Genomic DNA, 60,532 nt, shown 5'->3' on the forward strand with positions numbered 1-60,532 from the left:
CTCATATAGGCAAGATGAGGAAAAGGAGGATAATAGCACATGCGTAGCAGGATAGACTAAAAAGTAAATACATTTGAAAAATATATGGAATTTGACATGAGGAAATAAGGATTTAAAATATCAAAGGACTATTTTTGAAGGAAGTCTGCAATCTGATAAAAAAAAATAATAAAAATACACAGAAAACACAAATATTCTTTTACCTTTATTTGTTGGTCCATGTTGCTAATTCAGGTAGTGTAAAATTCAGCCATAAGGTAGGAAATTCTTCAATGATTTGAGTGTTTTTATTTTGCCACTACAGTTAACAAATTTGGTTTAGGTGACTGGATATAACTGGTATACTATTTTCCTAATGTAGAAAATAATATAATCCAATTATAATAGCCTGAAAATTGCACACATATGCAAATCCAGTATATGACAATTGTCAATATAAATAATTATTTGTCTCTTCACCAGTAGCCACTGTCATCCTATTAAGTACAGTCATGAGTGGTGTTATTGGTGGTAAGTAGAATGCATAATTAACTTATTTTTAAGTAAATCATTTAAGTGGATTTTATCTGTTTGGTCTGTAGCAACATAAAGATATTTCTCTCTATCTGCATATACACACATTTTTCTATTTATCCTATTTTCATTGTCACTAGCCAAAAAGTTTAAGGCATTAACACCTTCCGTTATTTGAGAATACTTCAATATCACCATTTATGCAAGCATGATAATAGCAATAAGCCTATAGTATGAATGTTTATATCTAATTATGTTCCTCAGATGTCTGCACAAATTATACCACTCTGTCTGACCCATGGCGTAACATTGGCTTCAGTTTCTCCTCAAACCTTGGCTGGCCAACGAGTGACATTAAATTGGTGAATGGGTGGTATCGTTTCACTGGTATTGCTGGAGACAAGAATGATGGCCTCAAGACTGAGAGTAACACTGGAACCATCAAAGATTGCATAACCTTTGACATCTCTCAATGTGACAATAATATAGTTATATATAGTAATGTCAAAAATGTCAGTAATACAGTTATAGATTGTTCCACCACTGATAAAATTTTATCCAGACTCGATTGTGGAGGAGGAGTTATCCTCTACTATCTGGAACCAAGCAATGGAACTTACATTACACGTGAGTTATTTTACAATCCTTACATGATTGCTAAAATATTGACATGTCATGAAACCACAACCATTTAAAGGCATTCATTCTTAATTCCAATAATATCTTAAATAATTTTCATCCTATCCTTAAATCATTTTTTCCAGTGCTACCAAGCAATGCTGATAAACTAGATATGGGGTCTTGTGTTTGCTAATTTTACAATATATATATTTTTTACACTTTTTTTTTTAATGTTTGTGTCTCTGCAGGCCATTCATCCTGCAGTGCATCTTCCTGTGGTGAGTATGCTCAGTGTAATCCTGTGGATGGTAGCTGTGGATGCAATTCTGGACTCTCCATACCTGATGGATTCCTGCCAACAAGGGACTCTTATGGATGTACAGGTGCTGTTTCTTCTTTAATCTGCTTGAAATATCGAGGAGGTTGCAATGCAAGGTATAAATCATTTTGTGCAAGTCCAACATAAAAAATAAATAAATAAATGTTGTGACATAATTGTTGATCCATGTTAAGATGCTCAAAGTTTTATATGAACACATTTGAAACTGTATTAATCTCTTAATTGAATCATAGCAGTAATGAAATGTGGTGGCCAACAGTATTTTTAAAGATTTGCCTCTTGATCAGTGCATTTGGCTACATTTATCAAGATCCCTGTCTCAAAAATCTTGCCTGTATACTCTGCATAGCTATCTACAGAATTGTTTTAATTAGCATTTTGAGCATGTATAAACCAACATAACTTTGATTTTCAGATTTCCAAATTCCACAACCTCAAACATGCCAGGTAGAGGACAAAGTGCCCAATAACAAACAATTTGAATAATCATGCTTTTTAAAAATGACAGTTATACTCCACAGTATAAAACAGTGAAATACTTTTTGCTCTAGGCTTATTTTTTGTTCTAGGTTTGTTCTTTGTTCTTTGTTCTAGAATTCCACACTAGACTGTTTACTGATTCTCCTGAACCAATCTCAGTATAGCACCGCTAATGTGATACCACAAAATGTGAGGAACATTTGGCTCAGTCATTTACTTAATACATCTGTGTTTGAGCAGTTTTGTTTGGATCTCATACAAATCTTCCTTGTGTTTGGTTAGGTCATGATCTACATTCTGACTACAATACAAAATTCTACAAACCTTTTGGACAGTGCATTTACTACACCAAGTAAGCGGGCATGCTATGGGAACTCTATCCTTAAAGCCACTGAGAATTTGGTGTCAATAATGGTGAGAAACATCAAAACAGACACCAACTACTCCACCAGCATCATTCTCCCAACTTTAGGTAAAGCAAAACATAACTAATAAAACTAGGCTAAACTGAACACCACAGCAGCACTTCTTTCATGCAAACAGCTTGAAGAGTAACTCACCCCCAACATTTCAAATATACCGTAACAAATGCTCTCCATATGCAAAGAATCGCATATCCCTATAAACTACACTTAACACTAAACATATCCATGTAATATACAATCAGTTAATCTGACTCCATTGACCTGGCAAATACTGTGACTTTACCTGGCAAAGATTCAATAAAATGCTGAATGCATTGCGCAGAAATGTTGAATGAGATGGAATGGTTTACATTTCAAAGTTGCTATAAATAGGACAGTGCTTTCCACCTCATCCTAATGTGCAGAATGTTATCTAAAAATGTATTACATTCCATTTGTATATAAATTGCCCCCTCCAATCCACAAGCTGTTTGTTCCCACAGTGATAGAAAGTCAAAGATGTGTCAGGAGACTGTATTGATCCTCATCTTCTCAATGCTTTTTGTGGACTTTGATTATCTTTTGATCTGCATTTTCAGCAGAAGTCTAGCACTCCAACTATTCAGTATAGACAAGAACTTGGTGGAGGAATTTGGCCGTATAGGTCCTTGCCAAATGCATCATAGATTGGTATCAACTAACCTTGGAGGGTTCTGCAACAGAAAAACATTAGACCAAGGCATGGAATAATGATTAAAAAAAAAAAAAAACTCAAACAGGCCTAAGTGTAAAAACCTGTAAGAACATATGCACTGTACATGTTAAAATTAGCATGAAAGTCAGAAATCAGCATACATAAAGGAAAATAGGTAATATAGGACACATGGATTCCTGCAACAAGTTCACCAGCTAACGGTGGTAGTTTTGTGTGTTTAACTCCATTCTAAGTAAACCCTTGTATTGGCTGTGGGTGAAAGATCTAGGACAGCCTCTATTTAGGAGATGCAGGAACTGGCATGACTATTGTCAACTATAATGCCATGTCCAAAGTCATTAAGATCATTACTAAGGTTTTTCAGTTGTTCATTTATTCCAGAAAACCCAGTCTGCCTGATTTACACCACGCAAAGCAGTCATGTTGCAAATGTCTTGGAATGTACAATTTTTGTAAGAGTGAGGTGTGTACTTAAATTGGCAACTCAGTGCAAGATCTGTGCATCAAATCCCAACTAACAAGGCACACAACCTTGGGTGCTACTGGCTAACCAAAATGCTTACTTGACTCGGTCATGCAGTTTTCTCCTCAACATCAGGAAAATCTGTTTATTTCTCTCTATAAAAGCCACTCAGGTGCTTGTTCAGTCATCGCAGGATTGGACTGCTACAAATTGCACCTGGCAGGCCATCCCCTCTGTGCCATCACACCCCTGCAACTCATCCAGAATACAACTGCACCACTTGTTTATCAAGCTACTGTAGTTCTCCCATGTCACTTCTTTGCTGTGTTGGTTCCCTGTAGCAGTCTGCATCAGGTTTAAAACTCTGATGCTCACCTACAAAGCCATAAGTGGACCAGCTCCCATAAAGCTAAAAGCATTAATCAAACTCTGTTGTGCATCACGCTGCCTTCAAGCCTCTAGTACAATTTGATAATTTCCCTCAAGACACAAAGAAGACATGCATCAGGACTATTCTCTATCGGTGGAATAAACTTCCATTCCAGCCAAAATCTGTCAAACGAAGACTGAAGACTCACCTCTTCACTGTCATGTTTTATATAACTACCCCTTTACTTTTACTGCTTTTTCATTCTAGCCATAGCTTTAGCCTAATAGTATTCTGAACACTGACCACTATTGTCACAGGAGGATATGTATCTGACATAGACAAAATAATGCTGCAAGTCACTCCAGACAAAGACTCTGCCAAATGCTGTACTTGTCAAATACAAACTTAAGCATCTGAAAGGGATAACGTAAAAATATTACTTTATATGAAAAATACTTTGATTATAAATCATATTTATATATGGTAAATATATCATATATGAAATATTTTTAATAATCATAGTATTATAGGATTCATGATCAGTTGATCTTTGGCTTAGGGGGTTTCCCCTTATGTCACCATAAAATTCTGAAACAATAGACATTTGATATTTCATGAGATCAACTTGCTTGATCAATTTGTGGTTTCAATCTAGACATTGGAGTATTTGTGGTTGGACCAGATACTACACTGACAAAAATCCCCCAACTCAACACAAGCACTGCTTTCTTGGATATTGACCTCATTGCAATTTCAAAGCATAACAATGGTAAAGTAACAACTTTTTGTTTTCACCATTGGTCAGTGTCTGTTTTTATGGAATCCACATCTTACTATAAATCTTAGTTTCTTACCTTATTAAGGCTCACTGCATGGAAAGGGATAGTACAGTCCTGTTTAATCTGTAAATACTCAGGAGATGCAGATTAAATATTGTTTTTTTGTTGTTGTTGTTTTTTTTAAATATTTGCTTTATTTTAGGATCAGCTGATGTGGTTTTCATGAGCTACACCAACATGTCAAGTATGCTGAAACCTGACAAAAATACCAGCTTAGTGAAAACCATGATGTCCATTGTGGTAACAATCATGTTGCCACAAACCAATAAAAATCGAAGTACCATACAAAAGTACAATTTTACAGTGAAAAATCCTGATGTGAGTTTTAATTATGTGAAAATAATTCTAATTTATATAAATTATTTCTATAAATGTTTAAATAGGTGAACAAAACAACTAGAACAAAAATACCTTAAAAGGAAGTTAAGAGCAAACATGAAATCAAAAACATCAAAAACATGAAATCAAAAACATAGTTCAAGAGGTAGCACCCACTATAAGTTTAATCAGTGACAAACAGGAAATGACAAACAGGAAAACTGCAAAACATGCACACACACGCACACGCACGCATGCACACGCACACACTTTGGAGATGCGTAGTAAAATAAGAGAACTCTTATTTGACTGTAGCATTTGACTTCTTTGTACTATTTGTAGTATACCCAGCTTTGAGTTACCAATTTCCAGGACTACAGTCTCTGGCAATCTATACCGCACAGTAGCCATCTAAAAGTTTTGTGAATGGCCACACTGTTTAATATATACATTGACGAAATGAACGCTCAGTTACATCTTTAAAGCTATTTAGAAGTATGTGATGGTGACATTGACTGCACTTCTGCTGACACCCTCTGTTTAAGCCATCATTGTCTTGTTTTGGCAAGATTTTTTTTAACAATTACATATGATCTCTTTTTTATGTAAATGGCTTAGGAGTATCAGAATGGTTGTAACACATCCTGTGTAGCCTGGAAAGACACTAAATGGGTTGAGGGTTCTTGTAACATCATCCAGAAGAATGACAGTTACACAGTGTGCTCTTCTGTCCAACCAGGGACCTTCGCTCTCCTCATGCAAATAGATGACTCAAAGGTAAGAGACTAAAAGTTTAGTGTAGGAAATCATGTGTAATTTTAACACTTAAGACATGGCATACACATGACCTTAGGCAAGCATATATGCACAAAACTTTCAGAATTTATAAAACTGTATGCTTCACACCTAAGTTCCTTCACACCATTTATTTATACATTTCAATTAATGTGAAATAAAGCTAACATACCCCTATTTCCTTCTGTCATCAACACTCAGTGCTGTGTTGAAATATACAAATGACAAATTAACCTCACTTACAGTCATGTTAAATCAATGGAAAAAGCAGAGAGGAAGACTGCATGGATGTCACAGAAACAAACTCAGTTTAGCTAAGAGGACATCCAGTGGATAATAGAAAGGAGTCTTTTTTTTTTAAAGTGTGACTGACCCATCTATTAGATGGAAAACTACCTAAATGTAACTGCAGCTGACTTTTCATTGAAAATGCAATCACATTACACCTAACTGCCCTGTTTCTGTTCTACCTGGATGGGAGAACATGGCCTTTTACTCAGGCTTGAGGTTACCCAGTAGTGTAGACAGTAAAAAAATACAAGAGCTAGTATCAAAAATAAAAGGACAAAGTTTAATAATTATGATAATAATAATAATTATTATAATGGTGGTTATTAAGAAATTAAGTACATTTCCTTTTTGAGATAAAAAGCTCAAACAATATGAAAGGAATTTGGAAAATATATAATGAGCATCTGTAACAGTGAGCGGTTAGGAGGTGGATGTGTGGAGAAGAGATTTATTGGGGGCAAACAGGGGATGCAGGCTATAACAAAGGGGCTAGGATAAATGAATGCATGCATTAACATAAACACAATAGAGGCTACGATTAACAAACTTGACTTGCATACAGTGGCTAAAATGAACAAACAGTGGCTCGACTTCCAATGAACAGCAACAAGATTTAACACAGGGCTTAAATACATGAAGTAATAAGAGTTAAACAAGGCACAGGTGCACATGAGGGGTGGAGAAAATGAAACCACAAGAAGTAAGTAAAGCAAAACAAAAATGTGAGACAAGAAAACCATAGAAACATGGCCAGTCGTGACAGCATCACAGTCAAATAATAAATAGAGTATAACTTTGCTGGATGTTGGTTCAATTTGTGACAGAAATGATTGCTTATCCAATATAAGTTGAAAATATATTGTTTTTAACTTGAATTTGATTCTGAATTTGTGAACACTGAAAAATAAAAGTGAAAATGAATTACTGAAAGTTTGAAGAGTTGAATTCACGAAAAAAAAAATCAAAGCAAAACATGTCAGTGCTAGAAATTAAGTTACTTTTAAATTTCAAAATCTGGTGAGAAATTTTCTTCCATATACAATGAACCACATTTTTCAATTATCTCATGACAATACACAGCTTGGTCTCAGTAGAGTCTGCACATAATTATTACTGCTCACCAAGCAATCGAAAGAAACTGATCATGCCATTTAACTCGTATGGTGATAACTTGCACCCATAAAGCTAATAGCACTTTGGTGCTTTGCCTAATCACCAAACTCATGTGAGAGATTTCCATTCCCGGCATGTTACTCATAAAGGTGCAGGTTATCAAAGTCCTGCCAGTTATATCTTAATGAACACACACACACACACACACACACACACACACACACACACACACACACACACACACACACACACACACACAAATAAATAAATAAATAAATAAATAAAATAAGGCTTTATAATATTGTATTCCCTATGAAAAGTTCTGTTACCAAGAACCCTGTTGTCACCATTGCAGACAGACAGGTAAAGACAGATTTCTTTGTCATCCCCCTTTCCAACTCTGGGCTCAGTTTATCAGAGTTCCAATAGGAGGGCTCTTGGAAATGTCATAAATGCCCATAAAAATCACTCATCCCCATGAAAAAATAAACCAAGGGTGGATAAATAAAATTAATCTCTGAGTCTTGCCATCCTACACCTCACACTGTGGGAGCATTTGCTGGAGGGCAGCAGGCTAAACAGATTATAAACAGGATGTGTTGCGTCTCAGATTATCTTTGTAGTTCTGCTGCAGCAGCATTGTCTGTGGAGTTTTTGAACTGATGGGAGTGGGGTTTTAATGATTCTCTCTGCATCCATCATTATCCTTTGGAGAGATTTTTGGTCAGTTACAGTGCAGCTGCCATACCCAGGCAGGAACGCTGCTGGTCAGGATACTCTCTATGGCACCTCTGTAAAGTGTTGTTAAGATTGGAAGGGGCACATTGGCTCTTCTCATCCTCAAGAGGAAGTTGAGGTGCTCCTCTGATTTTCACAGTGGAGATGGCATGCGTGTTCCAGATGAGATCATCTGTGATAATTACTCCAAGGAACTTAGTGCTGTTCACTTGTTCTACTGGAATCCCTTGCATCATGAGAGGGATGTTCTCTGTATGTTTCTTCTTGAAGTCAACTATAATTTTTTTTGTTTTGTTGACAACTTGTTGACAAGTTGTTATCCTTGCACCATGCCACGAGTTGGTTCACTTCCTCCCTGTAGCTTGATTCATCATCCTTGCTGATAAGTCTCTCCACTGTTGCATCATCAGCAAATTTAATTATGTGGTTCGTGTTGGACTTTGCCTCATAGTCACGAGTCAGAGTGAACAGTAGGGGGCTCAAGACACAGCCCTGGGAGAAACCTGGCATTGTATTGATGGGTCTCGATGTGTTTGTCCCGACTTGTACAGACTGTGGTCTGTCCTGTGTGTGGAAGTTCAATATACAATTGCATAGTGAAGTTTCAATGCCTAGTAAATCCAGTTTCCTCACTAGGGGCTGAGGAATTATTGTATTGATGGCAGAACTGAAAATGCAACCAAACATAACTTTGTTTTCTAGGTAAGCCAGCCTCAAGTGAAGTGTTGCTGCTATAGCATCATCTGTGAAGAGATTTGGTTGGTATGCATTCTGGAGCTTGTCAAATGTTGCAGGACATTTTAAATTTCCTTTCCTGTTGATAGTGATTTCTTTGGCAGAGGTGTGATTGTGATGGTCTTAAAGCACTTTGGAACTATAGTCTGGTGCAGAGAAGTGTTGTACATATCTATGAGAACTTGTGTCAGCTGATCCTCACATTCCCTGAATGCTCTTCCTGGTATGTTGTCTGGACCTGTTGCGCTCCATGGGCTAACTCTTTGAAGGGTCTTCCTGACATCATCTTGATCTAGGCATAGTGTTTAACCTTCTGTTTCAAAGCTTGTAGGGATTTCTTGCTGTTTTGGTGGTGCTCATCTCCTTGAATCTACTGAAATATAAGCTGAGTTCGTTTAGAAATTCAGGGTTGTTATCACATCATGATGTGTGGTGTTTGTACTCCAGGATGGTCTGAATGCCTTGTCATAATGTCTTGGGTCATTTTGTTGCTGAACTGGTTGTTGAATTGGTTCTGTATTTTCTGTCCATATGCCCTCACACTATGATTCAGGTTAACTCTTGACAACATGAGTGCATGTTTTTCTCCTGACTTGAAAGTGTTGTTCCTTTATTTCAGGTTCATATGCAACCCTCTAGTGAGCCATAGTGTTTGGTTCACACATCTGGTGATGTTTGATATTAATCTTTGACTTTGATATTAACCCGGTCACAATCTATGCATACTCTGCTATGTTACTGTGTAGACTGGATGTGGCTGCCTCTGAGAACATATTCAAATCTGTACACTCAAAGCAGTCTTGGAGTGCTGATACTGCTCTTACCAGCCAGGATCGTATCTGCTTTACTGCTGGTTTACTCCTAGTAAGCAATGGCTTGTAGGCTGGGGTCAGCATTATGGAGAGATGGTCCGCATTTCCAGGGTGGGAGTGGGGGACTGTAACACGGGATGGGTGGAGAGCGAACACACTTGTGAATTGCCGATGTGCAGGATGTTATGTAACACTGAATTAACCAGGGAAGCCATAATATAAGGGATATAATAATGAAATGTGTTTATTAACAGACACAGACTAACAATGCTGACTAGAACAAAAACTAACCAGACAAACATAAGAGGAGCTAGACAAATAAAGCAACATAAACAGCGAGGATAACTAAACAGAGAGCGTGGGGAGAAAACATATATATGAACGTGGGGCGAGGAATGGGAAGCGGGATTACATGGGAGACAACTAAACACATGCACGAAGACAAACGAGATGTAACTAAACACAGAGAAGCTAGGCGCTAGGACAAACGGAATCTTACCAGAAACACAATGAGCGAGGACAAATGAGATCTAACTAAATGCTCAGGTCTGTAGACGTGACAGGGACTGCTTTAAATTCATATAAATCTGGTCCTATGTCTTTTGTACTCTGGTTGCAAAGTGTACATTTTGTTAGGAGTGGGGCAATACTGATTTTAGGTTGGCTTGGTTGAAGTCCCCAGCAATAATATGTGCGCTGTCTGGGCTAATATGTTTTATTACTAGGATTCATCATCCTAGTAGAGTTTGTGTTCATGCACCAGCCATTGTTAACATAAATGCACATTCCACCAGCTTAAGTTTTCCTTCTGAGTGCCTGGTTTCTGTCCATGAGAAAGACTGTTGGCCCCTCCTTTGTAATGGCATTATAATTTATTGTGTTTTTATTGTGTTTTTTAGTCAAGGGTCAATACGGTAAATATTAATCTTTGCTTTAACTGAATTTATTTTTCAATAAAAAGTTAAAAAAAAAACAAAAAAAACTTGCTTATACTTGTACTTCACTGTACCAAACATCTGACAAAAGGATCCAAAAATATATATATAAAAACTGAGACAGTAAACTTTGTGAAAACCAAAAGTTGTGTCAGTCTCAAATTTTGGCCACGACTACATATATAGAAATATATAAAAATGAGATTGCACCATAAGATGTTGTTGGTATGTAAAGAAACCCCAGGCTGAAGTAGCATTTGTTTCAAAATACCATATGATTCTAAAAATAAAACTGATAAAACACAATTTATTGCATTCTAATTTAGGTTTTTGGGGAGGCTGTTTTGGATGATCATAACTGGCGTTATTTGTATTCTTATTTCTTTGGTAAAGAGGTTTTAGATGTGTTTGAGTGTGACTAGCTGTTAAAAGTATTTCTTACAATGTCTCCACTTGCACTGATTTCACTGGTGTCAGAAACATCTGAGGAAAGTCCAGTGCCAATGTAAGGCACCTATAAAGAAGACACTAGTTTACTGAACGCACCACATAATGCTCACTGTACCATTAATAATGCATTTAATGCACTGTTGTTTTCTAGATTGATGGTCCCTCTATGGTGTTACTATATACTATTGCTGAGCCAGTAGGACTGGTGTTCCTGAGCTTGGCTTTTTTGAGCCTTGTCCTTTGTCAAAGGCATGAAAGAATGACCAAAATCTCTCTGATCAACCTGTGTATAAGCCTATTTCTAGCTCATCTCCTTTTCCTCATCACACAACAATTCCTGCAGGACATACATCCTAACAAGGTGAATGCTTATATCTAAATACATACCTATATATATCCCTACCAATGTGAAATATGACCTTACATCTCTCTCTCTCTCTCTCTCTCTCTCTCTCTCTCTCTCTCTCCAGCTGTTGTGTGCTGCATTAGCAGGTGTTCTGCAATTCCTCTTTCTCTCTTCATTTGTGTGGATGTTTATACAGGCTGTGCTGCTCTTTATAGCTGTAAAGAACCTATCAAAGATCAGATCAAAGCAGGAGGAGGTGCTTAGCTGGAAATATCTAATTATACTTGGATATGCTATTCCACTGACTATAGTGGGTGTGTCGGCTGGACTGTTTCCTGATGGATATGGCAATGAAAAGTGAGTGTAGAATGTTAATTTAAGTTAAAGTTAATTTAAAATAACAATTTATTGATCGGGAAAAAGAACATGTTATCATATGCACTCTTGCCATCTATATGTAGTTGCTGGCTTAAGAAAGATGACATCTGGGGTTTTCTGGGTCCTGTTTGTTTTATTCTCACAGTAAGTACTTTGGATGTTTTATATTGTTGCTGCTATCAGAAGAAAAACTTGCATCTCTAAAACAGTAACTTCAAAGAAGGAAAAACAATCTAAATGTTTAAAAAAATCATAGAACTTTCAGAAAGATGGAAGGTTTACTTTTCAAGAGATTGTAGTTTATGTTTACGGCATTTAGCAGATGCTCTTATCCAGAGCGACTTACAAAAGTGTTTTGTCATTTATTCATAGAATATATCCAAGTACAGTATAGTAGGTTAGAATTAAACATACCAATGAACTAGAATACTGTAGAATACAGGGATGAATGCTGATACCTAGAAGTGCAAAATACATAAGGTCTATCTTAAACAATGATAAGTGCTATAAACAATAAGTGCTAGAGTTTGTTAAAAAAACATAAACAGTGCCCTACAATAAGTATTAAATTAGTTAGTCAATAAGGGAGCAGTGTCAGATGTCCTTTAAATATTTTGCAAATAGATGGGTCTTCAGTCTGTGTTTGAAGACTGCAAGGGAATCTGCTGTCCAGACAGCAAGTGGGAGTTCATTCCACTATCTTGGGGCCAGGACAGTCTCGATGCTTATCGTCCATGAGACCTGAAGCAAGGTATTTCAAGCTGAGCCGTACTTGAGGTTCGAAGTACTCGAGGTACAGATCGGGCGTTGACCATTGACCTCATGTATGAAGGGGCTGGTCCATTTTTGGCTTTGTAGGCAAGCATCAAGGTTTTAAATCTGATGCGTGCAGCTACAGGGAGCCAATGAAGGGAGCGCAGCAGTGGAGTAACATGTGAACTTCGGAAGATTGAAGACCAGTCGTGCTGCTGCATTCTGGACAAGTTGTAGAGGTTTGATGGCTCTTAGAGTAGGACCAGCAAGTAGCGAGTTGCAGTAGTCTAGCTTTGAGATCACAATAGACTGCACAAGCACCTGGGTAGCTTCCTATGAAAGAAAGAGTTGAATCCTTCATATGTTAGAAGCAGGAATCTGCAAGACCATGTTAGATTAGAAACATGAGTTGAGAATGACAACTGGATGTCCAAATTTACACCCAGGCTATGGGCAGCTTCAGATGGTGATACCAGGGAGTTCTCAAAGGAAACAGTGGGGTCATGGTAAGGGTTCGGAGGAACTGGGATGAACAGAAGTTCAGTTTTACTGGGGTTGCACTTCAAGTGGTGGTCTGTCATCCATGACGCAATGTCAGTCAAGAATGCCGAGATACGTCTGGAGACCTGCATGTCAGAGGGTGGAAAAGAAAGAAATAATTGAGTGTCATCGGCATAGCAGTGGTAGGAGAAACCATGAGAAGATATTACATTACCAAGAGATCCAGTATACAAAGAGAAGAGAAGGGGTCCCAATACTGAGCCTTGTGGAACACCAGTAGAGAGTCTACACGGTTTGGATGTGGATCCTTTCCATGTCACCTGTATCCATCCAGATAGGACTGAAACCATTTCCAAGCAGAGCCAATCACACCAAGCCTGGAAAGAACAGAGAGAAGAATGTTGTGGTCCACTGTATGAAAGGCTGCTGAAAGGTCTAGAAGAATCAAAACAGATGACTGTTTGGCAGCTTTAGTGGCATGAAGTTTCTCAGTCACTGCTATGAGGTCCGTTTCTGTAGAATGTGCCGGTTTGTAGGCAGACTGATTGGGATCATGCAGCTGGTTAAGGGTGAGAAAAAGAAACAATTGATTATAAACTGCTCATTCAAGGCCTTTTGAGAGGAAAGAGAGAAGTGATACCAGTCTGTAGTTGGTAACGCTGGAGCTGTCAAGTGTGGCCTTCTTGAGGATTGGTACCACCCTGGCAGTTTTGAATGCAGTAGGCACGTATCCAGAAGATAAGAAGTTGTTGATGATGACAGAGATGAAAGGAAGCAGATCTCTTGCGATTGTCTGGAACAGAGCAGAAGGAATTGGATCCAGCAGACATGTCGTCGGATTGCTGGAAGTTAGGAGTTGAAGAATTTCATCTGTGGAGAAAGGAGAAAAAGTTAGAGAGTTGGATGTTGGGGAATGCACGTTGGTCGGAACAGAGGGAACAGAGGAAAAGGACTGGAGGATTGCTGCAACCTCCTCAAAGAAGGCAGTGAAATCATCTGGAGTAAGAGATGAGGAAGGAGGGGGAGGGGGAGGATTAAGGAGAGAAGAAAAAATAGTGAAGAGCTTGCGTGGATCAGATGATGATGATTCGAATGTAGTCACAATAACCCTGTTTTAATTATTTACAGAGACACATGCATATTAAATGGACTTACAAGATTTTTACCATTTTTTTTCATACCATTTTTTGGAGTTTGATTTGAAAACCTTTGGGTTAATTATCACCACTGTTTCATCATTTTCACAAACCTCAACCAGATTCATTTTAAACAGATATCTCGAGCCAGTTTCAAAGACTCAGAGTTTTTATATAATTGTCAATAGTGATTGTTTATGAAAAAAGATGTTTTGAATTTTTTTTTTTATTTGAATGTTCATTAGTCATGTTATGTATAAAATACATTACATGTCACCTCTCTTGAAATAAATATATTTTTAATATATTTGCTAGAAACTGAATGAAGTATATTGGAAAAGCAAAAGATACAGCATATAAACTCTAATAAACCTTCAGCAAGGCAAAACATTAGGAACATGCTAAAGTGAAATAGTGAAAGATTGAAAACTCATGATACTGACATTTGAATTCCACTATGCCTGATTTCTCAGCAAACCTGATAACCTAAACTCAGTTGGACTGGCCAAATGGAATAACTCTCTTGCTATTTCCTTAACTATCGCATTAAGCTATTTTACAGCAGTATTGCACAGATTTTATTTTATTTTTTTTTATTTTGAAGTTTCTGAAACTTTAGCAAAAGATATTTTGTGTTGTAGGGTAGTTTGGTTTCAATGAGAAGAGGGTGCTTTAAAATTGTAACAAGGATTCAAGGATTCTGCACTGCTAATAAAACCAGTGACAAGCAGTCTGATCTGCAGAATGTGAATATGAAGATTATATATATATATATATATATATATATATATATATATATATATATATATATATATATATATATATATATATAATTTATAATTTATAAATTGTACTCCATGGTACCATTGACATTGTATTTCTCACACCTAAGCTACGGTACAGTGACATCTCCACTACTTGTTCCTGGATGAAGGAATCTGCAAAGATTCAGCTTGCTGAAATCAGAGAAGAAGACATGATCCAAATCTTTCACTTCTAGTGGTGCTGGCTTTGTCTGGGATTTCTTCACATGAATGATATATTCTGCTGGGACATAAATGCCTGGATGTTTTAGTCATCTTTCTATGACATTGTGGACTGTGTCAGACTCCTTTTGATTGTGTGTTCAAGGTATTTCTGTATTAGGACCTTCTTCTTGGTCAGTGCAAAATGAAGGGGGCATTTGCCAGAAGAGTTTTACAGTCCTGATACCCATAGCCATCACTCCACAACATGTATGCTGGTGCTGATAAAGGTAATCAGTGATGCAAGAGGCAAATTTGTTAGCAGGCTGTTCTCCATCTCCTTTATGCCATACATAACAGGTGCTGCTATGGTTGGCCATGTTCTAGAGAGTGACTTTGTGCACATACAACATGGTTTTGTAATAGCAGGATGCTACCTGCAGCTTTGGCTAAAGAAGAAGATTCTCCAGACCCATACAAGACAGGAAGTTGTGCTGCTACATTTCCTCTTCCACATTATCTGCTCTGTGTGAATCACAGGTGTCACACTAGTCTTTCTTTGGGTGGTAGATTGATTAATTCATAAGAATCTGTATGAACAATGGAGCTGTGTAGAGTTCACCTCACAGTGATGCTGGTAAATGCTGTGTAACTCAGACAAACACTGAAAGTTGGGCACCAAGTAGAGGGGATCACACTACCAGAAGGAAATATAACAGATGTAAAGATCAGCTAAAAGTACCTTGGGATCTCACAGGCAAATGGGAATCATGAACAAGTCACAAGTAAGGCAGCTACAGCCAAGTATTTAAGTGAGGCAAGTCCTGAGAAGTCAGCTGAATGGGAGGAACAAGGTCTGGCTATCAACACCTATGCTCTGCCAGTCATCAGATACCCCGCTGGCAAAATATGATGGCCTAAGGAGGAGATAGAAGCCATCAAGTCAAGGAAACTCCTCACAATGCATGAAGGGTTTCATCCCAAATCCAGCACTTCATCTCTTGGAGCCATCATGCTGGTGTACTCCTGGACCTTGGTTGTTTCATCCTGAATAGTGGCTCTGATGCTCATTAGACTTTGGCCCCACTCCTTCCACTTAGTTTACAGTCTCAATAAGTAACTCGGACATCAGAAATCCAAGGAGTATTGAAATTAAGAAGAGCAGGGACCATCATGAGAGGATAAACTCCTGCATGATATGTACCACTGGCAAAGAGTGGAAGTGGCTGATATGAAGAAATCCTACCAATGGCTGGAAAAGGCTGGGTTGAAAGACAACAAAGAGGCATGAATCCTGGCAATACAGGAACAAGTTCTGAATACATGATCAATAGAGGCATTGATCTACCACACCAGGCAGGAACCCAAAGCAGGCTGTGCAAAGATGCCCCTGAGACAATCCAGCAAATATCAAGTCAAGATGCTAGCAAGGAGAGTGTATGTGGAATGCCACAAAAAGATATTAATGGCTAACCAGCTGGATATAGTAGTGGTGGATAAACAGCAGAAGAGGGCCATAGTGATAGATGGGACAATCCCAAATGCTGGCAACATCAGGAACAAGGAATATGAAAAGCTTGAAAAATACCAATGGCTGAAAGAAGCGCTAGAAAAGATTTGGAAGGTGAAGGCAACAGTGATTCCCATGGTAATTGGAACACTGGGGGCTGTGTCCCTCAAACTGGGAGAATGGCTCTGGCAGATCCCAGGAACAACATCCCAGATTTCTGTCAAAAAGAGTTCAGTTCTGGGAACAGGTAAGATATTACACAGGACCCTCAAGCTCCCAGGTCTCTGGTAGAGCATCGTGGCTTGAAGGAAAATGACCATTCAGAGGAGAGCAATTGGGGAATAGATAGATAGATAGATAGATAGATAGATAGATAGATAGATAGATAGATAGATAGATAGATAGATAGATAGATAGATAGATAGATAGATAGATAGATAGATAGATAGATAGATAGATAGATAACTTGATACATAACTTCCTGTTGAGGGTTGTGCTGGGTTGTTGCAGTTTCATTAATTAGATAAATGTTCTCTCATTTGTGTGCAGTCAAATGTGATACTCTTCATCGTTATTGTTGTCATCATCACCTGCACTCTGAAGCACCAGGACAGGGAGATTTTGCAGAACCATAACATTACAAAAAAGCTCATCAAGCAAATCATATTCAAAACTCTAGCCCAGTTTGTCATCCTGGGTTGTACCTGGATCCTGGGGTTCTTTACAAGCAGCAGTGAGGTGGTGGAGATCCTATTCCTGGTTCTCAACTCCCAGCAGGGCACCTTCATCTTTCTGATCCACTGTGTCTTCAACCAAGAGGTCAGTCATCACCTATCCTCACTCACTTGCATGCCATCCTTGCAACAAGTATTTATCACACACTCTGTATAAAGGTGTTACAATTTAAGAGAGTAAATAAAAATAATGAAGGTAAAAAAGACCACTTTATCAAAATGTTTAACTGTTTCCAATCTACAACATTTGTAAGCGCATTCAAATTTGTTCTGCATTCAATTATTCTGAGAACAGAATGTATTAACCTTAATATATTTAACTGGGGGAGTGGCAATATAAGGGAATATGGGAGCAAACAGACTGCACATGGAGACATATTAAAGTACAGTAAATCATACACAAAGCCAGTCGGTGAAGGGGTAGAGGAAGGGACCTTGACTCACAAGAAACACCCCATAGAAACACCTTGTTCAAACTCCATGTGGAAACACTCTTTGAGCATTCTGCCCTGTCCCTGCTCTTCTCTTTTCAGATCAGGCAGCAGTACAAGAGGTTCCTGCTTGGTTTGTGCCTCTTCAAAAAGCCTGCTGCCAAACCAACTGACCAGAGGACACAGCAGGTTGCTTCACCTTCATGTAGCAAATAAAATCAGGGTTTGCATATTAATCATCTTCAATTATCATAGACAAGGATGAAAACATACTACATCTATGTGGTTTTAAAGAATAAGGTAGTCTACACTTTACACTTCAAAAAGATTTATGAGCTTTTTTTTAATTTTCATTTCTGTTTTTAATTAATTTATTGTGGATAGCTAAATCTGTAGGGAGAATGAACATCAAATTTAAGAAAGAAAAATTAGACAATCTTGTCTCACACAGAATTCATAACATGTGAACTTATTTGTTTTTTATAATTATTAAAAAAGAAAGAAAAACATTTATGAAAAGCTAACCCTACTAAACTCTGATCTTACTATAAACCTTTAATTTGAACCTTAACTGTTCATAACTTCTTACGTCAGCTCATGCAGATCTATAATGAAAGTAATGAATTTCAGTGTATGCCCATAGAAGCCATGTAAAAACAGCATGTAATGTGCAATTTTTAGGGGTTTTATGCTGTTTATGTATTTGAATTTCTGTTCAATTTCTGAATTATCTGTTAATTTTCTCTTGAGTTATCAAATAAACATGTTTTATTTGTATTTTAGTTGTCAGTTTTTAACATTTGATAGAAGCTCTACACTTATTTCTCAAAATATGTAACTGTAGATTTGTAATGCGGTAATAAGAATATTATGTAACAATTCTTGGATTATTCCTTTGTTAATAAACACAGAGTAAAAGAGTTTAAAATATGTTTATTGACACACTAATGATCAAAAGCTTAATTACTAACTTGGTTAAGGCTCAGCAAGAAGTGTCCAAACATCCAAATATGAAAGGTCAAACCTATTAGCTAAGTGGGGTGCAACTATTCTCTTTCTTCTATGTGATGTTTGCGTCTTAGTTCTATGTAGAAGAACCATGGTCTTTCATGAACATGATACAGTTTGAAATACATTGTTCATTAACTTTCCTCATGGATAAATCTATCTGTAGTTCTTGTGTGGTCTTCTTTGCTGTCTTTATTAAGTTCTCCAGCATGAGGTGAAGATTGTTGGATATCATCCAACACAAAGACAATGTCAGCACAGTCACTGTACTTGACTAAAACTTGTTCACAGAAGCCTGTTTCCACAACAAACATTGAAATTTTGACCAGTCAGTGACAGTATAGATATGAAATGAAAAGAATCAATTCATCATTCAACCTTAATTTTTCAGGCACAGAAAGAAAGCTGAACTCTGTAGCTGGTTCTCAGACTCATATCAGTATGAACAAATCTGGGCAAGAAGCTTTTGCTGCTTGAGGTTGATTCCCAACAGGACAAACATGTACTGCTGTCCTCTCATTGGTCAATGTGCTAATGATGTCATGAGAAGTGTCATACTGCACTGAGCTGAGTGCTTCTCTACAGTTTTGTCACTGCTGTATTGGAGATAAAGCACTTTCTGCCACGTGTGTATAAGCTGTCTTCTTTATCATCATTTTATTTCATTAGAAAATATAGTTTATTATTATACGAATCTGTAGAATACTTGATTCTGATTGGTCATTTGTTGTGTTCATTCAATAAAATCTGCTGCTTCAAGTCAAATTTTGCATATACATTCCAGAGTAAAACATTTTATTTGAATGATAATACAACTGCGAATGGATTTTGGGCAAATACAGTTTGCCTACTATTGTAACACGAGGGAGGTGGAGAGCGAACACATGATACTGAACTGAATTACATAGGGAAGCCATAATGTTTAATAACAGACACAGACTAACAATATAGAATAGAAGAAAGAACAAACAGGCTAACATGGGAGTAACAGGCTAACAGGGTGAGAACTATGGAACAAGGGAATTAAATATAAACGAAACATTAATGGAGAACAACGAAGAGGTATTAAAATTAGAATAAGCAGGGATTACACAGAACCGTGCTACGTAAGATAAACAAACAAACAATATCCAAGATGAAAACACAGAACTTGAAAGGAAAACCAGACACTGCTTGCATATATCAACAGGGAAAGAGTAACCTAAACCGAAATGAAGCGATGGGGAGAAAACCAAATGAGAAAAGAAAGCGGAATAAGACAGATGAATACTCACAGGAAAGTTACGCAGATAAAAACACAGAGAGAAAGTACAACAGACGAGAGAACAGAATGAAACTTAGTGAACATGATCAGGGAAAACAAAAATAGACAGAGTAACAATATAGAGTGCGGGGAGAAAGTACATGTGAACGAGAAGCAAGAGATACAAAAACAATGACTAATAAACAAGAGACGCAGGAACAAGGTTTACATAGAACCACAATTAGGGACAAACTAGGAACAGCTGGGGATAAAGGGGAGCAGACAGGGAACCATGGAGATAGACGAAAACCCGGAAGTGACTAGGTTGCCAGGGAAATGGGAAACACTCAGGTCTGCGGGTGTGACAGCTATATATAGTCCTTATACTGCTTGACCCAATGATTCATCACCTATGCTTTGCCAAATTGTGCAGTATGTCTTTTTTGCTCTTTTGACACTGCTTGGTTTGGAGAAGAAATATATGGAATGATCCACCTGCACTGCATGTCAAAGATATTTTTAACTTATCCATCATCATTTTCATTAAAGATATGATATGGCTGATAGGCAGAGACTTTGCATTGGGTGCCTGAAGACAGAAAAGCTCCAGTATCTAACACTGATTATTAGTTGCAAATTCACCAGGATGATAATAGAAACCTACCACACACAGGAAATCATCCCCAGTGAACCATTAGCAAGGATAGCCTAGGATTATTGAGGGCACTGTGGATTGGCTCACGTAAACCACTGTGATAGTTAGGATAGATAACTGTGATAGTTAGGCTATGGTTGATTACATGAGCTATAATTGTAACCTCTATCTCTTTGGAGGGAAATCCTGCCAGTACTGGTGCTATGAAATGTAAAATATGAGATAATATACTTTTAAAATATTTTTTGAATTAGTTATGGGTGTATTTGCAGATTTAAATTCTTTTAATTTTTTATTATTTTTTTTTATTATTTTTTTTTTTTTTTTTTGATGACGTGTGTGACCTAATATTGTTAAAGAAAAGATCATACAATTCACATCGACTTCTTACTGGGACATTAACAGGTTCAAGCTGTTTTTTTTTAGCAGAGTAGTTTTCTATTATGTATCACTAAAATCATATACAAATGTGGACAAAATGGAGTATCACCACATAGTATACAAATGGTAAATTCCTAGAACAAAGAAACTAAGTAACCAGCATATAAACCTCCCTCTCTTTCTGGTATTTTTGTCTTGAAAATCCTGGTCCATATGTTGATTCTCTTTTTGTTCCTGAGCTCCCAGCATGACACCTTCATCTTCCTGGTCCCCTGCTTGTGTAGCCACACAGTTAACCACCTTGCTCACTTCACATACCACTCTTACCTGATTCAAAAGTGACACCTGCCATTTCGTAAACTCAGATTCATATTTTCTCACTTGTCCTACTTTACCTCACCTGAAATTACATTTGAAGTCATGAATGGGCACATCAAATCTGAAAATCTGTTCTATCTGTAAATTTCCCACAGTAGAAGACTTCACAAAATTATTAAAACAAAGATCTAAAGATACTCCAACAATATTCTTTTGATGACAAACACATGGAAGATCCTATAGTGCATGAAGGACCACTGCCTGAAATATTCTGTTTCTCTGGAAACCTTGTGTACTTCATTGCAAATGTACCTACCACTATAGATGTCTGAATAAGATTCCAGGTAAGAAACTGCAGTGTATTATAATAAACATGCAAAGTTATTCACAACTATCATGAAGTGCAAGGTTTCCAGAGAAATGTGAGTGAGTGCAAGTCTCCTCTTTTTGCAATGGAAATGGAATTATTTTGAATACCACATTATTTGTTAATACGTAAGCTGTTTCAGTTGAAGGTCCCAAAAAAGAATAAATATTTGTTAATCATACCACAGATAAAAGGCATATTTCTGCTGTCTGTGTTCGAGTATCATAACAAGGATTATATGTCTATTCACACAGGAAATTGTAACGCGTGTGGCCCGAGTGCCGATTTTAACATTACCATTAACAGCAACACACCACATTGACACGTTATGTCAACAATGACCACCGCCACTGCACACACTGACGTGGGTTTAAATACACAGACAAGACAAGGTACAGGTGTGTGCAAGCGTTTCAGAAGGGGAATAATAAACTATCTGGAGACCTTTGACAAATCCAATAAGACTCTAGTGGCAGACAATGAACTGCAAGCTAAGGACATGGTATTGGTGCTGGTCAGGTTTGGCCCATGTGAAAGTTTTCCTCTTTTGAAAGCAGTTCCAATTTTCATCGCAATTTGTCAAAAAAATGAATAAATAGATATTTGTTTTTAATTATATATATATATATATATATATATATATATATATATATATATAGTGACCCATAGTGACTGTTAGCTGTAAATATAAATTTAGGAAGACTAACTAGTTAACCTAACAAGCATATTCAAATCTGATTTTCAAAATCATTTGGTGTTAGATATCCAGTTGATAAAATTGTAATTGAACAGTTATGAGGAATAGCTCACTCTGGGTTCAGTACTTGACTTGTAATCAGAAAGTTGCTGATGCAAACCCCACCACTGCCAAGTTGCCACTGTTGGACCCCTTAGCAAAGCCCTTAACCCTGAGCTCAAGTTGATCTCTGTTATAATTGTAAGTCGCTTTGGAAAAAAAGTGTCAGATAAATATAATTTTCTTCTTTTATGTTACAACTAATTTACCAGGCTATTTCAAAAAATATCCTGCTTTAAAACACTTATTCAGTTTTGGCAACATGCAAGGGTCATGCTAGGGCTAACATTACAATACACTATAATAAATGGATGTGTGACTCTACGTGCCCATGCACATTTCAAGTTTTAATATTGGGACTTTTAGGTAAAAACCCTTAAAATGTAGCTTCACCACGTTCTCTGTCAGCGGTCACAGCTGGTGCTGCTGCCTTACCAGGTGGTGATGTTTCCCACCAGGATGATCTCATTGTTGTAGAAACACATGAGGAGGCACATGAGGAAACCACATACCCTCTCATCCTGGGTCCTGTGAATGAAGAGGGCTTTGCAGTTTAGATTCTGCTTCCTCTCAAAAACCACCAGATGTTAAGTTTTGCTAGCGTTCAGTAACAGGACATGTGATACCACATCATGTGTTGATCTGTTGAAATTCTATGGGAATTGCAGAGGGCAGGGAGGAGTAGATGAGCTCTTTGTCCAGCCTCTTGAAAGTGAAAGCTATTGGTCCATAGTAATTTAGGCAAGCAAGTACAGCTTTCTTTGTTATGAAGATGATAGTGTGCTTCTTTTTGCATGTAGGCACAAAAGGTTGGCAGGGACTGGTTGTGGATCATGGTTGAATGTTGGATCATGTTGGAATGTTGGAACAACACAGTTCCTGAACACATGACCATGTATTGTTTCCAGCCCTATGACTTTCCTTGTATTCACCTTCCTGCATGTTTAACATGTAATATTCCATGTATAGAATTTGAATGCATAGGGATAAAAAATAAAATAAAATGACATAATTTAGAAGTAAACTTCAGGCACAGAATAACTTCTCTCAATAAAAATGTTAAAATATGTACCATGCAATGTTTTTCAAACATTGTTTAAACATTTTTAAGCAATACTGTTGATCTTACAGGAATATCCCATTAATATCAGTTTATCCCACTATTCCCCTTTTTATTTCTTCATTTTTTGTCTATAATATTACAGTTTTTGCAAAAGATGACTGCAAAAATTGTGGAAATCTGACTTATAGTGTATTGGGAGCACTTGCAGTTAAAACATATTGATTATAGTGCATTGGGAGCAGTGCTAGTTGCTACATACTGCTTTGAAAACATCATATGGACTTTTATTAACAGCAGAAGGTGGTAACTAAGGTGGTAAATAAGCTAATTTTACTCATCTGTCACTAACTGTTTCAGATACCTAGTGTTAAAGTGAACAAGTACAAATCGTTCAAAAATGTGTTTAAAACTGCTGGTGCGTTACGGGGTTAATGTTTTAGATTAGTTTTGGGCTAATAATAATTAGTAGTAGCAGCAGGAAGAGTAGTAGTAGTAGTAGAAGAAGTAGAAGTAGTAGAAGTGCATTCATACAATTAGCATAAATGCTTAGTATATTCATTTTAATTTCACAAGTACCTCTAATATTTAACCTGCAAATATAGTTTATCTGGTTTATTTAGGAATGCCTACTACATATATAATTACAGAGATGACAAGAGCCAGTTCATTATAAAAGATGTTCATATAAGACAGGTGCTAAAAACAATACTTCTGATTACTCTTTGTGATCTTGCAATACCTGATTTAATTCTGACCTAAATCTACCTCAGTTTAACCCTGTCAGTTATCATTCTCTGCTCTACTATTGGTCTCCTGGTGCATGCTGTCCTCCAAGGGTGGCCATGGGTTATGGTCCTAAAACACTGCAATACACTCCCCAAAAGTCTTCCTAACATTTCTTTCATTTCAGTACTTAAATTACAGCTAAAAACATATCTGTTTGCCAGTGCTACCTTCCTTAGACGCTTGTTTGTAATCACACTGAACGTGCAGTGTTTTACACTAGCTGTCTTATATATTTATTTCTGTCCAGTTAATGCATGTTTTGCACTGTGTATGTTAGACTGTTACTGTGAAGTGACCATGGTTCAGAGAAGGGAATTAAATTAACTAGCTATTTTGATACACGGAAGCCAGTAGTAGAGCAGAGTATATGGTCACAGACAGAAAAAAATCACATGTAACTATTTTACACCTTGTATAATCAAATTAAAACAACTAAGGAGCTCAGAGAATAGAGTGAGCATAACATACAGTGGCCATTCTTGTTTTCGGGTATAGAATTTGTCTCTGTAGCATGTGAAGTCTTGGAGGGAAAAAGTATTAGAAGGCACAATGGCCACTTCAGTGAAGGCTGTAGAAAATAAAGGGTTCTCTATTGTAAGTCAGCTTCAGCATTTAAGTGCCAGTCTGAAGGAGGCCATTCTGTTCCTAGTGATTGTTTTTATTTAAGTGTTGATGTGTCATGTTTCAGGATCAGCTGCTGTGGCCTTCATGAGCTACACCAACATGTCAAGCATGCTGAATCCTAACTTCTTCAACAGAACTAACAACACAGTGAAGACCATGATGTCCACTGTGGTATCAGTTACTTTCCCCAAAACTACCAACACTCAGCTCACCAAACGGGTCAATTTCACCCTGAAATACAATCGGGTGAGTTTTCTGGTGTGTGTATGTGTATATGTATATATATATATATATATATATATATATATATATATATATATATATATATATATATATATATATATAGTGAAAAGAGATTTGAAATTTTAAAATACACAATGTATACTATACATTTTGTTAAAAATATATATTTATTGAATTTATTAAATGGGAAATTTATTATTTTCTTAACCTTAACCTTCTTACTTAATTGTAAGATATTAAATAACATATACATTCAAATTTAGTATTGTTCATATAGTAATAATTCCAACATATTGAAATCTTAGTCATAGTCAAACTTTATTTCCATAATAAAAATTTATCAAAATAGTCTGCAGTTGTATTTAGAATGCTATTTTGTACATTTTCATTTTCTCTCTTACATTTAATCAGGTTGCAATTAGATTTTAGTTTTTATCTTTGAATTCTTCAATTTAATTCTCATGTATTTTAATACAGTTTCTTTAAAGGTATTCTCCTGATTTGGAGCCAGTGATGTAAATGAGCATTTTCTATGTGCCTGTGTTGGGGGCTAATCATGTGCCACATTTTTGTACTAGCTGTAATGATTTAACATGCCTCTTGACACATGTGCGTATCTGTTGTTCAACCAAGAAAAACACACAGAACCTGCAGTGCTCAATGTGTTTCGGAAATGTTAGGTTTGATCGGTTGCCACAAATGGACAAATTAAAACACTGCTTTTTTTTTTCTTTTTTTTTTTTTTTTTTTTTTTTTTTTTTTTTTAACAGTGCACAATATGAACCCCACCAGTCTCAGGAGAGTTTTAGAAAAAAATCACTTTCCTTCTTATTTCCCTAGGACCTTGACCCTAAAGGTGTTCTCGTCTGCATGGAATGGCAAGAAACTAAATGGGTTGATCATTGATCACAGCGTGTGCTCCAGTTATTGCCAATCAACACTTGCTCTCATCATGCTGACCAATCCTTTTATGGAAGATGATGTAAGATCAATTAAAGATGAGAAACATTTATGAAATTTGTGACATCATTGAGAAACATTTAGGAACTCTGTGAGGTCATTGCTATTTCAATTTTTACTGTATTACTGGTCCATTCTTGTCTGACATGCCTGTCACTCTGAAAACACAAGGGTGTTAGCCAAGTATGTTTCAGCGGAAGCATGCAGTTTTACAATCTTCTGAACGTGGAAACGTATATATCACAATAAATAATACAAATGGCTCAAAACTGATGTAAAGCAAATTATATCTTCTCAGGAGAACATCTAACGTAATTGTCCCCCTACATGGTGCAAAATGATTTACATATAGTTTCATATCATATTTGCATATGAAGTTACAAAGACACATTTACATTATAAACCTTAGCCTAGGTATAACCTTTGGCCTCAGTGCACATGCTCAAGGAAGGAAAGAAATAAAACATTTGGTAACAGCAATTCATAACAGAAATATTCCCAACAATCTGTTTCCAGTATGTATTTATGCACCTCCCAATATGCCCCTGTGCACCTAATCTATTTGACGCATCAAATGATACGTCATGAAGCATTTTTTATGTACAAATAAAATAGTTACTTTTAGTGTAAATCAATCCAAGAAATTAGGTATTAATCTAATTAACTAGTTCATGTATTTATTAATCTAGTTATAGTAGCCCTCAGTTGGAGTTATTAAACATAGTGTCCATGGCAGTGGGACTGGTGTTCCTGAGTTTGAATCTGATAACCTTTGCCCTTTGCTTGCAAAAGCTGAGAATGATGAATGTACTTCTGATCAACCTGTGTACAAGCCTACTGCTTGCTCATCTCCTCTTCCTGCTCACACAACAATTCCTGCAGTACTTACAACCTATCCAGGTCAGTCTAATTAGCTACATATAACTTAATTAAGTGAGTGCAACAGAATCAATGACTATGTTTGGCCACAGCAGGTGAGGATTACCAGCTATCTCATTATGTTACATATGTATATGCATATGAATGTATATGTATATTATATATGGATAAAATAGTAAAACAATGAAATAATGCTGATGTGTTGTACAGTGTGGGCAGTAACAGCAGGTGTCCTGCACTTCCTCTTTCTCTCCGCTTTTGTGTGAATGTTCATTGATGCTGGTCTGATTTTAATCTTTGTGAAGAACCTAACAAAGAGCAGATCAAATAATGTGGAGGTGCTGAACTGGAAATGTCCGAGTATGACTGGATACCTTATTCCCCTGAATGTTGTAAGCATGTCTGCTAGACTTTTTCCTGGTGGATATGGTAATGATCAGTGAGTGTGAAGAGTCAACAGTATCTCTTCAAATGTGCAGTTCACTGCAGTTTGTACTGAAACCTATTTTTGTTTTTCCTCAATAGCAAAAAAAATAAAATTATTTAATAGTATTACGTTATTAGTAACTTTGGTGAGAGGTTACTGGGGTAAATGGCATGTCATTTCTTCATAGAAAATGAATCACTTGTGTACATTTTTGTGTGCATGTTTCTGTAGATGCTGGCTTAAGATGGACAGTGTTTTGTTTTTTTTTTATGGAGCTTCCTGGGTCCTGTTTGTTTAATTCTTGCCGTAAGTATAACACTTAAAAGAACAGACTCCAGGGACACAGATGTTTAGGTCTGTCCTGTTTGGCAGAACATACATACACTCATTGGTCCTTAACCTGAATTCGTCTCCAGAATAAAGCACTTTATAAAACAGTCCCAGATTCAAGGTTCCTGGAGACAGATGCTATAGACAAAGCAATCCTGTTTCTCCACTGAATGTAGATGTAAAATTGTTTCACATGTAGATCAAGATTAGGTCTTTTGCATTTTCATAGCAACAGCTCCAACAAAAATTAATCAATCTTTATCAGTTTTCTATGTTTTCATTTAATATACCATGCACTCTACATGGTACTCTACAAGTAATATGTATTTTTGCATTATCATTAAGTGTAATTAATCCCAATTATCTTTAATTGTATTTGCAGTCAAACCTGACAATGTTCTTCATCATCCTAATCATCTTAACATCAGCTCTGAAACAAAAGAAAAGTGATGTCTTAAAAGCCAAACAGACTATGAGTAATCAGCATTTCTTAAGAAACGTCATCCTTAAAACTTTGGCTCAGTTTTATATTATCGGTTGTGCCTGGATCCTGGGGTTGGTCACAAGCAGCAGGAAGATGCTGAAGATTCTCCTTTTGCTTTTCAACTCCCAGCAGGGCACCTTCATCTTCTTCCTGCACTGTGTCCTCAACGACGAGGACAGCCATCACCTAGCCAAAAGAATCACACTTAAGTCATAATTCTTACTTGAGACTACCTTATATAAAAGTCCTGTCATAGCTAAATCACTTCACTGAAGTAAGGTTGAAAATAGCTTAAATAATTGTCAGAACCTGGCAATTTCAGAATATAGTAGTATTCTATGAGGCCATACAGGACACCCACAAAATTGTATATCATAAATGTTCCTCATCTACAATACTGCACTTCAAGGGAAAAAAAAAACCACTGTGGATGAGTGCAAACACAGGAAAATTCTGTGTTGAATGAATTAACTAAACCAAGTGGTTTATTTATTCAGCAATGCAATTAAAATATAATTAATCTTCACTGTTAGGCAATAATTCGGTCAAAAGCTACTGTATTGTTATTCATAAAGAATATTCAAATATCTAAAATATAGTCCTAATAAGCAAAGAAATGAAGCTCATCCTCCCCATCCCAAAGCAGACCTCGTAACATTTCAGGGAGACACAAAGCATGTGCAGGGAAAGTGTTGATTCAGTATTCACTACTCCAAAAGGCATGAGGCCAAGAGGAAGGTCAGCCAGATCACACTGAAACATGGACAAACATCTTCAACAGGAAAAAACAGGAACAAGGGTAGGTGTAAACAGGAAACCCGCTTGGAAACTTGATATAAATACAGGTAACTTTACACTGAAGAGATTGTGAATGTGAGTTTTATTGAGTTCAGATAAATGCTGAACAGGTGTGTGTGTGTGTGTGTGTGTGTGTGTGTGTGACTGCTATTAGACGAGGTAGATCGATGGAGTGATCCGGTGGGTGTAGCAGGGGTGTAGGAGGCAACATGTCAGCCCTCACTTGCCTTTAGCTTTGTGGCCTTCTCAGCAGCAACAGCACAGGTGCACTATTATGTCCACCCACAAAATGGCTTTTTTAATTTGAAGTGAGAACATGAAGACCACTTCCTGCAAACTGCCAGTTAGCAGAAATCATTTTCAATTCTCAATGGAGCCATTTTCCCCTTCCTTTCTCCTCATTTCCATAAATAAACTAAATTCAACCACAGTGACCAGATCACGTTGCTTTTGAAATGTGCACAGAGTAAGCATCAAACTGAATGTGTGGATAACAACCCTGAACCCAGCCAGACTGAGAAACCAAAGATACACTGTTCTATTTGTTTTTTTACCTCAGGATCCACATTGGTTCAGTACAACCTGTTTTACTCAATCATACCTTATAATGTATGATCTAGGTTTTAATCTAAGATTTTGTATAAACTAACTTCTACGCTTCAGATTAATTTTATAGCTGCAGTACAAAACTAATAATAGAAATGACTGGCTACATTTGGGATGACTACAAGTGGAAATTGTGTAAATTTGATTTTGATTGTATTATTATTATTATTATTATTATTATTATTATTATTATTAATGCTAAATTTTTAGCTTTATATTTCATTGGTTTACAGTGTTCATCCTCTCTGACTGCAGCCTCTTTTTAATCTTTTTTTTTCAAGGTGAGACAGGAGTACAGGAAGATGTGGTGATCATTGTGCAGCAAGAAAGTTGATAGTATGTATACTAAAACACACAGTAAAATATATTCAACACACAGTAGAAATAGTAAATACAAAGTAAAATATAGTTAAATATATAGTAAATACCCAGTAAAAGCATAGTAAACACACTATGTAAAATATAGTAAATAGTATGTATATAGTGTTATTGAGATACAGCATAATATGGTATGTTTTGGTCAAGATACAAAGAGATGCTAAACTATTCAAGCATACCATTTGTTTTGAGGATAATCTCAGCTGAGAGGTGTAGGTGAAGGTTACCTCAGGTGGGAGGTGTAGATGAGAGCCATCTGACCATTGTGGCCTGTGGCCTTTGTGGCCTTTGTGGCCTGACAGCCACAAGATGTCATAGGTTTTCTTATCTATTCTGTTGAATAGATGCACCATGTCAACAGAAAACAAAAATATAATTTCAAAGCCATGTTGTTTATTTTAAGGGAAGCTGATTTGCTGTGTATCCAACTGAAAAACACTGAGGGTGTATGAGAACGGAGGAAATTATGCAAATTAGAAATGCATGCAAATTAATGATGGAGGGTTGAACATAAAAAAAAAAAAAAAAAAACATCTTGGTTAAAGGCATATGTTATCTACTGACTTGGGGCCTGAATATCTTACATTTACATTTTAGCAGACACTCTTATCCAGAGCGACTTACAAAAGTGCTTTGTCATTTATGCATAGAATACATCCAAGTACAGTACAGTAGGTACTGTACAGTAGGTACATCTTAGTGTCTTACCAGAATATCTTAATATCTTATGGGGATTATATCTCTATTTTTTCTTTTTCTTTTTTAACTGTTCATTGTTCACAGGTTCACAGAGGATTCACATTATTAGTCAGGCTATTTAAGGGACGTGGTATGGTCTAATGTTTTTTGTAGTTACTTGTAATAACCTTATCAGTTGCTGTATAAATGCACTGAAATATGTAGCTAGGATCATGTTTCATATACAATCACTCTATATTCTGTTTATGTCTATATGTGAATTTCACTTGGTTTCTGACTTGATGGTCAGAATAACAATAAGAAAACAAATAAGAAAACTATAACCCGTATTCAAGCACTCTCCTCCATGTGCGTTTCCACCGATGGGTGATGATGAAATGAACCAAATGGAAATGCAGAGAAAAAAAGAAGGCAAGAAAGTGCACAAACAGTTCACATGACCTCTAAATAGCATCACATTAAAACCATTCATATGCACGATCTAGCACATCATGCTTCCATGCAGATATGCACCAACTGCTTATCGTCATTCAGCATGTTTTCATATGTCCACCAGAGGTTAGTGTGGAAGTATAATCACAAACCGTGTCTCTAAAGATTCTATTAAGTAAAGTTAAAATGCGTCTATTTTCTTCTAAAGAGGTTTAGAGTTAAATCTTTGCAAATCAATGTTAAAATCATAATAGGAATGCTAAATTTGGCTATGTTTATGTGTTGATGCATAGCTTTGGCGATGCTGATGTATTATGTCAGTCTACACATAACATGGTTTGCCATCTCAAACCTCTTAGTTTAGGTAAACCTAAACCAGTTTCCCTTACTGAAATATCTCAGTGCCGCACACTAGACCACTCATTTAAGGACTCTAGTTGACCTTACTATAAACAGTGATTGTCAGTGTTTTATTATAAATTGAAATTACTCATATTTCTGAAACCACAAAAAAATAAAACCAAACTGTATTTTAAAATATTTAATTTATAATGTAAATTATACTTGAAACACAGTTAACAATTTGCTCTTCATCTAAGAGTGAGTAAGCAAGGAATTAAATGTCCCAATAGATACTGAGGCTTGTCTGACTAATGTGAAGCATGATGATCTGAGCTAGGGTACCAAAGTTACTATTCACGCATGATCAGTAACATGCGACACTTCAAATGTCCCAAACACACCAGATAGGGTAAAACTAGTTAAAAGGATTTATTTTTATCCTACTCTATGTACAGAGGATCTGGTTTTACCTTTTAAGTTATATTAATGTAAAAGTATACAGATTGTTTAATAGTTTAAAAAAAAAAATCAACATCAAGCAGGTAAACTCTTTTACTGTTACCATACCATATCACAGCTGGGCTACAGGTGAATTCATTCACTGTTATCATAGCTTTTACAATTAATCGTTTTTTCGCCGATTACAGACAGACTACGATTTCGCAGACTACAGCCTTCCTGACAGAGGGACCTGGCTGGAGACTTGCATTGGTTGCTGAGCCTGATAGATTTGGAGAAGAGCCAAAGAATGATAGTTTCTGTTCTGATGAGGTTTGATTGGTTAACTGCAATAAACATTGTTTTAGTAGCCTGTTTTCAGTAGCCTGTGCTCTTTGAGGTTTTAGCACCTGGTTGAATTTTTAGTTAGCCACACCTTTTGCCAGGAAAAGAATAAGTAAGATAATAATAAAATAGTTAACAATCACTGACTAATGGCAAAGAATACATACGATAATAATAAGATATTTAACAATCACTGATTAATGGAAAAGAATACATACGATAATAATAAGATATTTAACAATCACTGATTAATGGAACATAATAAATAAATAATAAGCTATCAAGTGACCTTCATATTTTCTGAAAAGCAATCCATTATTATTGCCCTATACAATTTTCATATGTTCATATGCAAATTTTCATATGTCCCACTCACACGTCATAGAGTTTATAAAATATATATTTTTTTATCATTTGAAGTACTATAAATGTTATGAAACTAAATAATTTTAATATGACATGTAAAACTTAGTTTTACAGCAAACATTTATATGTTAAGTATTTTATATGGTATTTCTGATTCTTATAAGGTTTTTACAGAACATTTGCATATGGGTATTCCTGAATTCTTGCATCACGGATTTAAGTCAGACTTGAAAATAAAGGAAAAATTAACCTCACAGTGAAAGGCAACTAACTAGTTAACTACATTTAGAAATCCGATCTAAAATATTTGCTGCTATGTCAAATGTTTTCATATGCAACTTTAGAAACAAAAGGTCTGCATCTCAAACTGCAAGAAAAGCAAGACTCTTTCAAATGCCATTTGCTCACCCATTTCAGCTTGACCCTGACATATCCAAGCATGACAGGTACACGAAGTGTGAGAGATACACAAACGTGAGAGGTACACAAACGTGAGAGGTACACAAATGTGAGAGGTACACAAACGTGAGAGGGGAATGTTGGGAAAAAGGCTGGAGGAAATGGTAACTACAGTAGAGAGTCGACTGTGCAGGTTACTGAGGTAAGGTGTAGATGTTTGAATCTCTCCTCCTCTCCAGCAGTGCATCATTGTCATAGAGCGGGTTCTTCATAGTCTCTTCAGAGAATTCTGTAGTGGAGGAGGTTGCTCCTGTCTGGTTGTTATGCTACCAATGAATAAAGAAAGACATAATTAGTTACATATCACTGGATGACTCATTAAAGTTCACTGAAAGAAACTATAGAAAATGTGGATATACCAAACTGTTTCACAGTTACAAACATAAGTTACTTAAAGTATGTATATCGGGGTAAATCTGTTCGGGTAAGACTAAGGAAAGATACAGGGGTGAGTAATCTGCCCTTTTGTCTATTTAAGACCACATAGTGTAATGTCTGTTTCAGCTGATGTTCCAAATATTAATCACCGTTGATAGACAATCACCGCCACCCATAATTTAAACACTCTATATATGTAAATATTGTTAAATATTGCATACAAAATCAATACATTATATAATTAAAATCTATTCATAAAAATACAAGTAAAAAATATAAAGTACATCACTCACATTAGTCCTTGGGATCTGTATTACTGAATAGATGACATCTGAAGATGCAGTGGCTGAAACCCAAAGAATTAAACCCAGTCACATTAGTAGACATATAACTACTCACCAGTCACTTTATTAGAAATATAACCACTTCCCAGTCACTTAATTAGAACCTCCCAGACCCATGGAACCATGGGTGGGTTGGCTGAGTGAGCAATTTACCCACCACATTTCTAAGTAGTGGAGTGATGCACCATGACATTTAGATTAATCTTAAGCTTGTTTTGATAGATAGTACAAAAGGGCGAAGGGCAAAAGTTAGAGGCAAAATGTTAAAAAATGCTGTTAGTATTGGCCAGGTAAAGACCAATGAGCAGGTTCAACTTCAGTGAAAGAATTCAAAACAGAAGGCTTGTAAGAACAACTTAGAATCTAGATATCTTGCATCTGTTTATGGGGAGATTGTGAGGAACTCTTCTTTTAAAATGGTTCATTATTCATTTCTATAATTCACAAGGAACTAACTGCTTGAACTGTCAAGCAGGTGGCAGTTGACTTCTAATACAAAGATTTTCAACTATTGTTATCTGGAGATATCTGGATCAGCATTTTCCAATACATGAATGTAAGAATTTGATTATCCAGACAAATTTTATCCAAATTTAAAGTTTTGAAAAACTGTCCCAAGATAACGGACTCTGAATAGCTAAGATAGATGTTCTTGTATCCATAACTGCAGTTAATACTTTGGTGAGTAATTTTGAGTCAGAGGTGGTGCAGGTGTATTACTGACACAGTCCCTATATTGTAGATGTACCTGTAATACAGGTGCATTTAATAGATGAACAGTTACAGACTGTGGCCCATCTATGGCCAGGTACACCTTTTCGTCCATTCTCTACCCTGTGCATTACTGCCCCTGACAGAATATTATTTGGGTGGCTTTACGTGGTAGTGTTGTGCTGGTTCAAGTGTACAGGGTTCAGCAGTGTGATATTTTTACATATGATGTCATTTCTGGGATTAGAGTGGTTACCCGCCTAAAAATATCCATTTAACTGTGGCTCTGTATGTGTTATACACTAATCACAGATGAAGATCTAGCATAGGACATACAAAATGTGCATGGCAGGACCATATTCTTCAACTGCTCACCTTAAAGACAAAAGGTGTGTGTGTGTGTGTGTGTGTGTGTGTGTGTGGAGACCTACTTTGAGATCCACGTATTGTCTTCCTGTATTTATAAAGAGTGATCATGCTCACGCCAAATAAGTTCACCATGACAACCAGTCCTATAACTGTGTACAGTAGGGTCCCTGTGAGACCAGAGAAATAAAAGAAAAACACTGTGTGTACCACATCAGGGTGGGTCTCTGGGATTGCCTAAGAAAATATAACACTGCAGTATAGCCTTTTAGGAAGCAATGTTTAGAGACCTCTAACACTATTTATAAATGTGGATGTAGCATTGCATTCTAACTTTGATTTTCTGATATTAATGATTGCCCCTTCACGTGGTACAGCTCGCCATGTGCAGTGTGAGTTGACAGTTGTGTAGCTCAGTGTTGATGATAATAGCTTTTAATATACAATTATTGATAATCATACTTCACTATAATTATACTATAAATACTAAAAAATAATTATTACTGGAAAAACGAAGTCTCGAATTTATAATGTAGACTAAAAAAAAAGTCACCTATAAAAAGTCACCTATACCTGAATATTACATTATAATGTGTGTGAGTGGGAAGGGGCTGCAGTGTGTCTGCCATGCCTGCCGTGCTGTTTTTATCTGATTCAGGTTTAAATAAAGTTCTAAGAATAAAGTGTAAGATACCTGTGAATGTCAGAGAGATGCTGACCAGTTGATGATTTGAAACGTTGTTTTCAGTTGTGAATGGAGAGATGATGGTAGTTGTGGAGGTGGAGGGTTCAGATGAGGTTACTGTTTGTGGAACAGCAGTTACTGGAGTAGTTTTGTGTGTAGAGGAGGAGGGGGCTTGCATGTGTGTTCATAAGAGAGGAAGAAAGATTGTAATACATATGGTAAATGTTCACAAAAAAAAAAAAAAAAAAAACTGATAAAACCATGCCTGTACTGTAAGGGTTGGCACCAGGCCGAGGCCCCTCCGGCCACCAGAGGGAGGCCTCGAGTCAACCACACCACTAATCAGGCTTAACACCCAACAGCTGGGCTAGACCTTATATAAGCCCAGTGACCCAGTGCTGGGTCTTTGCCAAAGTTCTGAGCCAAGCTGCTAGCTAGTAACTTAAGGTATTGAGGTCTGTGTGATCTCGTGCTACACCTTACTTCTGGGCTGCGAGATCTCGTGCTACACCTTACTTCTGGGCTGCGAGGGTGTCTGTGTTTTTACATGTCTCCTCATCTCTCCAGTTTTCTCTCTTAAGTCTGCCTCTCCAGAGGCTTCCCTTAGCCATTGAAGTTCCTCCCCATTTTCTGGTTTTGTTTGCGAAGTTTGTTTTTTTTCCTCAGTGCATCAGGGTTGCCATGTCTTCCCCTGGCATCCTTTGTTCTCCCTTTTTTCCATGCTCAGCGTGGTGTTTTGTTTTTCCTTTTGTTTTACCTGACTCAAGCTGACCTGCGTTTGAGACCACCTCACATGTACTGTGTAAAGGCCCATGACTCTTACCTTCTGTAACTGTGAGAAGCACTTCAATGTATGTGTCCTTAAACCATCGCTTCACTCCACACCAATATGTCCCACTGTCTGTCTTCTGGAGTTCAGTGATGTTCACAGTAAAACGTCCATCACCTAAATCCTTCAGCTTGTATTTTGTAGTAGATGATTGATCAGATTTAATCAAAATGTCCTTATCTGTTTTACATGGTTTCCTGCAGAAATACTTTTTGTTGTCATCAGCCATCCTATGAGAACATGAGATCATCACAAATCCTCCAACCTGACCAGTCACTCTAACAGTTGATGCCACAGATCTCACTTCTGTCACAAATGTACACATACAGGGAAAATTAAATATGCAATTAGAATTCATCAAACCACACATAAATATGACTACACGTGGTCATAAAACAAAGTCTATTATGTTTTCAGTTAGAAACTACCAGGTCTTGTTGAGAACTGTCTGGCATACACATGAGCAGTGGAAATGCTGAACATTTACAAATCCAATTTATAGAACTTTGTAGTGAAAACGCTGAATGTTTACAAATGCAGTTTGTAGAACTACAGAGCAAGTGTGGTTAAGGATGGCATAGAGTAAAATGACATGCAGTACTAAAAGGAAATGACAACATTGTTAAGCGAGGCCTCTGTAGAAACTGGTTTTGTTTGATGGCTACTGTGGCTAATGATGCCTAAACTGACAAACATGACTATAGTTTCCTTTTTCAGATCTATTTCATTTACTTGATGTAAAATCTTTCTACAGGAAATTCATTTACTGTTAATTTGCTTGAATTACATACAATTAGAGTTCATTCAGATATACTAAACTCTGATAGTTATAATATGAACGTTATGTAGACTTTTGTCTGTCTCCACTTCACAGTACCAAAGGCAGCTGCACTTCTGAATTCTACATTTATCTGCACCAGAATTCAGAATTCACCCAACTGCTAACTTAACATTACAGTCTTGACATTATACAGGCATCTTTTTACTGTCAAATTCCATCCTTTTTTATTCTTAACGTCAGGACTTACCAGAAAGAAGAATCAATACCATACAAAAGTACATTATTCTGATGTGCAGAACTGTGTTTAAAGTCAAGTTAATCCCAGGAGTTTTTGTTGTAGTTCTATCAGATTCTGTCTAGTTTAATGTTATCCATGCTTCAGTGTAACTGCCTCTAAAGAAGCAATCAGAGTGAATTCTAAGGAGGAACTAACAGCTCAGCACTAGTGGTTTGGACCGGAAATGAAACTTATTTTTATTTTTATTACAAAATAAAATTTAAATGAACTAACTCTTTAGAGACAATGTAAAGACCAACGTAATGTTGAATTTCACTCCCACAGAGTTGATTTACAACTGCTGTCAGCATATTGGTCTGGGAGCATATATTTGTATACACACAACTAGCATAAGGCAACTGCAATGTACACAAGCATAAGAGAGTGCCTGAGAAACACAGCATGTCATCAGAGGTCAGTGTGCTGCTGCAAGTTGGCCGCTAACATGATGGATGAATCAACAGCTTTCTAATCTGTACAGCACACGTGTGATCAATGTTTGCTCCTCCAGTCCAGGATACAGCAGGCCGTCTATACAGCAGGTGATAGCAGCATAAGAGGAGGGGTTGGTGGCTTTGGGTGTGGTGGTGTGAGTCTCTTGGTTGAAGCTGTGTGGGTGGGAAATGGCTGTAAAATAGATGTGTGAGTACAGACTTTCTTCATCCAGGCCACTAGTGGAAGAGATGGTGGAATATTCATATCCTGGTGGCTGTTGAGAAAAGTAAGCAGCGAGATTGTAGATGAACTCCGGTACCATCCAACACAGCTCTAAAAAGTTAATGCTGCTATGTCTTCTTCAGTGAGAAACCCACTTCACACTGTGCAAAATTTACTTTTAAATGTACATATCCATCAGTATGCTCTCCCTGCCATTAGCCTCCTGTGACCGGTGGCAGCTGAGCAGTTGACATTGGTTTACATTTTGGACCTCACTCATTATTACCAAATAACATCTATTACCAAAGTGTCAGTCTTTAATAATTGCAAGTGACCTAATTATATAGAGCTATTTAAGTGAAGTTCACTAATGCTGAAGTGCTTTGAGATCTTTGTAAATCTTCTTCTGCTAATATACAAGTGGTAAAGTCATAAGTCATGGTGGTCAGGTGGTTTTCAGGTGAGTAACTGTAGTATACTTTTTTATTACTGGTTGTCGGTTACTATTTTTTGATGACATATATATGTCTGCAATTTCAAATCAAGCCTTTTGTACATGTTTCCCCTCATTCCCCTGTCCCTCTCCTTCAGCATGTAGACATACTGCAGAATAACAAACCCAAACATTACACTGACACAAACAATAACTGGAGGTCTGCACCTACATTTTGCTTCCTCGTGTCTCCTCTTGTATTGTGCAGAAATGCCATGATGCCAAATATGATCACTATGCCAACCAGACCAGCAGCAATACACAGAAGGATACCTTTTGAGCAAAAAAAAAAAAAAAAAAAAAAAAGTTAGATTTTGGATTACATCAAAGATTGAAGTGACCCCCTATTCCCCATTCCCCAACTCTACCCAGCCACGGGGTATGGTGCTGGCGCATTGAGATGAGGAGACTGCAAGTTTGTTGGGGGAAGTGGGAAATCATACTGGTGTGTTGGGGCAATGGGGTGTCATAGTGGTGTGTTGTGGAGACTGGTGTATTATAGCAGTGCGTTGGGGATATTGGGATGTCATACTGATGTGTTGGGGGGGGGTTTGGGTGTAATACTGGTGCATTGTGGGGCCTAGGGTTTCATACTGGTGTGTCGGTGGGTATTAGGATATCATACTACTGCGTTAGGAGATTATGGTGTCATACTTGTATGTTGGGGTATAGAGGTGTCATACTGATGCATTGGGGGTTTTTGGGGTGTCATCCTTGTCTGTTGGGGGGGATTTGGGTGTCATACTGGTGCATTGGGAGGGATTAAAGTGTCATACCGAGGCGTTGGTAGGGAGTGAGACTCGAGTGCTGCTTTGGAGTGTCTTTATTCTCCATAGCAAAACCAAACATAAGCCCACAGCAGTGAACTGGAGAAAACAAACAAAAGAACTAGGACTGCACTGAAAGAAGAGTAGTTGTGACACAGCAGAGTGAGTAGCTCAGGGTTAGCACACAGTAAACTCTGGGCACAGCAGTGAGGAATAATGCGCAACACTGGACTAGTGTTCCTGTAGTTTTTAAATAGGAGAAACAGACAGACAAACAATTAAGTCTACAATTAAATGTGTAGACAATTAATACTCACTGTGATGAGGCAAAACTTGAGAAGAGAGAAGAATATGAAAACAGAAATGGTGTCATCCAAACAGAAATGTTTTTAAACTGATTCCTGTTTAAATATAGTCCTAAGAATTACATTTAAGATACCTGTGGATGTCAGAGAGATGCTGGCCAAACGACAAGTAGAAAACCCAATTTCAATTGTGAAGGGAGAGATGGTGGTAGTTGTGGAGGTGGAGATTTCAGATGAGGTTTCTGTTTGTAGAACAGTTCTTGTAGTTTTGTGTGTAGAGGGGGAGGGGGCTTGAAAGAGAGGAAGAAAGATTAATACTTATGGTGAATGTTCACCAAAAAAAAACAAAGCTGATAGAATCATTCCAGTACTGTGTAAAGGCCCATGACTCTTACCTTCTGTAACTGTGAGAAGCACTTCAATGTATGTGTCCTTAAACCATCGCTCCACTCCACACCAATATGTCCCACTGTCTGTCTTCTGGAGTTCAGTGATGTTCACAGTAAAACGTCCATCACCTAAATCCTTTAGCTTGTATTTTGTAGTAGATGACTGATCAGATTTAATCAAAATGTCCTTATCTGTTTTACATGGTTTCCTGCAGAAATACTTTTTGTTGTCATCAGCTATCTTATGAGAACATGAGATCATCACAAATCCTCCAACCTGACCAGTCACTCTAACAGTTGATGCCACAGATCTCACTTCTGTCACAAATGTACACATACAGGAAAAATAAATATGCAATTAGAATTCATCAAACCACACATAAATATGACTACACGTGGTCATAAAACAAAGTCTATTATGTTTTCAGTTAGAAACTACCAGGTCTTGTTGAGAACTGTCTGGCATACACATGAGCAGTGGAAATGCTGAACATTTACAAATCCAATTTATAGAACTTTGTAGTGAAAACGCTGAATGTTTACAAATGCAGTTTGTAGAACTACAAGGCCTCTGTAGAAACTGGTTTTGTTTGATGGCTACTGTGGCTAATGATGCCTAAACTTACAAACATGTTTCCTTTTTCATATTTATTTCATATTTATTTCATTTACTTTATGTAAAATCTTTCTACAGGAAATTCAAATACTATTATTTAGTTGCTAAAATTGCTCAGACTCAGGTTGGTTATATTGTACAATGTAGTTTGCTGAGTACAAACTGAAGCATGAGATTGGCAGAGACAGCAGAACTTCCCCATTATATTTTAACTGCATTACAGTATCTCAGAATTCCACTGGCTACTCATCCAATATAACAAGGCTGTTTTTCATGAAAAATATTCTCAAATGCCTGATGTCTGATGTTATCCAATTTTAATTATTATTAATTATGTATTTTCTCATTTATACATAATAAAAAGTTGGAACTTGCCATATAGTAGAATCCAGGTAAAAAAACAAATGTCCATGGTTTTAACTATTACATTATCTTTATTCCAGAATGTCCTATCAGTTCCAGTCTGGTTAGCATTAGAGATCCTTTTATGTTGCTGTTTGGGTTTGTTTCTAAAAAAAAAAAAAAAAAAAGGGTTGTGCAATATTCAGAAACAGAAAGCTGAGCACCCACATTTTAACCACACAACAGTGGTTTAGAACAGGAAGCTACGTTATAGGATCTTCCCCACTATCACACTCTCTCCCTCTCTCACATTCTCTATTTCTCACTCATTTTCTGATCTTAAGTGGTCTTAAACTGGATTACAATGCTTACATTTATTACTGAAACATAAGATATGTCTCCTAGGAGTAAGATGCAGGAGGCTGACTGAAACAACCCCCCCCCCCCCCCCCCCAAAAAAAAATAAAATAAAAAACACTATCACGCTCACAGACCGGAGCGTCCCCCGTTTCCATGGCTACCTAACTAAATAGTTGTTTTCCCACTATTGTCTGTTTCTATGGTTTTCTGTCTATTTAGAGCTTGTTTCTGCAGCTTGTGGTTGCTGGTCATTGTATAAATCCTCGTTTCTATGTGCTTCCTGCACGTCAGGCTATTTCTCTCTGTCTACGTTGCTTTCTCTGTTCGTATTTGCCTGTTTTATTCTATTCTCAGTCCTCATCTGGTGTTCTCCCCGTCGCTTCGCTTCCTCTCTGTTTAGGTTTCTCTTCCTATGTTCGTAAACGAAAGTGTTGTCTAGTTTCCTTTTAGCTCTGTTACTTGTTGTTTTGTCTAGCTTAAGTAACCCAGTTCCATGTATTTTCCGCTTGTCCTAGTTTTACGCCTTATCGTTGTTCTCCCTAAGTTTTTCCTTGGGGTTTAATTCCTTTTTCCTGTTTCCTAGTTCTCGCTCTTACCGTGTTTAGCCTGTTGTTCTTCGTTCTATTCTGCATCATTTCCCTGGTTATTCTGTCTTTTTGTTTTTAAACTTATTATTCATTCTATCCTGTCTGTTCTTTTTATGGCTTCCATAGTTTGTGGGTTTTAGTTCCTTCTCACGTCTGAGGCGTTGTCATTGCGCAAGTGCGTTTGCGCTCTACCTCCCAAACGTTACAACCATACATATGTTCAATTAATTACTCCAAATCTGGAACAATAATTTTAACTAGTCATTTCAAGACTATGATGACTAAGTAATGCTAGGGAGGCCCGAAATGACAAAAGATCTCCAAAAAAAAAACAACATAAGATCAGAAGTGCACACAGAGAGAGCACAACACAAACTCTACATAGCCTAACAATAAACAAAGGCAAGAGGTCAAATGAAATGACAGGCCACTCCTATCATACCTGCTTCATAGTGAGTCATATAGATATATATTATCATGTATATTTTAAAAAAACTTACACAAAAAAAAAATTGGTCTGTCAACTGGCAGATAGTTGATGGTGTGGTAAACTGAGCTGTATCAAAGGAAAAACTGCTCCAGGCAGACTGGTAAAAAGAAGCCTTTAAATGTTACGTCGTCCAAAGCAATCAATCCCTTTATGGGAATGGAGGAACCACCAATCATGCAGCAGTGTGACCTGAAAACGCACAGACGAGACCAAATGCAAAAAAACTCAAATCAGGCCACAACACAACAAAAACAAAAAGTATAAACAAAAGGCAAGATAATTTAAACAATTTGCATAGACCGTGCAAGATGGGGCACCCACCAACACATTAGCATTACCCCTTTTATAGAGAATTTTGAGACTAAACCCTTGAACAATCACAGCCCAGCTTTGATTAAAAAAAAATTCTGAATTGCTAAAACACTAAACCCCATTCTTGGAACACAACTGCCAAAACTCATTTATTGAATTAATAACTCTTTTCACATACTTTGACACAGATTTCATATCTGAATCAACCTTTTTTTGCAAAACTTTAAACACATTCTCAGAGTAGCATCTAGCGGTATGCAAAAATTGGATAGTTTAAGAAAACCACTTGTAAGTGAGGGTAAATGGCAAAAAAATAGCTTCAATTTGCTAGGGAGCATAAAGATTGGACTCTGGAGCAATGGAAGAAGGTCATGTGGTCTGATGAGTCCAGATTTATCTTGTTCCAGAGTGATGGCCTAGTGCCTACTGTACAAGCCTGTGGGGGCAGTGCTATGATCTAGAGTTGCTGCAGTTGGTCAGGTCTAGGTTCAGCAATGTTGTGTCCAAAGAATGAGGTCAGCTGACTACCTGAATATACTGAATGACCAGGTTATTCCATCAATGGATTTTTTCTTCCCTGATGGCACAGGCATATTCCAAGATAACAATGCCAGGATTCAACAGGCTCAAATTGTGAAAGAGTGGTTCAGGGAGCATGAGACATCATTTTCACACATGGATTGGCCACCACAGAGTCCAGACCTGAACCCTATTGAGAATCTTTGGGATGTGCTGGAGAAAACTTTGTGCAGTGGTCCAAACCTCCCATCATCAATACAAGATCTTGGGGGGAAAAATTAATGCAACTCTGTACAGAAATAAATGTTGTGACATTGCAGAAGCTTGTGGTGATGCCACAGCGAATGCATGCCGTAATCAAAGTTAAAGGTGGTCTAATTAAATATTAGTGTTGCCCCCTTCCCGATATCTTTTTTTTGTGTGTGTGTGTGTGTGTCATACTTAAATGTTTCAGATCATCACACAAAAATTTTAGTATTAGACAAAGATCACATAAGTAAACACAAAATACAGTTTTTAAATGAAGGTTTTTATTATCAAGGGGGGGGGGGGGAATCCAAACCTACATGGCCCTGTGTGAAAAAGTGATTGGTCCCCCCCCCCCCCCCCCGTTCTTAAAATTAACTGTGGTTTTTCTCATCCGTGGAAAGCTGAGTTCAATTGCTCTAGCAACACCGAGGCCTGATTACTGGCACACCTGTTCTTAATCAAGAAATCATTTAAATAGGACCTGCTTGACAAAGTGAAGTAGACCAAAAGATTCACAAAGCTAGAAAGCATGATGTTATCCAAAGAAATTCAGGAACAAATGAGATACAAAGTAATTGAGATCTATCAGTCTGGAAAATGTTATAAATCCATTTCTAAAGCTTTGGGCCTCCAGCAAACCACAGTGAGAGCCATTATCCATAAATGATGAAAATATGGAACAGTGGTGAAGCTTCCCAGGAGTGGCTGGCCTACCAAAAGTACCCCAAGAGCGCAGCGATGATTCATCCAAGAGGTCACAAAAGACCCCACAACAACATCCACAGAACTGCAGTTAAGGTCAGTGTTCATGACTCCACCATAAGAAAGAGACTGGGCAAAAATGGCCTGCATGGCAGAGTTCCAAGATGAAAACCACTGCTGAGCAAAAAGAACATAAAGGCTCGTCTCAGTTTTGACAGAAAACATCTTGATGATCCCCAAGACTTTTGGGAAAATATTCTGTGGACTGATGAGGCAAAAGCTTAACTTTTTGGAAGGTGTAAAAAGTAACAGCATTTCAGAAAAGGAACATCATACCAACAGTAAAATATGGTGGTAGTAGTGTGATGGTCTGGGGCTGTTTTGCTGCTTCAGGACCTGGAAAAATGACTGTGGTAAATGGAACCATGAATTCTTCTGTCTACCAAAAAATCCTGAAGGAAAATATCCGGCCATCTGTTCATGACCTCAAGCTGAAGTGCACTTAGGTTCTGCAGTAGGACAATGATCCAAAACACACCATCAAATCCAACTCTGAATGGCTTAAGAAAAACAAAATGAAGACTTTGGAGTGGCCTAGTCAAAGTCCTGACCTGAATCCAATTGAGATGCTGTGGCATGACCTTAAAAAGGCAGTTCATGCTTGAAAACCCTCCAATGTGGCCAAATTACAACAGTCCTGCAAAGATCGGTGGGCCAAAATTCCACCACAGTGCTGTAAAAGACTGCCAGTTATTGCAAATGCGTGATTGTAGTTGCTGCTAAGGATGGCCCAACCAGTTATTAGGTTTAGGAGCAATCACTTTTTCACACAGGGCCATGTAGGTTTGGAATTTTTTTTTTCCCTTAAAAATAAAAAAGCTTCATTTTAAAAACTGCTTTTGTGTTTACTTATCTTTGTCTAACATCTAAATTTGTTTGATTATCTGAAACATTTTAAGTGTGACAAACATGCAAAAAAATAAGATATCAGGATGGGGCAAACTTTTTTTTTTTTTTTCTCTCCCTCATATGTGCATGTATGTAGCAGTGAACTATAGGCATGTTACATAGACTAGAATATATATATTCATGACTACAGACACAGAACAGTTCTAAAGCCAGTAAAAATAAATTCACAAAGGACAAAGCTACTATTCAAATATTCAGTGTTTGTGAGCTGTGTTTAGGTCCAGTGTGGGTTCACAGGCATCTGAGAGAAAAGTTGGAGATTATAAAATCAAGATTACTCTTCATCTTTTAAGATACACTAGAAAATGGTTTTACTCTTAATCATTTTTATAGCAAAACAAGAGAAGGAAACCACTTTAAACTCTCATTAAAGGTATTTGTTGCTTTGTATTTTCTTAATATATTAAAGTACTGATGTAGGTTTTTATGGGGAATGTATTAATATGAGATCTTTGAGAGAAACTAAGGCTTCATTTCAGCTGCAGGGCAAATAGTTCTGAACCCCATCATTATAACCATTCTGGCAGAATTCCATACATACACAATTTGTCATGGAAAGCTTAAACCCCAGGCTTAGCCCGGTTAGCTACAAAACCTTGTTGTGGTTGGAATGATGTAGGGATACTTTAATTCTTCATTTGTCTTTTTTTGCCACATATTATCATCTTTTTATTTTTAATGAAATATTTGCTAAAACAGTATTGCGTTGTTTTTTCAAGTCACATCCATTCAGGATTTACTCTTTTCTGCTGCTCTCCTATGCCATTGATCCTTGTAGAAAGTAATGGTTGACACTCTGGATTAGGGGAGTCACTACTGAGCAGACTTTACTTTCAGAGCAAAAGTGTGACCTCCCAGATAAACCTGCCCCACAGCAAAATTCTCAATCATTTCACATGTGAAATCTGTACACGTTGGAGTTGCCCCCTTGTGCTGGAGGTTAGTTCATCTTAAATTAATTGGATTGTGAGGTCAGTGAAGTCCAGTTGCCGCAGATATGAGGAGGCTGAGGAGATTACAGAAGCAAGTCCCTCACAACTTGTTTCACTGAGGCTGCACCGGTCCAGTCTAGTTAAAATATTTTAGAGAGAGAAATTTGTCTGCAGTACAATACTATCAAAAGGGGGCAGACCACAACAGAATAAGAAATATACATATATATATATAAATATAAATGTATACACCACTCAACCAATTTAACACCACTGCATTAAAACCACTGACAGGTGAAATTAATAAAATTCATTATATCATTACAATGGCAGCTATCAGGAAATTGGTTATATTTAGGCAGTAATGAACAGCAGGAAATATGGCTAAATGTCAGGATCTGAGCGACTTTGACAAGGGTCAAATTATGATGGCCCAGCAACTGGTTCAGAGCATCTCCATCTCCAAAATGCATCAAATCTTATGAGGTAGTATCCAGTATTCAGTTATTAGTACACACTAAAATTTGTCCAAGAAGTGACAAGCAAAACGGCGACAGGGTGGTGAGCACCTAAAGCGCAAGGTGCGTGTGCAGAGTGAAGGCTAGCCCATGTGATCTAATCCCAGACTGTATCACAAATTTCTGAAAAGGTTCATGCTGAATGTAATAGAAAGTTGTCAGAATGCATGGTGCCTCACATACACTGTGCTGTGTATTGGGCCCTTGTAGCTGTAGACCAGTGAAGAGTCTGGGTCCACCACCAAACTGAAATGGGCACCTGAGTATCAGAACTGGACCATGCAGCTGTGCTCCAGAAGGGGGTAAGAATCACTCCCCCCCCCCCCCCCCATCATGTGGATGGCCGGTTGCTTATATGGAGATGGTGCCAGGATGCATTGCAGGAAGAAGCCAAGCCAGCAGAGGCAATGTGATGCACTGAGCAATGTTCTGCAGGAAAACCTTGGTATTCATGTGTACTGCCTACCTAGTGTTGCAGGATAATGCACCCTGCCACACTGCAAAAAAAATGTTCAGGCATGGTTTGAGGAACAAGAGATCAAGGTGTTGACTTGGGCTCCAAATTCCCCAGATCTTAATCCAATCAAGCATATGTAGTATGTGCTGGAAAAACAAGTCTGATCTATGGAGGCCCCACCTTGCAACTTACAGGAGCTGTTGCTAACATCTTGGTGCCAGATACCACAGGACACCTTCAGAAGTCTTGTGGAGTCCATGGGTCAGAACTGTTTTGTCAAGACAAGCGGGGCCTACACCTTATTAGTGTTTTAATGGTATGGCTGATCGGTGTGTGTGTGTGTGTGTGTGTTGTAAATATCTTTCAACATTTCTACATTCTATGAGAAAATTAATTTTGTTAATACATTTTACTTACAAAGAGTGGTTTGAGTATCCCACAACAGGAAGTAGTCTCACCAGCCCTTCATCAGTTTCTGTGTATTTCCTCAAGTCAAACAGCTTCTGAGGATCCTCTGAAATCATTAACAGAAACACAAGAGCTGACCACTGTGTGGGAGACAGTTCCTCATAAGAAAGACTACCCAGCTTCACATAGCTCTGAACTTCTTCCACCAGTGAGTTATCTCTCAGATCATTCAGGCAGTAAAACAGATTGATGCTTCTCTCAGGTGTGATGTTTGCCCTGATTTTCTCTTTAAGGAGATTTATTGTGTCATCAACATTCACTTCACATGTTTTCATTTTTGGCAGGAGCTGCTTGACTTGGTTCTTGTAAGATTTGATGGACAGTCCTAGCAGGAAGCAGAGGAAAAGGTCCAGATGGCCTGTCTTACTCTGCAAGGCCTCATTAACCACACTCCTGTGCAGATCAAGCATTGTGTGCTGGACAAACCATTTGAATACTCCACAGGACTGGATTCCTCTTATTGTTTCTGTGTACATAAAACATGTAGAGAGCAGCAAGGAACTCCTGAATGCTGAGATGCACAAAGCTAAAGCAAATCTCCTGCATTTCAACATCCAGCTTGAATATTTGTGCAGATGCCAGAATACACAAAGACCTCTAGGACGTCAATGCCAGACACCTTTAAGTCCTCCTCATAAAAGATCACATTACCCTTCTGCAACTGCAGAAATACCAACTGGTACTTTTTCTTAGTCATTATGGTCTGAAAGATCAGAAAGTAAGTATACATCCCAGTCAATGTTGAGGAAATCTTCTGAACATCTTGTTGATTAAGCATTTTCTGGAGCACAGTGGCAAAGATGCAACAAAAGACAGGTGGGTGACACATTATGTGAAGGCTTCTAAATGTATTTATGTGGGCAATGATTTTGTTGGCTTCATCTGGATCACTGATCCTTTTTCTAAAGTATACCTCCTTCTGTTTGTCAGAAAATCCCTGGATTTCCGTGATCTTGTTAAAGCACTCAAGGGGGACCCAACTGAGCGCAGCTGGGTGAGACGTAACCCAGACCAGAGCAGCTGGAACCAGCTCTGCTGCAATGAGGTTGGTGTTCAAAGGAGGTTTGTTGCTGCACGTCATTCACAACCTCATTCTTGGCAAAGTTCAGAGGAAGGTGGCTCACTTCGAGCCCATCCACAATAAAAAGTACCTTACTTTTATCAAAGGGAAGCATGTCTGTGTACTTCACATCTGGAAAGAGTTGGCAGAGCAGCTGCATCAGGCTGCATTTGTCGCTCCATTGGTTTAGGCTCCAGAAGGAATGAAGGAAGGAATGTAATCAATGTCAAGGTTGGCCTTCCCATCAGCCCAGTCTATGATAAACTTATTCACAGAGACCATTTTCCCCACCCCTGTGATGCCTAGAGTGAGCACCTTCCTGATGGCTGTCCTTTTCTCAGGACATGCCTTGAAAATGTCACAGCTTTTGATAGGCGTCAGCGGTGTGGTGGAGATCCTGGAAGATACTTGGATATGTCTCACTTCATGCTCATTGCAGACCGCACCAGTGCCTCCTTTCACAATGTCAAGATCTGTGTAAATCTCTTTCAGATATGTGGAAGGGTTGTCTGATAAGGGCCCTTCATAGATCGTGTCATGTTTTATCTTGAGTGTAGATTTTAACTTCTCACGGAGTATCTTGTGATCTGTACCTAAAGAAGTAAAAAAAAAAATTGATAAACAAATATATTAATTAAATATTGGGTACCTTATTATAAAAGGACAATACTCATAAAGGCTTTATTGATGGTTCATTTAGTAATTGTTAATAGTTAGGTTAGGCTAAAGGTTAATTATTCAATAAAAGGGTCTGTAGAATGTGAATTTAATTATAATGTAGCCAAATTTTCATTTGACTAATATCTTGTTGATCGTTAAAAGCTAATAACGTATTAACAAATGTCCAATTCAAATGTGCAAGTCAAAGTAAACTAACTATCCAGTTTCTAATAAAGCGGCTGTCAAACCAGCAAATAACAAACAATAATTTACAGCACAACATTTTCTTTGGAAATGCCAGTAATCTGCTTCACAGTACTCCTTAGTTGGCATGCAAGCTTATTCTGGTTTATTTTCTCCAGGATGAGGCTCATAATTTCTAAGCGCCTGTTTCACTGTAGCTGTCACACATATTGTCCACGATACTCTCAGAACTGGCACTTTCCAGGTGATACTTGGGTATAGGAGGGAACTGTGGAAGCTGAGTGTGCTGAAGATGCCACTGAAACCTCTTTAGGTCGTCGATAAGCAGGTCATCTAAAGTCCTGAACAGGATCTCAGGAATGGATGCCATCCTGGACAGCAGCAAACACAGTAAGAAAGTGGGAGTTTTGCACAGCACACATTTACTGTACCTGCAGTCGGATTTCAAACAGAATGTACACATACCCTTCTCTTATATACCTGTTTCAGTTCCCAAGGGGATTCTCCAATCAGCTGCTGAGCTCAAAGTGAAGTATTAAAGCATGAATACTAAACTGTGGAGTGCTGTGCCCCCCTGTGGCACCAATGTGGGTGGTCTGTTTGAGGCAGACCTCTGCGTCTGGGTTGCTGCGGTTTACACCCCATTCCTGTTCATCACAGAAGTATAAAACAGGATGTTTCAGACTCCTGTTCAGACTCCTGTTCAGACTCCTGAAAACTCCTGAAGACTCCTGAAAACTCCAGAAACCTTCTATTCTATATTAGTTTATTCTACCTCTACATCTTTAACTACAGCACACTGCAGCTATATCCAGGTCAACTTTTTAAATCCCCCTTTTTAAAGCTGCTGTGCAAAGTGTATGTATATTAAAAAAAAAAAAAAAAAAAAAAAAAAAAAAAAAAGGATAATCCTCTAAATTCTTGACTATCAATAGTTGCAGTGCATGAAAAATAATGTGTGTTATTATGTATGGCAGCATAACTTACCTGTTTTCTGACTGTCTTAATTTGATTTGGGTATAATAATGCCCAAATTAGCACAAGCTTGGGGCCTTTAAGTGTTGCTCCTGGTTTGTATGTTTGCGGATAACACCTCAGCAGATAACACTACCTGGTTTCCCTTTTGCCATGACTCCACTTCCTCTGATGGTTGGAAATGAACAATTCTAATGTGAAGCCTGCATTTACATGATTTTTAGTTTTGATGTATTCCTCATTAATTTGATTGTGCTTCCTCATTAATTTGATTTAGCTGATGCTTTTATCCAAAGCACCTTACAATTATGACTGAGTACAAGTTGAGCAATTGAGGGTTAAGGGCCTTGCTCAGGGGCCTAACAGGGGCAACTTGGCAGTGGTTGGTCTTGAACCAGCAACCTTCTGATTAAATAAATGAAAATTAACACTAACCCAAAATGAAAACACAGCCTTTAGTAAATGTGTATTGTCTGACTATTATTTCCTGCGACAGCTGAATCAGATATTTAATTACCAGTCCCACACAAATGTGAGTCTACTCTGCAGCATCAGATCAAGAGCTTTCTATTTTCTGTGAATCCTGGGTTAATGCCTTCCCATAATATATGTAAACACCAGGTAAATATACTATTCCTTTACAGTTAGGGCAGCATATCATTGTTTTATCTGTAGGTGGCAGTACATACATTACTACCACCATATCCCTGTTTCCTGGATCCGTTAGAATTTTGAAGTTCAATTTAAGATTTTGATCACATCGCCTTCCAAATATAACCCACAGTGTTCTCTAACTACAAAATTTTGTTTTCAGTGACAGTCCAATCATATTCGCTTTGATTTGCACATAGCAAACATGGATAGCGTGTTGCCGTGGTGAACAACTCGCCATAGAGGTACACTAAACCTTCCACCTTGAGCTGTAAAGAGGAATATCTCTGGAAGCATGGGGTGTTAAGCAAAAAAATAAAACAACGTTACGCCTGGCGCATTAACAGGTTTCTTTGTCTTCTGGCGAACTTGCCCTGCGATTCTCGAATTCCGCCTTGAGCTGCCGAGGTGCTGATACGCATGTTGAGGTGTGTGTCTCTCAGGTGCTGACACACACTGTGCAGTATTGGCAGCTGTGTCTCTCTCTCCCAGAATTATCTGTAGTTTTTTTTCTGATTCTGTAAATGTTTCAGAATTTGGGATCTGGTGTTTAAATCTATCTGTGAAATTTTCTTGTACAGCTTTGAATTTGAATTCACACTGAGTGGACCCCACACATCACTTCTGTACAGTGGGCTGGATCACACTTATACCAGATTGAGATGGGAATGTCTGTTGAGAAATCTCTTCCTGATTGTGTACAGATCTTCTCCTGATTGTGTACAGAGCTCTGAGGGCTTTTTCCTTTAGTGCATTCACTGCCATGTTGAAGCTCCCTGTCTCGGTGATGGTGAGGCCGAGGTAAAGGTACTGCAGCAAGTGCTCCAGTTTGGTGTGGCCCATGGGGAACTGGTACCTGTATTCTTGGCATCTGGGCTAAGAAATTAGTCTTCGTTAAGTTTGCTGCTCATTTGTCGCAGTACTGCTCTAGCAGGTCCAGGTGCTGTTGTAGTTTCTTTTTACTGGAAGACAGCAGCACCGGGTCATGTGCATAGAGAAGGATTTTACTTCCCCATCCTGCAAGGGAGTCCATAAGCTTTAGATTGTTCTAAGTGCACTGCTAACTCATTTATTTAGATGTTAAACAGTGTTGGACTCAGACTGCAACCCTGTTTCACTCCTGTATGTTTATCATCAATTCTTAAAGCACATTTGTTAACTGAATACATTGATTTAATGATGTACACTTATTCGATGATATCATACCCCTGACTTCACTCTGTAGGAGTGTGTAATATAATCCCTCATAACAAATAGAATCAAACACCTTGAAATCTACAAAGCAAGGGAAGACTTTTCCATTTTTGTTTTGATTAATGTGTTGGTTGATCAGTGTGTGTAAAGTATAGATATGATTAGTAGTTCTGTGATTTGGAAGGAAGCCACTTTCACTTTTGCTTAGGACATTGTGTTTGTTAAGGAAATAGAGCATTCTGCAGTTTAAGATGCTATTGAAAGCTGAAAGTGAAGATTACTGCTCACACAGATGCCTCTGTAATTGTTTGGGTCTGATTTGTCTCTGCTCTGATAGATTGGGCTAATGAGTCCTTGGCTCCAGATGTTGGGGAAACAGCCTGAGCTTAGGACAAGGTTGAACAGTTTGAGCACTACCCTCTGCAGCTCAGGTGTGCTGCTTTAATGTATTTTGTTTTTGATGCTGGCAGGGCCACAGGCTTTTTTGGATTTTATGGATTTGAGTTGTTGAGCCAGTTCTTTTTGTGTTATAGGATAGTCAAAGGGATTTTGATGGAGTTTTTTATGGAGCATTGTAACAAATGTCATTTTTGTTTTATAACTGGGAGTGAGGTCAAAATGTGTTATCCAAATATTATTATTTTCTATAGGTATGTCTTGTGGTTTTGTTATGTTCAAACTGTTCCATAATTCCCAGAATTAATTTTATTTAATATAATCTTTAATTTCTTCAAGAGTTTTGTTTGTATATTTTAGTTTTTTCATATGTAGTAATTGTTTATGTAGTTTTAGGGTTACAGTATTTGTTTCTCAGACCTAGATCCTCTCATTGTTGGTGTTTAAGGTTTGCCCATTTTCTTAGTTCCTTTTGGAGAGATTTACATTCATGATCACATAATTTCTCTTTCCCCCAAATTTTTGTTTTGCTTTTTTTCCATTGAAGGTCTGTCATATTAGCTGCTTATTGGAAAGGCTGCCTATTTCATTGACTGCATGGTTAATATTGCTCTTGCTTTTATCAAAATTAGTGTATGTACAGATCTGAGGCCTGGCAGAGATGCACTAACTCTTTACCAGCTGTGTTGCTGTCAAGGTGTTTCTGGTTTTGAGGATTGGTGTGAGGGATGGGGGGGCTTTGGTCAAACATTTTTGTTTCCCTCTGGGTCTGTATAATCAGGGTCTATTTCGGTCTGAGCGTTCTTCTCTGCAAAGTAGAGACCCTGAATATTCCAGTAACTTCTTTACCTTGTGAGACAGAACAGAGAAAATGTTTTTATTTTTTTGTGTAAACATGTTTTACCTCTTACCTTTTACCATGTTTTACCTCTTACTTTGTAAGCAATCTACTACATAGGTTGTAGAGCATGTCCTTTAGCTCTCCCAGCTCTTTAGCTCTCCCAGGCTCTGGCTGGAGAAGGAGCAAGCTGGGCCTCCGCTGCTGCGTAGCTCTGTGGTCTATTCTGTGGAGGTGTTTTACTCACAGATGGTACAGTCTCCTTTTCCATTTTGGTGGCGTGGCATTTTTAAGAGTCTTAGCAAAGGTCCGCACATTGTTCTTGTGTAAGAGGATGTCCTGAAGGGTGATGGTGTGCTGATGTGCCAGATTTCATGCTTTCCCTGAGTTATGCTGGTCTGATTCTCTCTTTAGCTGTTGGACCTTCACTCTGAGCTGCTGGATGGGGCTGCTGATTAACTTATCTGGGAGTCTGACTTGTGTGAACAGGTGAAGTCTAGTTCCAGCAGGGCCAGGTTCTCCCTTAGCTATCTCTCTGAGGGGGAGGAGGGTGGGATTGAGGTAAGAAGTGTGGCTGGAGTCTCTAGGCAATCCACAGTCTGCATTGTTTGCGTATTGCTTATTGTGGCCATATTGCCATCCTCACACACAATGATTGTTCTACCTCTGCCAATTCCTTAACAAGAAATGGGAAGTGTTTGCAGATTTCTGAATTCCACACAGACGGGGCAGCAATGTGGAAGATCACACTTGGTTTTAATCGTCTGGCCATTCAGGTGGATAAATTCTGCATACAGAATGTCTAGGTTTTCAGCTATGACTTGTACAGCTAGGACCTGTTCTTTGTGTTTCTTCATTGCCTGCTCACTTTTACACTTAGCAGGATATTCCAACTCTTTGCTCTGCATTGAACTTTCTGCCATGGTGACAGACGATTCTGTGTATTCCAACTGTTCCAAGCTGGGGGAGCACTTCCATAGCTTCAGGAAGTGTAGGGTGCTAGCTACTAGCAGGTTTAGATAAGAAATTTGGCCTTTTTGTTTGTTTTTGTAATTTGTAACTTTTAAGCAGATTCTTAAGCAATGGTGCATACCTCACTGGAGAATTTCTTGTCTTGATGTCTGAAGTTTTGTCTTTTCTTTTTCATTCTCTCTCTCTCTCTCTCTCTCTCTCTCTCTCTCTCTCTCTCTGTGACAGCACCATAAACCTTTGCTACTTTACTACTTTTTGCTACTTTTTGCTACTTTACTGGTTACCAAAATGTATAAAGCTTACACTAACCAAATAAATAGATCTATAAATGTAACCCCATAAAATGACTAACAGCAATCATGAAGAACAAGCATCAACACCGAAATTTATTTATTCTTTTTTTCATTTTGTCATTCAACCAATAATGCATTTCAATGTGATAACAAGCGGTAGTTTGATTGGGAAAAAAAAAAAAAACCACATTAAACCTGAAAATGCATCACATGGTTCCATGGAAAAGGATCAGTAGCATGCTGCCTGTACTTAAGTGAGCAAAAATAGAAATGAAAAACACCAGAATTTGTGTGCAACTTATTTCATAAACATATTACAACAAATTATTAAATTAAATTGCCCCATGGAAGTTCTGCTCTGACATTGAACGTAACAGAGAGCAGAGACTTACTGACCCTGTCACTGGAGCCCAGGTGTGAATTAGGGGTGTGTGTTTGTGAACAGGCTGGGGAGGTTACAGTAATGTTATAAGAATGCGCTGCGTTTGAACATCATTCTAGTGGTATTCATGACAGCTGCCCAGTGCAAACAGCCTCATGGGTAATGAGCAAACAAAAACAGTGAGGCCTCTCAGAAGAACAAGAATGTCTTTCAAAATGGCTTGTTTGTCTACAGGTATGATTCTCGCTTCAGGTGTGTGAGGTCCTGGCTTCAATTCCCAGATAAGCCCATCTTGACTTCAAACCTCTGCTTGGTGTGATACCATATAGACTCCTATAAATCTTTGGGGGCAGTTGTAGCTACTTGACTTGTAATTGGACAGTTACTGGTTCAAGCCCCACCAAGTTGCCACTGTTGGGCCCCTGAGAAAGGCCCTTAACCCTCCATTGCTCAAGTTGTACTCATAATTGTAAGTCACTTTGTGTAAAAGTGTCAGATAAATATAATGTCAATAAAATTCTTCATAAATGTTTATTAAATTGTATCATTAAATGTTTTATCAAATTATTTATTAAATTAGCATACATTTTCTATATTGATTTTTTTTTTTTTTTTTTTTTTTTTTTTTTGTGTTCGAAACTAATGCAAAATCAGTAAACTCAGTAAACCCCTCCTTCTAAGTGGTTATGGTTAGGGTCTGGGCTGAAACTTGGCACTAATCCAATCAGTCAGTAAAAGACCTCAAAAGTATATCGAAACGCACATACACTGACATAGTGATGCAGAAGATATACAGCTATTAGCACACAATTAGAGATGAACTCATCCAGTGTGTCCACACTGACAATGTACCCAGTGTGTTCTTTCAGATCCACTCCTGATGATGGATGAGTGTGGGCAGAGACCGTCTATCATAATCTGTTCATCTGGGGGTCTTTTTTTATGTTAGCAACAGTAAGGCTAAATGGGAGAGACTGCAGCTTTGCACACAAACACACGTGTGTACATGTGTACGTGTGTGTGTGTGTGTGTGTGTGTGTGTGTGTGTGTGTGTGTGTGTGTGTGTGTGTGAAGAAGAGACTGAATGTAACACATCATCATGTGAGATACTCTCTACTTTTTCCCTCACAGGCACACACCAAAACTTGGACATGTCCACCTGTGCAGAAAATTACTTCATTTGAAATAACACGAGCGAGTTAGCCAGCCTGTCTGAGAGCAGTGCTGTACAGCCACCATGACAGAGCAGCCAAGGGTTCAAATGTGTGTCAGCTGACAACAATGCACCATTATTCTCACGCTCTGATTGGATATGAAGTGGCTGTCTTGGCAACGCATTAACACAATCAGCTTCAGCGTGGAGATTCATGGAACATTAGCAGGGGCAGACGTGCCAGATTGCTGTGGCTGTTTACAGCTCTAATGTAGCAAAAGAGAGAGAGAGAAAAGGAAAGTGAGAGAGGGAAAGAAGGACAAAAAAGAAAAAGGATGAATGGAATGGACTGTTGCAGGAATGATGGAATTAACCTTTACTGCAACACAGCATTGTTATTAATAAACCATCATGTATGCACAGACACACACACACACACACACAAGGACAGAGCTATGTGCAAGATGTCTGTGGCTGCATGCCATTCATTTTTAAGACAGCTGCAAGACTGTAAATGTAATGGGAGAGAAGGAAGAGAACAGTCTGACTCTTACACACACACACACACACACACACACACACAAACACAACATTCACACACTCAGAGCAAAAGAACAGTCTGACTCTTACACACACACACACACACACACACAGCATTCACACACCCAGAGCAAAATACACTTAATGTAAATTATTTATTCTCTGATTGGTTGTTTGAGACTCATTGGTCAGATGTTTGACCAATACATTTCTTTGAACAAAGGAAAACACTAAATCTATTCGTTTACTCTCTCCCCCTCTTTCTCTGCATGTATCTTTATCTCTTACCCTCTCCCCTCTCTAACACACAGATGATAACATATACACAACTGAATCTCTCTCCAAAGCTTCTTAGAAATAAATAACAATAATACATCAATAACAATGTACTCCCCCATACTGGAACTTTGTTGTCTCTGTTTCTGGTTCATATTCATATACACAATATTAAATGTTCATCCAAGCAACATCTACATTCAAGATCCAAACTTCTGATTATCCTCCACTTGTCAAAGCACACTCGCTTTTGGATCAATTAAATTAAAACTATAAGCACTGTATTAAACATGCTGTACATTTTCCATACTGCAGACACTCTAGGAGCAATCTGATATTCCATAGTGCAGGCTCTCTAGAAGCATGCTACAGTTATGGGCAGAGTTTCAAAAGATCATTATGTCATGTGTACTGGATTAAGACCACCATTAGACAAAAATACACACTAGAGTCTTGTAAAGATCCAGGCTTCAGGCAATCTCTCTCTCTCTCTCTCTCTCTCTCTCGCTCTCTCTCTCTCTCTCTCTCAGCTGGGGGGACAGGCCAGTTTCTGAAGAGGGTAGGCAGCAGAAAGAGGAGCATCTTGGGAGAGTAGAGTGACAAACTTCCCTGCTCCCCTCAGGACAGTGCCAAAGACACTCCTTTTTGGACACACCCATATGTAGCCATATGTACCACTAAACATCATTAATAGCATGCACATAGTATGTATAAGATTTTAGGACCAAATAGATTTTCAACAGATAAGCAACATTAAATGAAACTTAAGATATAAGGATATTTCCTACTCTGAGATTCTTAAGGGATTATATGGTTAATACTAAAAATAATAATACTTTACTACAAAAGCAGTTGAACTGTTTGTTTTTTGTTTTGTTTTTGTTTTTTTTAGCTCTGACACAAACTCACACACTGTTCTCTTGCTGCTTCTCTGAGGCTGCACAAATCTCTACCATCTGTGTGCTGCCTCACTCTCTTCTGATCACTATAACACATGGTCACACTGCACAAAGACTGTACCAAGGTGCTATCCAAGAGATGCGCGCACACACACACACACACACACACACACACACACACACACACACACACACACACACACACACACACACACACACACACACACACACACACACACACAGAGAGACAGAGTCAGTGTTATTTAAATCCTGTCTTGTTCCACCATAAAACATATAGGAACTCATACACATACGCACACACATAGAAGTTCACACATGTGCACACACACATATGAATCCACACCCATGCACAAGGATACAGACACAGATATGCACACATACATACAGTCACATATCACTGAACATGAATGTGTCTTAAACAATACTTCCTTCTTGTTTTAATTTTTTATATAAAAAATAACTATTTGCTTAGCTGATTTTATAATTTTAGGTAATCTATCACTTTCTAATTATATTTTGAAATTCTGATTTTAATTATTAAAGATAATCACACTAATAAAAATGTTGCCTTTTATTTGTATATTTATTCCTTTATATTAAAATACACTTTACTTGTTGAATTCTGAAGTCTTCATACATGTCTTCATACATCTGAAGTTTTCATACATGTTTGCCTCAGTCCGGGTTTATAATATACACCCTTGGACAAGAGAAGCACGATTTATCGACTCACTCACCCTCTCTTTCACTCACTTACTCACTCTCTCTCTCACACACTCACTCTCTCTCAGTGTCAGTGAAACAGATCACATCCATCCACGCACACACATTTTCTCTCATGTGGGGAGATTTTTTATAAGATCCACATGTCAGTGTAAACAGCGTAAAACTTTGTGCTTTGCCTTTTATGCACTGGTAGTGTTATGTTGACAGCACAAGCTCATCACTGCCAGTGTTAAAGCTTAAATAATGCCATTTTTGCATTTGGTCTGCACATGCGTGTGTGTGTGGGGTTGGGGGGAATGTAAGTAAACATGCTAGTATCGGGCTACACACTCTTAATGAGATGAGCTGCTTACACAGTGGTTGTAGCCAGCAGCACAGTGAGCAATTTGATGGAGGTTAAATGAATAGTGTCAGTTTATCACAGTGGACTCGTATCATGCATGAAAAATATCAAATCCATAACAATTCCCCAGTATTCCCTCAGTATAAACAGGCCTCAAAAGAATAACTGAATGACTCATATTGTTAAAACTTAATTCCTAAAGGAGGCACTGAAACCAACAAGTTCAATTTGTAAAAAATGTAACATTTTAATTTTCCCAAAAGAGTCATGGAACTTATCATAAATCTGATGCCATGATGATTCCCAAAGGAGTTATTGAAGCATGGGACTCGGACCGACTGTTTATAACTCCCAAAGGAGTTACTGGAGCAAATGCCACTGATTCAACATCAGTTTTAGGGGAGCATGAAAACTGTTTAGGTGCACACCAGTGAGTCCCCCAAGAATCATATACAGTGAACAACTCCAAACCAGGGCATGTGAAGCTTTTTTTCTACTAATCTAATTTCAACTCCATGTTTGTTTTCTTTGTATCACACCACATAATCCACGGCCAAATCGACTTTCAAAACCTGAGAAAAATTCAGAGCAATAAAAACGTCAATCCTGTGCTATAAATCCTCGGTACCCCCCGGCGTGCCGTCTCTGAGATGAGCTAGTGCTGGCAGGATTCATGAGACCGTCGCAGGTTCATTCCCCAGAAGGCATTGCGTGAGAGGGCCAGGGGCAGCCGGCGGGAAGGGAGTAGAGTCAGCTAACTGGGCCAGTGACTGCAGACCTGTCTGGCGGGTAGAAGTGGTCTTTGAAAGTGAATTTTCTGAATGGTCTGTGTTTGTGTGAAGTACAGTTAGAATGATGGAGTCTCTCACAGACACTCTCACACAAACACGCACACAAAGCAGTCCCCATTCTTCATTTTCTTTCTTCGGGTATCGTTAAAGCTTGGACGAAACAAAAAGGCTTTTGAGTGCAGTGTGTGCGAGACCTTTTAAATTTTCAAATCTGCATACGGACTATCTGCACACTTCACTGCTAATGGTCTGTCACACTCTAGGAAAATGAATGCAAAACTTTCCTGAGTGAGTGTGAATATGGACAGACAACAGAATAATGGCCAGTGATGTGACAGAGTGAACCCTGGAGATTCTGGAGAGAAGGTTTATTCCCAGGGAGATTAGCATTATGCACGCACACAAAGTAACTACATTTATGTAGGTTTTACACAGAACCACATATTAAACCTTTATTATTATAATTAGCTCAGGAAGAAAAAGGAAATCTGGCTCTTTTCACTTTTCTACTGAAATCTGCATGTTTTTCTCATGAGGACCTG

The 60,532-nt window shown here is 38.0% G+C and overlaps 3 protein-coding genes across 6 annotated transcripts in view; 1 reads left to right on the forward strand and 2 right to left on the reverse strand.

The window, feature by feature from the left end:
- The first annotated feature begins 491 nt into the window (after positions 1-491).
- On the forward strand, positions 492-28,466 carry LOC113588432 (adhesion G protein-coupled receptor E3-like). The gene is made up of 13 exons (XM_081701579.1): positions 492-510; positions 778-1,140; positions 1,383-1,517; positions 4,888-4,985; positions 5,682-5,840; positions 11,084-11,293; positions 11,403-11,635; positions 11,740-11,800; positions 17,071-17,340; positions 17,789-17,891; positions 22,863-22,979; positions 24,992-25,173; positions 28,383-28,466. Exons 1-13 carry the CDS (start codon positions 492-494, stop codon positions 28,464-28,466), a joined length of 2,034 nt encoding a protein of 677 aa, XP_081557705.1.
- Positions 28,467-36,608: 8,142 nt separating this feature from the next.
- On the reverse strand, positions 36,609-42,158 carry LOC118240058 (uncharacterized). 3 transcript variants are annotated; one of them, XR_014118306.1, is made up of 8 exons: positions 42,010-42,158; positions 41,087-41,220; positions 40,102-40,413; positions 39,841-39,996; positions 39,719-39,733; positions 38,807-38,907; positions 37,455-38,193; positions 36,609-36,732 (listed from the first exon to the last, which is right to left on the reverse strand). XR_014118306.1 is itself a non-coding variant. In XM_035534566.2 (7 exons), exons 2-7 carry the CDS (start codon positions 41,121-41,123, stop codon positions 37,942-37,944), a joined length of 873 nt encoding a protein of 290 aa, XP_035390459.2. In that variant the 5' UTR covers positions 41,124-41,220; positions 42,010-42,158; the 3' UTR covers positions 36,781-37,941. The 3 variants fall into 3 exon arrangements, 1 of the variants encoding a protein (XP_035390459.2); XR_014118307.1 differs by lacking the exon at positions 39,719-39,733; XM_035534566.2 differs by lacking the exon at positions 36,609-36,732 and having other exon boundaries at positions 36,781-38,193.
- Positions 42,159-60,343: 18,185 nt separating this feature from the next.
- The window catches only part of metrnlb (meteorin like, glial cell differentiation regulator b), a 9,282-nt gene continuing 9,093 nt past the window's right edge, over positions 60,344-60,532 (reverse strand). For both annotated transcript variants that reach the window (XM_081701158.1, XM_035534565.2), the window contains one exon: positions 60,344-60,532. This exon is cut by the window's right edge and continues 1,338 nt beyond it. The gene's annotated coding sequence lies outside the window, so the exon portion shown is untranslated.

Source organism: Electrophorus electricus, chromosome 18 (genome assembly GCF_041902795.1).
Source record: "Electrophorus electricus isolate QZ-2024a chromosome 18, ASM4190279v1, whole genome shotgun sequence".
Lineage (NCBI taxonomy): Eukaryota > Metazoa > Chordata > Actinopteri > Gymnotiformes > Gymnotidae > Electrophorus > Electrophorus electricus.

What these genes read in the sequence shown, in the direction of transcription:
- LOC113588432 (XM_081701579.1), top strand. An exon ending in GGACTCTTATGGATGTACAG is followed by an intron (nt 1,518 to 4,887) that starts GTGCTGTTTCTT and finishes GCTTTATTTTAG; the next exon opens with GATCAGCTGATGTGGTTTTC. An exon ending in GATGGATATGGCAATGAAAA is followed by an intron (nt 11,636 to 11,739) that starts GTGAGTGTAGAA and finishes ATCTATATGTAG; the next exon opens with TTGCTGGCTTAAGAAAGATG.
- LOC118240058 (XM_035534566.2), bottom strand. Translation starts at nt 41,123, where the DNA reads ATGGACATTTGTTTTTTTACCTGGATTCTACTATATG. An exon ending in TACCTGGATTCTACTATATG is followed by an intron (nt 40,414 to 41,086) that starts GCAAGTTCCAAC and finishes CATTTGTGACAG; the next exon opens with AAGTGAGATCTGTGGCATCA. An exon ending in GAGACACGAGGAAGCAAAAT is followed by an intron (nt 38,194 to 38,806) that starts GTAGGTGCAGAC and finishes TTTTCTCAACAG; the next exon opens with CCACCAGGATATGAATATTC.